Below are 72,089 nucleotides of genomic sequence, written 5' to 3'. Positions count from 1 at the left end.
AAAAACCACCTCAGACTATGCTCCAAGTTTTAATGACTAAGAAGTTTGACTTACTGACATGGAGACAGGTATGGCATGATATTGCCTAGAGGGCCACTGATCGTGACACTTGTTCCACCCAAAGTATCTTTCCTCACAGATTTTAAACCATTGTAAAACACTATACAACTCTGAACAGAACAGAAATTTCTATTATAAAAGGCAGTTCCAATGCCATAGAATTTGACTGGCATTGGATCCAATCTGTTTGTTTCTTTAACACTATTAAATAATTTATACAATAAATGGCCACAGAGAGATGGTAACTGAGCTGGCGAAGCTTCTTCTCCAGTTTGACAGTGGCACTAAATTACTATTAAAAGATGAAATGATAGCTCAGTCTCCATACCCATTCAATTCTGCTCCCTAAGAGACTAGCATCAACTGAGTCATTGAATTAGAGAACCAGGGAGCTTGATCCTTCACACCTTAACTCCCATTGACTTTATTGAAAGTAGTTTTTCCTTAACTCCTTAAGTAAAGATTGTAGGATCAAGTCTATGGCAGTGTTTTATTGATATTGAAATCTAGCCCCAAAAAACTAAGACAAACTCATTTCACACAGGCCACTGAACAACTGTCAGATATCAACAACATTTGGACACTGCCTATCTGGACTTGATTTGAACCAGGGACCTATGTGAGCGAGCTAGATTTATCATATTACCTTTCCACAGAGCCCTCTAGTCACCAGAAGCCTCAGCATTAATTTGCAATCTTGCTAACCATATTAGTGCTTAAATAGAAAAGATTGTGATGCCTATGAAAAAAAAGAGTTCACAGGAACATCTTGCTTCAGGAATTAAACTCAGGTCAAAGTGGCTTGGAGGCAAGGAAATAGATTTACTTTTTTCTGCCAGAGAAATAAACAGAAATTTTCAATGAATAACTTCAAATACCCATGTTGGTACCAGGATTTTTATGTAGTAAATATATTAAATCTGGACACAATTTATTAAGTATATCAATAAAATAATTACACCTAATTATATGGTCCCTCACCTGAAATCAAGGACACTCACTTTAAAGGATTATTGAATGAGCTTGAAATAAAATTGGTCAACCAGCAAGCTGGGTAGCTAATGTCCTATTTAACAATCACAGTTATGAGCCACGTTATTAAAAAACAGCCACAAATTTTGGGCTCGTCTGTTTTGGGGGGTTTTATAGGGACAAACTCATTTTGAGCCTACTCATCCATTGTGGGTTTGAGAGCCAGACTGGAATTTGAACATCCTGGGATTCACAGTCCACAGAGGCTAGCCTCCTGGAGGAAAGTTAGCCTTATGGTTAAAGAACCAGCCTAGGACGCAAAACATCTAGGGTCAGGTTCCACCTCAGCCAACAACTTTATTTGTGAAGTGGATCAAGTCACGTAGGCTGTATTTACTTATGAACGTGCTTAACTTTACAATGTATCTTCTAACTTTTATCATTACATGAGAATTACAAACTTATTTGGCAGATCTGGTCAGGCTTTTGGGTTGACTGGCTGGTATCTCCCGCAGGCACTCAGTGGTTCTGGACCCACATTGCTTATGGAAGGAAATATGACCCATTGCCTGTTTCTATGTTATACATTTTAATAAGACTCCTTAACTAAAATAAAATGAAGTAAACATATCACCGAAGTTAAGCTATTAGATTAAACTAATCTAATAATAAAACAGTGACAAAATCAAAACAAATCAACTCTCAAGTTAGTCTCAATATTGGATTAGAGTTAATTCATCAAATTAATATAAATGTAATTAATCCTGATATAAATTCTAAGAAGGTGGCTCTCCATTTCATTATAAATCCTTACTAAAATCAATCACATTTATCATTTGAATTTGGTTAAGTAACTTAATACTGAAACCAAATTATCTAATGTCTGACCCACAATTTTATAGATCTCACTTCTTAGATTTCAATTTTTATCCAGTGGCTAATCCATTTTCCCCCTCCAACAGAGCTATTATAGTACAAATGGTAACAGAACTCTTAAAAAGCAGAAGTTTAATAACTTTTGTTCACTAGAAATTTCTCAAGCATCTCAAGAATTTTAAAGACTTTGAGTGTCATTAAGAGACACACCTAAAACCTCTTGTTCAAACCTCAAGAATTTTTCTTTCTGGTGATTTCCCATTGTGGACTTTATGGATGCTCTGCAACAGGTGCACACCATAGGTGGTAGGTGGCTAAGGCTAGATGTGGCTCAAACTCCCCGATCCCCAATCTATCTGCATTTTCTGAGCTTTTCTGCTGCCCACAACCATGCCCTACTCAGCAGATGAAGCTCAGTAACCAGTGGCACCAAGGCGAAGGAAGGGGATGGGGTGTCACTGGGGGAGGTAGTTGTGCCTGCACCCAGATACACATATCATGTAATGCTGTTGTGGGCGTCTCTGAATTCACGAGTGGCAAGAGCCAGGTCCAGCCCCATGGGACAAGAACTGCCTCTGCAGGGTGAGATGAGGTGAGACTGCAGGGTGCGACTCTCCATCCCTTCCTCCCACCCCGAGGACCTCCTCTCCACACTGAGCCAGGATAATGACAGTCAACGCAAAAGACAGGAACTGCAAGCGCAGGGGGAGTGCAGGGTGGGGCTCATCCTCTAGCCTCAATCAGTTATCCTTTAAAGTGAGTATTAACTTTCCTCGAGTGCACGGCCCAGCCCTTAGAATTATTTAGTATAATTATTTTACTGGTACACTGACATTTATTACCTTAGTTGTGTCCAGTTTTCATATTTTTACGATATTTTAATCCTGGTGACAACAGAGGGGCTGGGAATTTTAATAGGAGTTCTCGTGGTAGTAAAATTAAGCCTGTGCACAAGTGTTCACAGAACTGGTGCCTTCCAGTTCCCCTTCTGTAAAGCAGAGCTAATCCTTTCTTTTTTTTCTACCCATTGTCTGCCATGTGTATTTAGACTAATAACTCTTCAGGCTGGGAATTTTCTCTTACTGTGTTTTTGTACAGTTCCTAGCACAATAGGGCCCCTGTCTCAGTGGAGTGTCTACGTACTACTGTCATCAAATAAGTAATAATAATTTAGGAATAAAAGAAGACAGAGCAATCGAATATAAAAATATTGTGAAAAATGGAGCAGAGAGCTAGGCAGGATAGAAATACAATACAGATAGGAGAAGAAATCTCCTGAGTATCGGGTATTGTGCTGCCTACTTCCACTGTTTTGCCTTCCCAGTAACTCCCTCCTCATTCCCCTGTAGTTTGGCTTCTGCCACAATCCATGACCACACTTCTACGGATTCCTCTGAACAGGATTATATGGCCTCCTTTGTGGTGGTGTTTTCTGTCAAGAATTGAGGGATTTAAGTATTAGAAAACCAGGTCTACAGTCTCATTTTACACTAAGCACTGTGCAAACAAAGTTCTTTTCCCGAGACAGGTAGCTCCCTGCATTCCTGTGAGCTAGCTTCATTCAGCTGTCCTTTCGCCAATACAATCTTAAAGCCAGTTTGAATATATTCTAGGGTAGAATCGATCCAGGAATGATGAGTTTTTGTTATAAGTTATCACAAGCACACATACAAGCCCATTAAATGTTGATCAGCTTCAATTTAAAATGTTCCCATTAAAAAGGAAGGATTAGACGGTAGGTTATTTTAAAATCAAATTTAGCCAGGTGACAGTGCTATATGAATGCTACTAGCTTTCCAATGAGAGTAAGAATGAGATAGATGAATGAAAGTTCAATGACTGCTGTTCATTTGAAAGAAGTAATTCATTAATGTGTGTTTCTCATACATATATGAATGACTTCTTTCAAATGAACAATAGTCACTGAACCTTTGTTCATTCATCTCATATATACTATAAATATTTAAATGCATGCAGACCTGTGGACAGAGTCTTTGCATATAGGACACCACTTCCACTGACTGCCAGGGGAATGGCATCAGTTTATGCCCAGGCTAAATTAGTTCCAGGAAAGAAGAAAGGCAAGTACCCATCTATCAAAGGCTGAGTAGTGTAATCAGTAATTCATTCCGATTGCTTTTTCCAGGCCAGGACATAAGGAGATCCTGTTTGGTGATGCTATGTATTATAGGCTGTTTTAGTTAGCTTGGGAACAAGCAAGCCAATAAAAAGATACAGGGTCTTTCTGTCAACAAGGATTATACTAGATCCTGACACTACGCTTGATTCCCTGACTGCACAGGGTAGCACATAAAATGTTAATAATCTCTTCCAAGGATTTATTGAAGGAGCATGAACAGTCTCTTTCTCCCCTCGAGGTGGAGTAGAAGATCAGAGATAGAAAAATGGTGAATTAGCAAATAAAGGTGTGTCTGAGTTATAAGGATACTAAAAATCTCTTATGGCAGACTTTGCTTGCTCCTTGGTCAGCTATCCACATATGGCAAGCTTCTCTATAGGCTCAGTTTCATCACATCTATGGACCAGTTTTCTGTTTGTAATACACCACCAGCTAATTTTCAGAAATGATATTGCAGATCTGCACCAGCACTTATGGTTTGCACTCTTTCACCACACACATTCCAACCTTCACTCACCTCCTCCTTCCTTTCATAATATTCTTGACTATACTTTCCTTTTAAACATCAGGCTTCCTTTCATTAAGCCACTCATCACCATCTCTGGCGAATGCCTTGACCATCTCTCTGCTGTGCTTTGATATTCGACTTACCCCAAATAAATCCAGTAATTTATATGCAACAAAGACATCAGGGTCACAGAGTCCTATTCTTGTGAACTTACCCTGAAAAAGATGTGCTTTTTAAGTGTTGTAAACGATAAAAGGCATGAGGTACTCTGAGTTTTGGACAAGTGTTTGTTAGCAGCACAAATAGTCTTTCTTAGAAAGCTCTGGATCAATGGTGCATTTCTGGGATGTTGTTCTTAGTACAGTTATGGATTAATGGGCTTGCTCAGTTAAAAGACGAGCCAATGCAAACTTAATAAAATAATAATGGGTCAGATCATGGCATCAATTTTGGAGCAAACATCCCCATTCCTCTAATCCAGTGATAACACTCAACAATTAATGCACTTTGACATTGCATTGTGAAGTATGCAAACATTCATTTGTTTGCAGATTGTATCCAGCAAGGTCCATAGTCCAAGTGCATTGCAACCATTCATTAGCTCTCAAATATAAATTATTATTTGTGTATTCTGCTAGCACACTCAGTGTTAGGTGCTGCTCACACCCATTGCAGTAAGATGCAGTCCCTGTCCCAAAGAGTTTACAGTATAAGCAGTACAATAAGAGCATTTTCTCCTTACGTTTTGCCTCCCATGCGAGGATCTCAGCACACTTTACCAGTGTTAATACGTTGAGCACACTGAGACCTCGGGTAGTAGGGTAGCTTCCTACCCTGATTTAAAAGATGGGGAAATTAAGGCAAAGAGGTTAAGGCCTCAGTTGTGAGCCTGGCTGCATGCCTATGAAGGGAAGCCTAGAGACACAAGGAGCCCCCTTATACAGGCTTTCTGCAATGCCAGACCCTGCATGGGGCAGCAGCCACTGCAGGACTGCTATTCTTCCTCCTGTACAGATAGGTAGAGCTTTGGGTCGGTTCCCACAATACACTGGGCAGCAAAAGTGAGCTGGCACAAAAGGGAAACTAGCCTGCACCAGGAAAAGGGCTGGATCAGTTTACTTCCCCAGGGGAGGGAATATGTACCTGTGCTGCCACAGAGTAGTGCTCCGAGGATCAGTTTTGTCCCAGCCCTGCTCCTGGGACCGGTCAGCTATGCACTGTTTACCTGGGCTGGATTGCAAGGTTTCAATCCAACACTAAATGACTTGCTCAAGGACATATTAGGATTCACTCAAAGGCAGGATTAGGATTTAGAAATCCTCTTTCTCGGACTTGCAAAAATTAAGCCATTAGACTGCATTGCCTGTCAAGCCTTCTCTCAGCTCTAGAAGCAAATCTCAACAGAATGTTTGTGATGTTTGGAAATGTTTCCATTATTCTTTCAGTTTGGATGCCTCTGCACGCCATAGTCCCAGCAGGGATCCAAAAAGTAAGTGCGGATATAGAGAGCAAGAGATTGTACTCATAGGATAGAGTATTTTGTTAGAAGATCTCCCTAGAAAGGTGGTTCTATAGACTTCCATCCCATCTCTGCAGACTCAAGAGAGTCAGTGAGTACTTTGGATAAACTTCAGGGTGCTTATCTAAGTCAATACTTTGGAAGGCCCTGTGATGGGTTGGGTCACAGAGACCCCCTTGGGATTGCCACCTGATGTGCTGAGACTACCTCTGAGCCCATTTTCCCTGGCCTGGTGGGACTTCAGTACCCTGCCTTGTTGAGCCAGACACGCTAGCCTGCTACAAACACAGACCAAGATCTGAACCACATCCGCCAAAAGCAGCAGACTTAACAGAAAACGGCTCAAAAAGTTCTCCTGTCTCTAGCACCCAGATACCCAGTTCCCAATGGGATCCAAACTCCAAATAAATCCATTTTACTCTGTATAATGCTTATACAGCATAAACTCATAAATTCTTTGCCCTCTATATTGCTGACAGAGAGATATGCACAGCTGTTTGCTCACCCAGGTATTAATTATTTGCTCTGGGTTAATTAATGAGCAATAAGTATAAAAAGTAGGATTTAAGTGGTTCCAAGTAATAACAGACAGAACAAAATAATTATCAAGCAAAATAAAACAAAAACACACAAGTCTAAGCCTAATACAGTAGGAAACTAAATGCAGGTAAATCTCACCCTCAGAGATATTCCAATAAGCTTCTTTCACAGACTAGACACCTTCCTAGTCTGGGTCCAGCAATCACACCCCCATAGTTACTGTCCTTTGTTTCAGTTTCTTTCGGGTGGAGAAGCTATTTTCTGAGCCAGCTGAAGACAAAATGGAGAGGTTTCCAGGGCCTTTTATGTCCGCTCTCTTGTGGGCATAAACCCCTTTGTTCTCCTGTGCAAAATTACAGCAACAAGATGGAGTCTGTAGCCATCTGGGCAAGTCACATGTCTATGAATGATTCAGCTTTTTGCAGGCCAACACCTTTGTTTACATGTTAGTTTAAACGTTCCCAGGAAAGCTCAAATGTGGATTGACGTCTCCCAAAGTCCATTGCTAGTTAAGTACTCCCAATTACCTGAATAACCCCTTCACACTAGATTGACCAAATTTGCCTTATGTGCTTCCTACAGCAAACATTTTAAATACAAGCATAACTTCAGATATAAAAATGATACATGCATACAAATAGGATGAATATATTCAATGGATCATAACCTTTGCAAAGATACGTTTTATGCTAGATATGCCATATAACCTATTCCAGTTATGTCATAATTACACTCATAAGCATAGTTCCATAAAGCATTATGGGGTGCAACGTCACAGGCCCTTCATCCATAAAATAAATACATCAGAGTATTGTCAACAAACAGAACCTAATCTAGTGTTATAATCTTAGGGTCTGATTTTGAGAACATCTCAACCTAGATTCCTTTTGTGCTCCCACAATTTTAATGGCACAAATATACATGGACACAAGGGATATTTATTAGGCATGTAACAGTCAGAGTTGCAGGTGGAATGAGGTCACTAAACATCTGCATTTATCACTTGTACCCACACAATTAAAGACTACTTCTAAAATTAGACCCTTAAAAAAAAAACACACACACTATCTTCTCCGCACTTCCACACAGTGGTGTTGGTATAAGACCACCTTACGCTGGAGCCTGTTTTCCTGTATAATTTCTGAAGGGAATGAATTTACCGATTCACTTGGAGGAGCGTCAGCCACCCTCCAGTTCACAGGGGCTCTGTTTTATTTATTAGTGACAATAAATTCCTTTCATAACTCTCAGCAGTACATTAAATTATTAATGTATCCCCCAAATACAAAAGGCTCCTGCTCTTGAATATTTGATGTGGCTGATAGTCGTACCTCTAACATGTTTAATGTACGACTTCTCATCCCTGGGGAGTCCCAGCAGGGACACTTTTTTGATTCCTCCGTTACTTGCCAGTACCAAAACGTGTTACCACATGCCTTCCCTGTACCATCAATAGATTAAACAAGGATGCCAGATTCACTCCAGCTCTGTGCTTATCACATGATGGGGTGGGGGGGGGGATGTCACACAAAAACCTCAATGAGGTCACACAGCCCTTCTAAATTCCACACAGAGAGATGGGCAAATAACTCATTTTTCGGTTCGCTGGCAGTTCAGGGGCTGGGCATGGGGGAACAGTTCAACTTGACAAACCACGTCTTTTACAGCAAAATTGAAAAAGTCAACAAAATTTCATTTTGTTTGACCCAAGATGAAATATTTTATTTCCAGACATTTTAACCCTTTTTAAAATAGAGTAAAAGGAAACAAAGGGCTAGATACACAAAACTGCAGGAGGTGCTAGTCATCATCAATCATCATCATGTTCCTATTACGCCTCTGGCATTTAGGGCAGTGATGAAGCTCCTCCACTCCTGTCTGTTTCTGGCAAGTCTTTCAATGGTTCCCCAGCTATGCCCCAGGTTTTTCAGCTCGGCTTCCACAGCTCTTCGCCATGTTGTTTTTGGGCAGCCTGGTTTTCGCTTGCCTTTAGGTATCCATCTAATTGCTACTCTGGTGACGGAATCAGTTTCTATCTGAAGCACATGACCGATCCATCTCCAACGCCTCCTGGCAATGATGGTGCTCAGATCCTCTTGGCTGCACTGTGTGAATAGATCTTGGTTTGAGATTGTTCTGGGCCAAAAGATATGGAGGATTTTTCTGCGGCAGGCTGTATGGAATGAAGACAGTTTGGACATGTCATACTTTCTCATTCCCCAGCATTCTGCACTATAAAGTAGTTTTGAAAGTACACAGCTCTGATAAATCTTGAGTTTGGTTTTGGTATTGTATTTTGATGATTTCCAGACTGTATTTAAGCTCCTGAAGGTGTTCCTGGCTTTCCTGACTTTGTTCTGGATATCCTGGCTTGTTCCACCATCCTGGCTGATGGTGCTACCCAAGTATGTGAATGTTTCTACATTGGTGAGAACATAATCCTCTATCCATACTGGTGATGGTGAGGAAATATTAAAGGTCATGATATCTGTCTTATTGCGGTTGATTTTCAGTCCAATTTGTTGTGAATGCATTGAGTAGAGTTGTTTTTTCTTGTATATGGTGTTGGATATGTGATAGGTTTCAGAGTAGCAGCAGTGTTAGTCTGTATCTGCAAAAAGAAAAGGAGGACTTGTGGCACCTTAGAGTAACATTTATTTGAGCATGAGCTTTCGTGAGCTACAGCTCTAAGGTGCCACAAGCCCTCCTTTTCTTTTTGCGGATATGTGATAGGAGAGCGACATCATCTGCAAAGTCCAGGTCTTCAAGGGATGAGAAGAGTGTCCATTTAATGCCTCTTGGCATGTCTTCTGTTGTACGCTGCATTACCCGGTCAATGGCAATGTTGAAGAGGATTGCAGACATGACACACACCTGATGTACTCCTGTTTTGACTTCAAAACTGAGCTCACTGTAATTAACACTGCATATAAAGTTGAAATAGAAGCTTTTGATGATGTCTATTATAAGGAAAGAAATTCCACATACCTTCTGAGTGCGCCATAGGTTGGTCCTGTGAATGCTATCAAAAGCCTTCTCAAAAGTCTATGAAATTTATGTAGAGTAGTCATTGCCATTCTAAGCACCGTTCTATTATGTTTTGTAGAGTGAAGATCTGGTCTGTGCATCCATGCCCTTTCCGAAAACCAGCTTGCTCTTTTCTGAGAATGCTATGAACTGTCTCTGATATATGCTGGACTATGATCTTACACAGTATTTTGCTTGGCACAGATAAAAGTGGGATACCACACCAGTTATTACAAATCACAGAGTTCCTTTCTTTGGAATCTTTACTATAACCCCATTGGTCCACCCATTGACACTTTTTCCCTTTTCCGGACTGATGTAATAGAGGGGCCAGGATAGATGCTGCTAATTTAGGATTTACCTTCAACAATTCTGCATTCAAGTTATCCTTGCCAGGAGCTTTCCCATTTTTTTAAGGATTTGATGGCTTAAATGATCTCTTCCTTAGTTGGGGTGTCTGTGTTGATATCAAGATCTTCTTCTGCCTCCTGGATGTTTGCTTCCTCTTTAGGTGGCTCCCTGTTCAGCAATTCTTTGAAATGCTCTGTCCAGTGCATTTCTTTTTTAGTGTTAGTAGGTGTCCTTGTTTGTTCCTGATGAGAGTGTTTGTTGGTGCCTGCCGTTTACCACTGATAAGCGGCGTCATTTTGTAGATTCCTTGCTCACCATAAGCAGCTGCATCCTCTGCTTATGTTGCCAGGTTATCAGTATAATGCCATTTGTCCACTCTCACAAGACGTTTGACCTTGCCTTGCTATATCACGAGCAGTATTTGTCCTTTAGATTCTGGGATTTTGTGTCAAACTTTTCTTCAGGGCTCATCTGGTTTCTATGGCGTTCCATGTGCTGGGTATAATCCACTCCTTCCTTCTCTTCTGCCTGTAGCCTAGACAGGCGTCACTGCTCTGTTTATAAATTGCTGTTACTTTGTCCCACTTCTTGTTGATCTCCTCGTCTGCATTCCCCTCCTCTTCATCAAGATCTGCAAGTGCTTGAAACCTGTTATTTAACTGCAGAATGAAGGCTCTCTGTATTTCAAGGGACTTTAGCTTGTCAATATCATAACGTCTATGTCCCTTGTTTGGTGGACCCACACTTCTCAATTTTAGCTTCAGGGAGGCTATCACAAGGTGGTGGTCGCTGCTAACATCTGCACTCCTCACTTTCACATCTGTCATTGACCGTTGCCATTTGCCATTGATCATGATATGGTCAATCTAGTTCTTATCTCTGCCATTTGGAGAACACCATTTCAGCTTGTGAATTTCACAATGTTCAAATAGGGTTCTGTCGATGACTAGGTCAGTCATATTACAGAAATCAACAAGCCTTTCTCCGTTTTCATTCATAGTGCCACACCCATGTATTTCCATTGCTCTGTCATTGTTTGTGTTGCGTTACTGACGTTGGCATTCAGGTCTCCAATGATGATAGTTAGGTCACTTTCTCTAACTCTGCCTGTAGTGCAAGGTAGAATTTGTCCTTTATTTTTTCATCACTGTCATTTGTTGGAGCATAACACTGAATCAGGATGATATTTTGTTTCCCTTTCAGTCTGGTTCTCATAAGTCTGGTGCTGATGGATTTCCATTCAAGCAGTGAATGCTCCACTCCCTTCTTCAAAAGGATGGTAACACACTCATGGTGTTGTCCATCACCCCGTCCAGAAAAGAGCAAAGTTTCTCCTGAGGCTGTTGTTAATCTTCCTGATCCCGTCCATCTGCTCTCGCTGACACCCAGGATGTGTAAGCTGTAGCGGCTCCTCTCTGCTGTGACCTGAGCTAGCTTCCCTGCTTCGTACATTGTCCGTACATTCCAAAACCCAAGTTTGTTTTTTGTCTTGGTGTTGAGCATGTCAGTCTTCATGCCAGTGGCTTCATTTTGGCTTTCACCTCTGGCAGCCATACGGGTCATTAACTCCTGAAGGCCATCACCCACAGTAATGGTAGATTTTTCCGTCGCTGTTTCCATAAGATTTTGTTTTTTACGGGACAGCGTTGTTAGCCGTGTGCCAAACCCCCAACCTGGAGGACCAGGGTGTCTGTTTTGTCTGGCTTCTCCCTAACAGACCAATCTGGCATGGTTGAACCTACCAGGAACAAAAAGCCCTCGCTGACACAGACTCTGGGGATCATTAGAGCACGCAAGCTGTCCTGCCAAATAGTTACAATTAGGCAAAGTTATAAGCAACTGAAAATAGGGAAATGTCAGGCAGCCTTAATAGCAGGCAGCACTACCAGCCCCACCTATAATAATGAGAAAGTCCTCAGTTTCCTCACTTTAGCTTGATGTGAAGAGCCAGTATCCTTTGCTGGGAGGCGGACCGCTCCTGCTTTTGGCTGCATGGAGTCTGTGGTGGCTTCAAACCCTGTTCATCTTCTGGCTTCTGCTCAGGGAAGGCCTACCAGGCTCAGCTAGCTTTCAGTCCTCATGAGTGCAGCATAATATTAGGGCTTGGTCTCTCCATAGTGGAGGCGCTGGTGCTTGGTCAGTCTCAGGCCTTCTGACAGGAAAAGACAAATTTGCTGCCTTCTGCTGCTGCAGAGAACAATCTTGGAGGTTGTTTCTCCTCTGGCTTCTCTAACTTGACGGCCTGCAGCCAGCTTTCTCTGTGTTTCCACAGTCCCTGCCAGACTCAGTGCATGTGGCCCAGCCACATACCAGCTCTTGAGGGCCTGGTGTGTGTCACCCAGGTATGCCAGTCAGGTTCCTCATCCAGACCCCACAGGCTGTCTCTCTTGTTCAAGCACAGGTTTGCAGGCAGTCTCAGTTGCAGTTCCACTTTGTGTTGCTCTCTGTGAGAGGGCCTTCTTTGAAGCCCACAAACTGGCAAGAGAGATACACTGACTATCATTTTTCAGCAAGATGGCCACTTCTGGCACTAGGCTCAGAAATTCCAATGGCCATTAAACACCAGTTGCACAAAGCCTTTATAGTATCTTACCTTTATATAGCACCTTTCTTGCCAAAGTACTTCATGAAAAGTATATGTAGTAGGGCTGTTGATTAATCGCAGTTAACTCATGCGATTAACTCACTTTCAGGTGACACTGTAAACAAGAAGTGGGCAGCAAATGTAGAAAAACTTGTTTGTCTGAGCAACTGGCTGAACAAGAAGTAGGACTGAGTGGACTTTCAAGATCTAAAAAATTTTAGATTGTTTTATTTTTGATTGCAGTATTTTTGTACATAATTCTATATTTGTAAGTTCAACTTTCATGATAAAAAGATTGCATTATGGTACTTGTATTAGGTGAATTGAAAAATACTATTTCTTTTGTTTTTTTTACAGTGAAAACACTTGTCATAAAAAATAAATATAAAGTGAGCACTGTACACTTTGTATTCTGTGTTGTAATTGAAATCAATATATTTGAAAATGTAGAAAACATCCAAAATATTTAAATAAATGGTATTCTATTATTGCTTAACAGTGCAATTAATTGCAATTAATTTTTTAAATCACTTGACAGCCCTAATATATAGGAAGCAATTCAACCACCTCTGGAGTAGAACATAGCAGCTGTTTAACAACGCATACCAAACACAATCATTGTATAAGATAGGAAGTGAAGGAGAATACCATATCCAACTGAAAGAGCAAGAGGAATTTTAAGTAGGTAGAATGTAATCAGTGGGCCGTATGCCTCGAGTTCTGCTGAAAGTGTTCAGTAGCCTTGAAGTGGCATACGAGTGGCTAAGAAGAGGAAAACGCTTTACAAATATTCATGTCTCGATTTGATGAGGTTCCAGAGGTCCCTTAATCGGATTTTCCCACACTAGACCTTTTCAGTGCTACATTGCAGTAATGATTCCTGGATTTCCTTGTATAAAATTTATGATTTTCATCACATAAAGACAAAGATGGTAAGAAAAGGAAGCTGATATTTTATTCCAGTGATTTATGTGATTGAGGATCTGGGCTAGATATTGCAGCCATAGCCAGCCCTGTGAAGGGCATTCAGCTCAGGATGGGGTACTTACATGTTTGCAGGGGCAGAGAATTAAATCTTTTTATGTTAAACAAAAGTGGCTCTTTTCACAAAATGGGGTTGGGGGTAAGCCAGGGAGGGGAGGAACCCTAGCTGGGGCAAAGGACTGTGATAAATTGGGCCCAGAGCACACAACTGCTGGGGCTGGCTGAGGATGCACAGCTGTTTAGCCGTGCTATGGGTGTATAGAAGCCATGCTATGGCTTTTGCTGTCTGACCCTTCTGATTTTGAGGTGAACAGGAGCAGTGTACATAATATGAAGAAAATAGAGAAGGAAAAAATATTCCAAGTCCTCAGGAGGAATTAACCCACTCCAGGCCACAGTCAATGGATGTTATTGTATCCAAACTCTTATTTAGCCATTCAGAAGTCAGGATAGTGTTATCAGTTATCTATTCTTTTCCTGCCAGAGTTATCCTTATATTTGATTAACTATCCTCTTTCAACTAACTCAGAATATACAGTAACATTATATATCCTCTGAGAATTTATAATAGCACTATATGGACTTGGGGCACATCATTTGGGCTCTGTGCCTCAGTTTCCTCATCTTTACTAGGGGGCTAATATCTTCTACTTTTTTAATTGCTTCAAGATCTCAGTGCAAAAAGCCCTAAGCACTAAAGGATTCTTATCATATTGGGTAATGTTTTCAAAACAGGCCTGACTTAGTTGATGAAGTCCTATTGATTAAGGTCAGGTGGTGAGCATCACAAGGCCTAACTTTTAGGTGCCTAGAAAAATCACTGATTCACAAAGCCCGAGTTAGGAGACTGAGCCTGGGGAGAGGAGCCTTACACAGTGATTCACAAAAACCAGCATGCTAGACAGAAAGCTGCCTAGGCTAGCCAATGGGAGTTACTGGCCAGAGGTGTGCCTGGTGAACCCTGCCCCTGTCTCAGACGCAGGGGCCTAAGTCTGGGATTCAAGGAAAGGCCTGGGGATTCTCAGCTGCAAACCCTCTCTTTGCATTAGGTGCCTACACCATTTTAACAGAAGCCCACGAGGAGGGCTGCCAGTAGTGGCAGCAGACTTCTCTCATAACTTCTCTCCCTGGGATTAGGTCACTCACCTAGGATGTGGGAGACCCCAATTCAAGTCCCCCATCTGCCTGAGGGAGAGAAGGGATTTGAACAGGTACCCACCATCTCTCAGGGGAGTGCCCTACCCACCCTGTAATAGAGTCATTCCCAGGCTTGTGGGCTTGCTCTCTCTCACCCAGTCCCCCTGCTTAAATGACTAATTATTTATCCAGAGTACAACAGGAGAGACTATGGGATATTCTCAGGCACCTGAGGTGGCAGATCCCTGTTCAAATCCCTTCTTCCCCTTGTCTGTGTGTGTGGGGGAGTGGGGAGGGAGGGGTGTCTCTCCCAGTAAGTATCCTAACTTGAGGGCTAAAAGTTATTAAGGGGTCCTGCCCTGCTCGTCTGTGTGAACTTGCATGAGGAGCCTGCTGTGGTAGGTGCCCTCTGAGCATACCTACCAGATCAGGTCCAACACACGACTTAGGCAGCCCAATGCTTACCTTCCTCCGGTTCATGAGTCACACTCCTCAGGCAGGAGACAGGCGTCCAGGGGCCTAGAGTGAGGCTGCAGCGCACTTGCTTAGAAGCAGGAACTTGGGCACATAAAGAGCTTTGACTGCAAAAGAAAACCTTCAGCACCGAGTGAGTTTACGTGCCCGCAGGGTTCAGCAGGAGTTTTGTGGATCACAGTGGTCCCCAAACAGGAACGTTTGTGTATCCAGGCCTCATCCCTTTTGTGTATCCAGGCCTTAGTCTCTTTGACAAACAGGACTTAGGTTCCTAAGTCACTGTGGGGGGGAAGGGTTGAGAGTTTCACCCATTAACTGTACTAAATTATTCCCTTCATATAAGCTGTTACTTCACAAAAGTTTTGAGCAGCACACCCCACCCCACCCCACTGCCCCCCACCCATTCCCAGGGGCATCTCAAGCCAACAAAATAATTATTTCTCAGAATTTGCCCCCCTATCATTTTGCATAGTTTCACAAAATAGCACTGAGGGACTCAGTCTAGTTCCTAGTGGACAGATGTCCACATCGCCACAACCTGACTGGCCAAAGACTGAATGATTAGAGAGACTGAACTATTCACTCACTCCTAGAGGTGAGGCAGCGTGACAGCCAGCTAGCCTTACTGCAGCCACTACCATGCCCGTTCTGTGACACTGTGCCAAAGAGCACACACTGCTGTTGCTTGCTAATGCAGTGTAAAGTTCACCAGAATTATGCACTCTGCTGCACTGGTGTATTTTTATGAAGGGACACAAACCTCTGGGTTCTGTGTTGTCTCAGCCATATAAAGCCAGCTCAGTGGAGTGGAAATCCCTTTGGGCCTGCTATAGGAACTTGCCTTTTCCAAATACATCAAAAACACAACCCCAAAGCTGAATGCAGGATTGCTGAGATCAGGGCTATTCTGGTGTAGACAAGTTATGTACTGCTGATAGGGGAGGATTAATAAGCCAGGCTGCTCATCCGTTGTAATTAGAAACAACACAAACTATTTTGGTGCTATTTCTATGCAGAGAACTTGAACTGCTTATCAGACCCTACCCACTTGTAGATCTCTGTGTAATCAAGGTTATGTTAAATATAGGATGAGAAACCAGTGGCAACATCATATGTGCTGCGCCTGTTTTAGAGCTAAAGATGCAAAGGACTACTTGGTAACATTTGTACAGCAGTAAAAAGGGGATTAGTGAGAGGTACTAACAGGATTTTGTTGTCACTTAATTGAAGCGAAAATTGCTCTGGCATTTTAGCTGCATAGAGGGCAGCAGGATGCAATTCAGGCCTTAATTCACCATGGCCATCAAGCTGAAGGGCTCACTTTATGGGTCTTTATTAGACCATCAATATATTAGTCAGCAACCAGCTGCAGGAAAAAGCTGGAGGTCTAATGTAACGATTAAAGAACTGGGAGTGAGGACTGCTGGGTTCTTTCCCTCACTCTGCCATTGATTTGTGGTGTGACATTGTCTGAGTCACTCAGTTTACTGCTCTGTAAAATGGGGAGAATACAACTTATATACCTTACAAAGATGACATGAGGTTTTATTTATAAAGTACTTAAAGATACTTAGATGAAAGTTGGCATATAAATGCAAAGTATTATTACTCTTAAAGAAACCTAGCTCTATCTTAAAGCAAATCTAGTGGGTTTTATAAAGGTGCCTACGTAAGACAGCATGGTATATTAACAGGTTTCAGAGTAGCAGCCGTGTTAGTCTGTATTTGCAAAAAGAAAAGGAGTACTTGTGGCACCTTAGAGACTAAAATGCTCAAATAAATTTGTTAGTCTCTAAGCTGCCACAAGTACTCTTTTTTTTCATGGTATATTAAGCCCTGCCATTTCAATCTTTCAGGTGATGTGTTGTGTTTGGTATTCCACTTGAGAATTTGACCCTAATCGACTGCTGTAGGATACCTAGTGTGTGTAATTTCCCATGTCAAACAATGTCAAGTGGTGGGGAAAGGACTAAATCACAAAAGTGAAGCCCAAAGGGGTTTATAGGTCACACTCTCACAGGCTTATCAATTAAACTTGAGTTAGAGCAGCATGATTCCCATGGGCTGCTCTGGCCATTGTGATTGGAGCTCCAGGTAGCAAAAGAATTCTACTGCGTAAAAGACAGAAGAGTTGGGATGACTGGGAGCAAAAACTAGGAAATCCAGTCATGCTATTCAACCCCACCTCATCATCCACCACCAGAAACTAAAGGCTAGAAAAACAAGAGGGTGAACAATTTGATCTCCAAGAGTGGGAGATCTCCCAGTTGGGAGAGAAATGAGGTGGGACAGACACAGGATACAATAGCCTATTCTAATTCTTGAACAGGGATATTAGATGACTAAGTGCAACTTCAAGCTTTCAGAGCTACCTTGGAGAACACCAAACAAACAGCTGTCCGGTTGAGAACTTAGCACAATTGCTTTTCATTCAAGCATTTTTTCCAACTACACTGACTGTATTTTAAACTTCTTTCCAAATACATTTGCAACCTGAAAAGATCCCTATTCAAAAGTTCTTGTATTTTAAGGAAACCTCTGCCTGTCCTAGAAACAGTTATTACTGTAAACCCCCCTAAAAAGGGGTGTTGTTTATTTAAATTCACTACTTACATTTTGCATTAGTTTAATTCCACATTGAATTCCTGAGTAGCAGATAGTCTTTTCAGAAAGGAGTATTTCATCCATTGCAAATAGGACTTAATAAATTCATGATCTCTTAATCTCTTCCCCACATCAGTATCTTACATTATATATAGAAACTTTTGTCCCTAAACATATTTAAAACAGGATTAATTTCTCCCAGCAATGAAATGCATCCAATGCTTGGGCAGAATAAAGCAACTATTTAATCATACATGCATCATAAAAACATAAAACAATAATTTAGGTGATATTCTTTCTGTTCTCCTAAAGTTAAGTCTGCCGGGGGGAGGAGTTAGCAGAGCAGATTCCAATTATCCAAATTAGAATTTAGCCATGACTTGGAGAGAACACTCCAGCTCTTGCTGAAAATATCATGGCATCTTTAAAGACCAAACGTAGAAGCCCAGTTTATTACTCATGCAAACCACTGTATCTCAAGCAGCTCAGTGCAATCTATCAGGCAGCGGAATTGGTTCTGCAAAGACTGAGAGAACAATGTCAATTGCTGAGTCACCAATGTGACCTCTGACAGCACCCTGCTTTTTCCTTGGAAGTCTCTCATTCAAGCCCTGACACTACTTTTCTGACATCTCACAAGCATCCCCACCCTAGATAGCATGATAATAGAAAGACATCTGAGCTAGCCCATCGATTGCTTTGAATACACTGGGAGGATAAGACTAATGTTCCCTGCTTCAGTTATAACTAAAAGACAGCACCAACCCTGTCAGTCAGGGAGTCTGGCTCTGCCCTCTCTGGACATTTGCCAGTGACAGTGCTTCCAAAGCTGAACAATGTGCTCCTACCTGTACTTGAATATCATGCAGGACTTGCTAAGAATTTCCCTGCAGAACATAAAGGGGGGAGGGGGAAGGGGAAAGATTGAAAATCAAGTTCAATACATTTGTTTTTTTCCAGTTTAGGGAGGGTTGGGGCAAAACAGGGAGGGAAAAAAAAGTGGCTGATCTAGCTGAAAAAACAAAATTACACCCAGTGGGGACAAACTTTATGAGTCAACATGAGCATCAGACCACCATTAGAGGCAGCCCACGCAGCTTGGTTAAGAACCCATTTCCCATCAGTGCCAGCATTGTACTGCAAAGTATGTTCAGCAGTGAAGGGAAAGGGCTCTGATTATTACCTACTGGTATCATGCTGTGCACACAACACTTGAAACTTGTTTATCAGCGACTTCCCCCTGGATGCCTAAAGTAGTGGAAACCACACCGCCGTTAGCAGCAACTGCACCACAGACAGGCATCTCACAGGAAGGAAGCTACCTGTTAAACAGCTAATGGCTACCTCATGCTCGCTTTCTTGGATTCCTTCCTTAGATCAATAATCAAGAAAAAGGATGTTTTTACTTCTCATGACTCTGGAGTCCTTTTCTTGAATTACCAGGAATATTTCCTTATATTTGTAGCAAATCATGCAAAAGGTGGTAAGACTTACTCCAAATCATTTACAGGGTGCTTCTTTGATACCCACCCTCTTCCTCCCCACAAATGTCTTAGCTTGACCGGATTACCCGAGAGTATTTTTGACAGTACCCTCCTGTGTCTATCTGGTTGTAGGCACAACAACCTTTGAGTCATGCACTAGGGGTCTTCTTCACCACACTTCCTGCAGCTGTTTCATGCTGAAGTATTTCTAGCCTGTATCTGTCACTTTAATATGAAGGAAACCTTTAACCATAATTCTCCTTTTTACAAGCCATGTGAGCACTCACTGCCATGTCAGAGACCCACTGAAAACCATCTACTAGATTTACAGAAGATTTAGCTTTATTTCTGGTGTGGCCAAAAAAGCGACGTGTGGACTAATTAGTGCTATAGGATAACATCTGTCTTTCACCGTGGAAAGTCCAAGTTTAAATGTGGGATAGATCACTACTGAAATTAGTTAAGTCATCTCAGCATGAGCAGATATTTATATCTAGTTCTTTAAATTATACTACAGTTATCCAGCACATTTGTCATCCACTAATTAAAACTAATACTCTGCATTTAAATAGGTCTCACTGGACTTCATTTTTTAAAAGAAAAGTTCGCAATTTGAAATGGCGTTTAGTGCTAAAAACTTGATATGTCAAAAGAAGAGAAAGTTTGAAGGTCCCATTTCCACTATACAGGTCTTGAGAGGAGTGCACTCGGGAACACGAAACACTAAAGATCTAACTGACGCCTCAAGCAGAAAGAGAAAATAGAAACAAGTTATTAGACATTTGCTTAGGAGTTCAAGTAACTGAGCAGATGAGAACCATTTTGCCAGCTGCTAATTAGTTTAGCACACCTTGGATACAAAATATGAAACTAAAATAGGACTGGGGAGGGGATTTTTTGTTTCATTCAAAACACACAAAACGCTAACTGAATGTCTTTTACATGGCTGAAGAGTTTAAGTTTTCTGGGGATTTGCACCATAGACTATTACATGTGCCTCTTTCTTTTAACTACAAATAGGAGCAGGACAGAAGGATGGTCAGTCTTATCGTTCAGACATTGGACTAGAACACAGGAGATCAGTGTTTAATTCCCAGCTCTGCTGTGATCTTCCTGTATGACCTCAAACAAGTCCCTTAAGGCCAGATTTTCACAGGTATTTAGACACCTAAGATTCAGATAGGTGTCCAGTGGGATTTTCAGAAGCATGCTGAAGCAGCTTTGAAAATCTGGGCCCTAGTATCCCCTGATCTCATGTCCTTCTTCCCAGTTAAGGTTGCAAACTTATCAGGTCAGGAATTCTCTTACTAGGTGTAGGTTTCAGAGTAGCAGCCTTGTTAGTCTGTATTCGCAAAAAGAAAAAGGAGTACTTGTGGCACCTTAGAGACTAACTAATTTATTTGAGCATAAGCTTTCGTGAGCTACAGCTTCAGGCTCACGAAAGCTTATGCTCAAATAAATTGGTTAGTCTCTAAGGTGCCACAAGTACTCCTTTTCTTCTTACTAGGTGTAGGGACAGCACCTAGGACAGTGGCATGTAGTAAGTGTGTTGGGGGTAGGGGAGGCTAGGTGGGGACCCCAGACACTACAGCAATACAAACAAATAAGGAATCCAAGACCGACCTCCTTATTCTCCCTTCCAGACAGTTGCACAGGGGATGCTCTCTAGTGTCAAAAGATTCCAACCAAGTGAACCAGTGTTGGTCCTTCAAGATTCCACCCACTGTAGGGCTCGAGTTGCCTTTTCCCACTGTATTTACTCTTAATGCCCTCCTCTCCCAATTTCCCCCCTCCAAGCCTCCAAAGACATCTGTGCGTGTAGTAACCCATGGTAGTCACTGTTGACAAGCTGCTACACAGAGAAAGAACATACTGGGACAGAGAACAGTTTGACTTGGATGACATCAGTTACCCAGGACCAAGCAGAGACCACCAAACTCTGTTCACTTGCGACCTAGTGCAGTTCCTATCTTACGTCTCCAAGTGGAGATGTTCATGAAAGTCAGGCAAGTTTTAACCTTCTAGTCATTACTGAGCTTTCTACCACAAAAATTGCAGCGCTGAAAACATTTAAAGTTCCTTTCTGCAACAGTCACTAAGAGCATACAGCAAAATGCAAGCCAGGCCCAAACTAAACATCTCTGGGTGCAACAATGGCAGGGGAAAATCAATCAGCTATCCCCAGAAAAATCTGAAATATACATTGTAAAATAATGCATTTATTCTACTAAACACAACATTCTGGGCTGCAGAGGGATTTATTTATTTTTTTAAATGGCTTTTTGAAAAGCGCACACATGATATAAATTTGAATCTTGTCTAAAACAGCAGAGATTGGTTAGCATGAAACTTGATAGAAAGTTGAGGAAGGTTATACCAAACAAGCTGACCCTGGTCTTACTTGTACAGATTTGAATTAAGTTATTCAGTATTCAGAGCCAGAAAGCTACAGTGGAAGTAAATAGCAATTTTGAATCTTACCCATACAGGTAGGGAAGGATGAGTAACTATATTAGCCATAACACATACAGGCCACCGTGTATAGTATGTTCACATACTGAATGTGTTGAATAATCTATTCGGCTGTTCACTCACCTGTTACATGGGCTGATTTTGAGCTGGCTTTCAACTCTCCTGTGATTTTGCAAGACGTCTCAAATTTTCTGGCTCAGGGTGAACTGCAGGCACAAGCAGATTTTAACACCAACTGATTTGTGACTGCAAATGTGTAGTACGACAGCAGTTGTTTGCACCAGAGATTCACTGTGGGCTCAAAAATGCATCCATAAAAAAACAAAAACCAAAAAACGCATCATTGAAAGTGAATCTCCTTTCCTCAATAGCACCCAAATGCAAATGCACAGTTTCACTTTCAGTGGAGTGCTCTCTGTTAAACAACTACATTTTGGTGGTCCCAGGAGCGGTCACTGCTGATGGGTTTCACTGCACACGAAAACATTCATTAAGGATGAAGTGGAAAGAAGACTAACAGTGTTTAGCGAAAGGAAAAAAAAATCAATTCTAGTAGAAAAATAATTTAATAAAGGGATAAGTTTCAAGAAAATATTTGTATAGTAACATTTTTTTAAGCAAAAAGTCCACAAAAATATACATGTGTAATGTGTTTATACATAAATTTTGCTGACATGCCCTGTTTTAATTTAGTTCAGTCCGTGTAGATTTTGATTCACAAGGCACCATCACTGCTATCAGACTTCCTGGGATATTTCAATTTTCACCCAAAAAAAAAGTCAGACAGTTTTTCTAATCATTTCACATTAATACAAATACACTTTGGATTGGCAACAGTCCACAAGGAGACCAGGTTACACTGGGGGGACGGGGGAGAAAAAAACCCCACACCCCGACTTTTTAAAAAGGGTTAACCTGTCTGTTGAAAGAAATCAGTGCTAAACACTGAACCTGCAATACACACCACACTTTTACACTGTGACGTGGCCCCAAAATGAGAGGACCGGTGGGAGTGTGGGGAATAAATGCAGCGAAGTGGGAAGTAAACCCAACATGGATTTTAAATTGTGAAATTAGATCCCATTCTCTCTTAACCGAGGACAGTACAAGGTACAGAAGGGCATAACATAGATGATAATAAAACTAAACACGGGGGGGGGTGGGGAGGGAAGAAATTAGTGGGAAGACTTGATTCTGCAGTTTCCCAAATGAGTGCTTTGCTACCAGACTGCAGAGACAACAGCTCCTCCACAAAAAGCCCTCACTGATTGAACTAGTTCATCTAGCCTGCCCAGCAATTTGATGAATTCTTCTTCTTCTTTTTTTTTTTTTTTTAAAAAGTGTGTGTGTGGGAGGGAAGGGAATAAAAGGGGGAAGATAGGGTTTACCTGTTTCATCAAATGCAGTTCTATGCTGAGAAAGAAAAAAAAGAAAAGCCCAGCCCATATAAAGCAAATTAAATATGTAATTACTAAAGAAATAAAAGACACACGCTTTCCAAAAGAATTTTTCATTTTTATAATCAAATTTTTTTTTACATAGACAGAAACACACCAATATTTTGTGCGAAAAATATCTTAAATAAACTTTGCTTGTTCTTGATTTTTTACATTCTGATATACATATGTAACAAGGTTTATGGCACTGTAACCAGAATCAAAGGAAACGAATAAAAAGGAAAATATAATTGCTTTTGTTTATTCCTTCTAAATCAAGCTGGCTGCTGTCACACTTTAAAAATTATTTTTGTATTATTATTATTGGGCAGTCAGCTGTAATCAGTTTGCACACTCAAAATAAACCCCCAAATTATTATTATTATTGCACAAGAAGCCAGTGAAGGCATATGGCATAGAATGGTCAAAGTCCCTTGCTGTTAAAACCTCTTTACACCCAAAAATAGAAAAATAGAACCAGAACATGAAACACACCAAATAAATGTTGTTGTTTTTTTCTTTCGTTTCTATCAGGAGTGTGAAAAGTTCTAAGCTGCTCGGATTTCCTTTGCACCAGTGAGCATTTTGCTTTATCTTTAGCAAAGCCTTTGCAGAATCAAGGCCCATATGCTTCAGAAAGAATCTTTTCTGCTTTGTTTTGGCTGTTTGCATGTTGTTTTAAACATCGTTTTCTTCGGTCTATGAACCTGCACAGACTACTTAGCCATAAACTCTACAAGTGGCTAAAAATAATAATAATAAAATAAACAAAGAAGCACAGGGTTTTTTCCCCCTGTTGTGTTGCTTTTAAAAATTACGTATTTTGTTTGGAAGCCTCCCTGCTTTGTCAGTTTCTAGGAAGGGAATCTCAGTGGCATTTCATCAAACGTAGTGAAGTTCTTGGATTTGTTTTAAAAAGCTTTCCTCACCAAAAAAAAGGTTTTTTGTCACCAAGTTTGAGAGGAAAAAAAAAAAAGCACAACCCTTCCCCTCCCCCCCATATCAAGTGAAGAATACGATAATCCCTTTATTTTATGGCACCTCTTAGCTTCACTGTCACACAACAGTCTCCACCCCAATCAGCTTTGGTGTGAGAATTCGTGGGGTAACACCTTTATTTAGATCTTCTTCAAACTCCAGTAACTGCCCCATAAAGTTAAGATTAGGAGAAATGATGGGTCGTTTGCCTTTGACAAATTTATAGGCATCCGTCATGGTCATCCGCGTGTGCTTCATTAAGTAAGCGATGACGATGGTGGCAGAGCGCGACACACCGGCTTGACAGTGAATAAGGAGGCCTTTTCCACACTGGTGAGCTTCCTCTGGAAACAGAAACAAAAGACAGAGGTAACACTTGTTGCTGGAAAGAAGGGCAGGGCGGGATTTTGTTTTTAAATTAAAATCAGATAATCTCAATGCAATTTCCAATTAATTGGAAGGAAACTGTCAGTGAAAACCCCCTCACTTAGGTTACAAACACAGCAAGATAATTAAAAAAAAAAGTGGAAAATCAATTGGACTGTTAAAAAAAAATCCTTTACTTGAGCCAAAATGCAGCAGAAAGTACAGAAAGTAGCCAGTTTCAGATTTAGTTAAATCCATTTATCTCATCTCAATTGCTCTTACATGAGCACAATATTGCAATGGTTGTGTTGCAAGCACTGCAGGGGAATACTTGTTTAGGAATAGCGTGATCTTTTGTCAAGGCACAGGACTAGGAAGCAGGAGAGTTGAGTTCTACTCCCTTTCAAGCATAAATATTCTACAATAATTTTGGGCATGTGATTTATCCCCATTTAAATGGGGAGGAAATTCAGTCCAGAGGTTAATACCACCTCCCATAAGGGTGTTATAAAGCTCAGTCACTACTCATTGTAAGATACTTGGAAACATTCTACTCTTGGAATGATTTCCACTGATCCGCACTTTGGATGAACTTTAGCCTGACATTCTTTCACAATGTCTTTGCAAAAGCAGCAAGTATTATACCCATATTGGAAAAGAGAAAGCTGTAGAGAAGTTAAATAATGTGCCCTGGGCACTCAGCAAGTCTGGCAGAGTTGGGAAAAGAACCCAGAAATTCTGACTCCCACTTCCTTCCTGTATATGAAAAGAGGAAAGAGTGGTATGCTCCAACTTCCCCTCTGCTCCCAGCCCAGTTTTAATCACCTTTAGCAGTGTGAAGAAAGGTGGTTATGACAAATCCTATACCCAATCTGAGCACAACTCTAAGCATTAACTTGTGTCCCTTGATAAAAGCTCACCAACAACGTGGGCAGGGTTTGGGGAAAAGGGTATCTCCAGGAATTGTACCTCAGCAGTATCTGGAAAAATAAATTACAACACCAATCGTTCCCCCCCCCCCACCTCCAACCCATGAACATTTTTAGAATGACAGATCCCTAAAGCAAAAGCAAGGGAACCTTAAAGGATGCTCCTAACTCTAGGCAGGTTGTATTTTGCACAAAAATCCACAAACCATGTTCCATGCTCTTCACATGGGTCAGAGCAAAAGGAAACAACAGCTAACAAGTGTGGATAAAGGAACACATTAGATCAAGAACAGGTCTATTCTGACAGTATAAATTTGGCTAAGTTCCTCCAGGATATTTTTGCCAGTTAGCATTTGAGGAAGTAAAAGCTGGAGTTTTGTAACTGCATGAACTTTCGGTGTCTCTTTCCAGCAAGATTCTGCCTTCACATTCTATGACTTCAGTCTTCAAAACCCCAGATGGATTGATTTATTTTAAAAAAACACACAGTTTATGATAGGTTTCAGAGTAACAGCCGTGTTAGTCTGTATTCGCAAAAAGAAAAGGAGTACTTGTGGCACCTTAGAGACTAACCAATTTATTAGAGCATAAGCTTTCGTGAGCTACAGCTCACTTCATCAGATGCATATGTTTCCAGATCTTTTCAAATGCAATTTAAATTTCCCCCAAGGCAAGAAAAAGAAAAAAAGCTTTGACAGGTTACTTAACAGCAAATGTAGCCAACTGATAAGATATAGCTGTTTATTAAACACACAAGCAGGCCCTCAAGCTGCAGCTATTAAAAAGGAAAGTAAAACCGATTTAGGAAACACATATTTTCTAGCCTGGCCTGTGAGAGGCCTTCTTGTAGTTTCCTCTGCACTCGGATCAGGTAGTAGACCATGCATTATTTATGAATGGTTTCAATGGGATCTAATCCTGCAGTTCTTATGAATACTGAATAGAGAACCTTTTCTTCTCAAGAATGGTTGCAAAATTTAGTAATGTTTTAATGTAAGCCAGGCCTGACTGCATCTTCCTGTTCTCATGAATTAGAAGTTTAGGGTTTGCCTGAGTTCATGACCCAGCTTCTCTTTTTTACTCAATATAAAAGAAGACTTCCTCCCTGCCTTGTGTTCACCTCCTCACCTTCTCCAGAGAGGCCATTTTAACTTTTCCACTCCTGCTGTAATCCAGGTTTAGTGAAACTAATTTAGTACAAACTGGAGCATACAGGAGCGTAATTGGTTACATATGACCAATTACAGATTATTGCTGTGCAGGCAAGTAGATGGCTATACTTCAATATCCTCAAACCACAACACTACTGCTTCCCCGGTGGAGCTGGCTGTGGGGCAGCAACTGTAGGAAGCATTTGGCAAATAAACCAGTGAAATGTGGTAGAACAGCAATCCTGAGCACTTCTAGTGAGAGATCTCGTGAAACTTTTAATAAGAGCCAAGATGTTAACCTTAGGGTCTCCCAGCTGAATTCCAACACAGTTATAATTACCTTCTGTCTGCTTATTTATATGAATAGTCACAATGACGTAACCATTACTTTAACCTCTGAGGATAGGACAAGAAGCAATGGCCTTAAATTGAAGCAAGGGAGGTTTAGGTTGGACATTAGGAAAAACTTCCTGTCAGGGTGGTTAAGCACTGGAATAAATTGCCCAGGGAGGTTGTGGAATCTCCATCATTGTCTAACCTGCTCTTAAAAATCTCCAAACACCTGTCAGGGATGGTCTAGATAATACTTAGCCCTACCCTGAGTGCAGGGAACTGGACTAGATGACCTCTCAAGTTCCCTTCTAGTTCTATGAGACTCTGGTGCATTGACACAATTAAAAAAAAAATACAGCTAGACTGGGCAGAGAGTCTGAGACATTCTCCACACACACTCTCCAAGCTGACACTACTCTTAGCACTGCCATGAAGAAAAGCAACATTAGATAGTTTCAGTAGAATGTGCTATTCTAAGGGCTTGTCTACATGGCCCCGCAGCACACACTACAGGGTACGAGTTGCAGCCTGCACTACAGTGTTGCGTTGTAACGGTCCCGTGTAGACCCTGCTCGTGAGAACTAAAAGGTACCTAGTTTGTGTTAACGTAGACCCGTTTCAAACAGGACTCTACAGTACGTTAACTCAAACTAGGTACCTTTTAGTTCGCACGAGCAGGGTCTACACAGGACCATTACAATGCAACACACATGCCTATAGTCTGCACTGTAGGGCCATGCAGACAAGCCCTTAGTTTCCTGCATTAGACCCCAATCCTGAAATTGGATCCACTAGTTCCAACCCTAGCACAGTCCTAATGGAGGCAACAGGGACCTGGATGTCAGAGGTGCTGAGTGCCCAACTCCAATTCAAGTCAATTGAAGCTATGGATATTCATCTCTTCTGAAACTCACAAGCAGAGGGGGGTGAGCTAGCAGATCCAACGGTGGGACTGGGAACGTCAACTATAACACAATGCTGCTGCATGCTCCTAAAGGATATGTCTTCATTCACTGCATATTGAGCCCAGGTGACTGGCATGTGGATTAGCCTAGCCCAGGTGCAAGCATCCGCACTGAAAAGCCCTACCGCAGTCACTGTATGCTCACTGGTGCTACGCTCCCTCCTGTGTCACACCTGGGCTTCTGCAGGCATATCCCATGGCTCTTTGTGCTACAGTAAGCAGAGTCATTCTAGGATTCTTTACCAGTGAATTGCAGGTGAATTGGGCTGTCCTAGGCACATGTGAAGGAATTGTGGGTGGGGACTGGAAGATTATCAGCCTTGAAGGGATTGAGCCTGTTTCCTGACCACAAAATGGATGGGCCTTTGGGTATATTTACTGGCCTTAGGGTGCATTTACATTGCAGTTGGGAGCATGCTTCTCAGCTCCATTAGACGGACATGACCTAGCTCTACTCAAGCTAGTACAGTATAAATAGGAATGTCGCCTGTGGTAGCCTGGGCTATCTGCTGGGAGTAAAAACCTGCCCAGACCCTCTGGGTACATACTCAAGCAGCTAGCAACACTGTTATTTCTAGCATGCTAACTCAAGAAGAGCTAGCAAGTCTCTGTCTACCTGAGCTAAGCAGCACACCCACAGCAGCATGGGCAGATTTACCCTTCCTGAAAGCAGCACTTGGGCTGTAACCTCTACCCACAGGCTACAAAAGTGCTGTGAAGCTGAATGAGCATTGGTAAAGCACTTGGAGCAAGTCTGCCATGATAGGGAGGTTGAGGACAGAGACTTTTTTTAAGAAGGGAAAAAGGGAAAGGAAAGGGACATCTTTTTATCACGGAGACACAACAGACCAGGAGCAAGATTTTTAATGGGACGGAGCAGAAAAGTGGTAAATATTTGCCTTTAAAACAAAAAATATGGACTGGTCATCCTAAGTGATTACACCTAGCAAGCATGCTTTGAATGAAGACTGTATAAAAGAGTATTAATTTTTCATGGTTTAGGCAGCAATAGAAATAATAGAAGAAAAACCTTAGTGAATTAGTTTGAACAGACGACTTCAAGATTGTACCTATGGTTAGGTTAAAGTGATTAACTGCTTAAAAATACCATTCATTCCTAACGCGTATGGGCCTCAAACGAACAAACTTATCATTGCAGGGCTCCAAAACACTACTGCAAAGTGTAGTATCTTCAATCATTTTTAAGTGGAGGGGACAGGGCACTAAGTAGAGAGAAAATGGAGCTACTCTGTCTACCCTCCCAGTCAGCACTGAGTCAGGTTGGCACGACAGTATATTTGGAAAGCTTACACCAGCACTGCAATGTTGCCACCTTTTAAGTCTGCATCATCACAAGTCTTGATATGTTTAATGCCTCTGCTCCTGGAGTTACAGGATTAGAAAGACTCTCAGGTTTTTAAAAGGGGGTAAGCCTTTAGCCCTCCTGGTTATTGAGAAAAGCTGGAAAATGTGACCACGCTAAAGACCTTTATTTTTTAAAATAAAGTCTCCTGATTTTTGGAGGCACGGCTCATTAATTTTGAGCACTTGGGGTTTGGCAGTATTGCCACTGTGTATGTATAAAGGGGACTTGAAGTCTGACTTTAATAAGAGGTGCCACAATTCTCAAGTCAATGGTCTCTGCATTTCTCACAAAAACAAATCCGGTCTTAACAAGCTTTCTGAGCTGTCAGAGTAGCACTAAGTTCATTCAAGGTTTTCAGACAGGTATCAAGGGTTATAACAAGACTAATTGCCAGGCAAGGATAGTTACCAATGAATTCAAAAGCCTCTTCGAAGTACTGCCTCAGATTCTGCTTGTTGCTGTCAGTGGCAGGGAGCCGCTTGTAGTTGAACAAGCCTCTCTCATAATGGTAGAGGGGGAGGTGGGTGGTCACGTTGATTATGTATCCTACGTTCATCCTCTGCATCTTCTCCAAGTCCTGAGCATCATGCTCATTTCCAAGGAAGAGAAACGGCAAGATGGGGGTCAGCTCAGCATTCTCTATGTCCGGAGTGGTGGGGATGGACTGAGGTAGTGTGGCCGGCACCGCAGATGCACCTCCTCCGCCTTCTGGGCACTCCTGAAGTTGGAGGGAGTTATCACAGAGGTTTTCGTGGTTCTGTTTAAAACTGCTGAGTCCACCTGAGAGAGAGAGAGTAAGGGCAGAGATTTCAGCTGGAGATTTATGAGGAATCTACCGCTCACATGAGAGAACTACTCACATACGTACATTTCTTCAACTCTGCACTATGCCTGAGGGTTTGCTTCCTCAGAGCAGGTTTTCAGCACACAGTGGTAAAAGTGCCTGACCCCCATCAACGCCATTGCTTATGTTTTTGCTACCACCATTGCAGCTGTACCATTGGTAACAGCTGCTGCAATACATCCCAAACATGACTTATTTTTATCTTTTAGTATAGACAAGATATATCAGGGAAGAAGTTAATAGTCAAACGTGTTTCCATGCAACACATCAGTACACAGTTGCACCCCATATGGCTGGGGCTTCTAATTTTGTGGGGTGAGAGAAAGTAGTTATCTGAACAAAGCTGTACAACAAGTTGAATCACTTTGCTTTAAATTGTAGGGTGGGAGGGTTAAACATTTGAACTAGAATATACAAGTCTTAACTTTATCTGTTCAAGTTCTTCACTGATCTGTGCAGCAGAGATAGCCCGGCACAGCATAACATTTTCATGAGGAAAAATGTCAACAAATGGAGGGAAACATAATCCATTAATACTTCATACCAGGCAATAGAGTAGCGAAGTTTTGTTTTTTTAAAAGATTGTATTCCTCATAAAAATGATCACAGTCGAGGAGCTCACTTAACATGTGGCAAACAGCAGCCCCACTTTTTCTGCCTAGAGTAGCTGCAAATATGCAACAACATTTATTATTTTTAGGACATTAATAACTGTGAGGAAGTGGACCAGGGGAAAACCAGTTTAAGTTACACTTCCCCTGTGTATCCTATTATACTGTGGGATTTTAAAGCAGCATTTTCTTTTCAAGTGGGTGGCACCACAAAACACTAGATGAAAAGCAGAATCGTTTTTAAAATTCTTTCTACACCTCATTCCACGATGACATCAGCTCCAGGCTCCCCACCTGCCTGGTTTCCATAGCAATTACACAAAGACATACAATGACATCAGTTGGCATGACATTAGCTCTTTGAGTGCAAACAATACTAGAAGAACTACTTTGTTTAAGACCTTTGGTACAACTGTGTTCTTGGGAGTCAATGATGTAATGCTAACAGGTGGCTTGGGACCGCCTTTGCCTCACTGGAGGGGGGAGAGGGGAGGAAGACAAAAAGGAGATATGTATACAGAAGGGATATCTTTGTAAGATTATGTGTTTAATGTTTTACTGAGGCCATATGGAGTACCATGCAGCCAATATTTTGAAACCGTCAAAATGTATGGATTCAAATGCACGTAGTTAAATCTAAGCCAAAAAAAAAAAAAAAATCGGGAGAAAGATATAAAAAGCTTACCAGAAAGAGCTGCACTGACCAAAATAAATGCTTAAGAGTTATCACCTTGCTAACTTTATTAAGCTTAAAAAGAAGAAAGTATGTGGCTGCTTAATACACATAAAATACTTTGGTAATTTGCTGCTAGGAGAAGATTTTAAAAATATGGAAACCTAAACATACTATCATATTGACAGGCTTTGTTCTTCATTTGCTGATAAGTTTCTTATTTTGTCTAGGACCCCCAACAGAGTTAGCAAGCTGTAATACACTTCTCCTACCCCTAAGGCCCCCCCCCCCCAACTCACACATTATCTTCAGGGGTATTAAACACTTCTCTCAACAGTTCCAGGACAAAACAAATGTGCAAAGCAAACCTCAGATAAGATCTCTGCTCAGGAGGTTATTTGAAAGGGGAAGTGGATGAAGGAAGGGGGAGGGGGGTAAGGGGGGGGAATGCAAACGTGGTTTAAACTGTCCAGTGAAGAGAGAGAGCTTTAAGGAGTTGTGGCTCAAACACATTTTTTACTGTTCTGATAAAGGAACTTGGATTTTTAAAAGTAAAAGGTAAAGATGGACCAGATATCAGAAACATTCTCTAAATGACTTTCAATTTCAGAAGAGATTGGGAGTGAGGGTTAAGCAAGAGAAGTGTTTGAATCCATATACCTGGATCCAAACTCACTCCCAAGATTTTGGTTCTGATAAGATCCAAAATCCTCAATCCGCACAAGAGAACAGCTCTTTTTGAGCTACTTTGGCTCAAGATGGTAAAGTCTCATGAGTAGGACCCTACCAAATTCAGTCAATTTTGGTCAATTTCAGCCATAGGATTTTTAAAATAGTCAATTTCATGTTTTGAGATGTTTACATCTAGAAATTTCACAATATTGTCACTGTGGGGGTCCTGACCCCAAAAGGGGGTTGTCATGGGATTGCCAGCCTCATTTCTGCTCTGAAGGCAGCAGCTGCAGAGCCTCCTGCACCCAGGGGAGATTCCTGGAGATGGGTCTGATCTCCACCACCAAGAGCAGCTCTGCAGGGGAAGAGGAAGTCCCATCCCTCCCCAGACCAGCTGGGACTAGCAACTTGAGCCCAGTGCATAGCAGAGCCCCCTGCTGGTGTACCCCCAGCCCTCCCCTCCCTTACAAATAGCTAGCTTTTATGGGGGAGATCCAATTTCACGGTCCACAACATGTTTTTCACAGCCATGAATTTGGTAGGGCCTTACTCCTGTGATAGCTCTCAAAAGGACACCTCCATCAAACTGTAACCCCATCCTGATGCAGCCTTTAATGTAGCCTAAAACCAAATGCGAATTCTGGTCACCTCAGCGCCTCGAATTTGGAGGCTGCTTTACACAGGATGGACGAGTAATTACATTCTAAATATTGTTTTATGTTGCAGTAGCAACCAAAATGTGCTAACACTCTCCAAACACTGCCCCGCCCCAAAGAACATGCATTCTCAACAACGCTGCCAGACTCCCCACACCTTTGCATGTGGCATTCCCTATCCCCCACCCCCATTTAATTGCAATGGAAGAGGGGTGGGAGTAAGAAGCCTAGCCTCTTCGTCTCTTAGAAGCAGGGATGTTTGTGGGGGTGGAGGAGGTTAGGGTAATGGCAGAGCAGGCCGGTGAGACCTGTGGGGAGAAGGGAAAAAAAAAAAAAAAAAAAGAGGACTGGAGAGTCCAGAGCAGCCTCCCCCTCCCGCCCCTGCCACCTCACCCATCCTGTCGCCCAGTCTCTGTTCCCTCCTTCTTGGCTCCTTGCCTCCCTCGGTGGAGGGAGACACCAAACCACCCAACTGCAGCAACCACCCCCTCCTCCTCAGCACTTCTTGCCAGTTTGAAAGGAGCAGGTGGAAGCAGAGAGTGAGAGACAATATGAATGTCTGAAATTCCTCTGCAAGAGCAGCACCTGATGGCTAGGAGCAGAAACTGCAGGGCAACCCCCAGACAAACATTCCAACAAGGCTGCCAGGCAGTGGGGTAGGGCTGCTGGATAGACCAATGGCATCCAAGAAGCCTGAAGCTTATTATCTCTTCCAGCAGGGGAAAGAGAAACATAACATACAAACAAAATGACAGTAGCCACCTCACTGATTAGGTGCATGTTTCCTCCTTGGCTGGCTTTGGGGGGGGCGGGGGGTTAAAGAAATTATCCAAGCACAATAGCTATCCAAAGCACATTTCCGAGTGCACTTTCCCCAAGCATATGCAGCACTGAATGCAGTGTGCACATTAATAGACATTTTTAAAATATGCACACTTGGAGACAGGAACAAAGAGGCAGTAGATGATAATGCAAATGCTTATGAACCATGCAGTGAGGTGAATTGAGAGAAGAGAGGAGGGAATTTGATATGAGATTAGTTAGGCTCTCTTTACTAGAGACATTAACTTTGCAGTGCCCACATCAGACACCCTAACAAGCACCCTAACAAGCATTTTAGGGAGAAGCAGTTAAAGAGAAGGCTCCCCTTCATAAAAGTAAAGGTAACTCGATAGATTTTCTATAAAATGAATTTACAATCTCTTACTATGTTTTTCTACAGCACTTAGCACAAGGAGGCCATGATCCAAGTGGGTTGTTCGGCACTCATGTAATTTAAACATGTACTTTGTGAATACATCAGAATGCAATTTATTCCACTCGCTTGCTGGAATAATAAAATATATGTATCACAAATGAATTTCCTGAGGTCCAGAGTCAAGATGGGGTCCCCATCTGCCTGTGTGTACGTATAACCACTAGAGCTTTTAGTGGATTAGTATTCCTTCAGAGGATGGCTGTTATCCCAGAATTTAAAGTCTATGCTCATGGGAGAGAAGGAAAAAAATATATATACACACAACCACAACCCCAAGAAAAGGAAAGGTCAATACTGACCTACAGCAGGTCTGTCTAGACTGGATGTTCCAAACTTAGTGGTGACAAGGACTTCACCATGTCACTCCTATCAGGGAAAGACCTTAAGGAAACTTGGATGGTGGGAGGGAGGGACATTCCAAAGGCTCACTTTTTTAGCTGTAGGAGGATCTATGGGTGACACTAATGTGTTCTGTTACACTGTACTTCCAAACTTCCCAACTTCCCAGGTCATGGCACAAGAATGAGAAGTGCCCTGAAGAGGGAGGTGAAGGTTGAGAAGAATCACAAAAGGAAATGCATCATTATACAAAAAGTAAGCTGCACATTAAAAGAAAGTTTAAAACAGCTAATAGTAGCATTATACAACATACACAAGTCCAGATGCGCAATCCTCAACTATAAGAACAAAAACAAAACAGGTTTGTTGGCATGGGAGTCCATTTCTGAGGCACCGCTGAAGAGATAGCTATAAAGATCTAGAGACTGTAGATCTAGAATACCTTGTTCCATGAGAGGTCTGATTGAAGTCAGTGAAATATTCTGGTAGAAAACACACACCTATAAGAGCAACTATGGCCCATTTTGATAAGACTGTAGATCTCCTAGGCTGAGTATTATGTAGCTGCAAACACCATGTTGCAGATTGTATCCACTTACCTGCCTGTGATGAAAAGCGTAACTTCAGCCCATTGCAGTCAGATGCTACATTGCAAGCATTTATGCAGAGATAAGGATGAAACTGCTTGCACTTTCACCCTAAAGTGGCCAACGAGCAGATTTTCAAGGGTCTGAGCACACCCAAATCTAACTGAAGCCAGTAGGTTCTGTGGGTGTGCAGGGCATCTGGAAAACCCAGGTATTTATTTAATGAAGACTGGAATCAAGGAAGCAATACTCTTAATGACAGGCAGGCTGGCCTGTCATCTATAAAGCAAGATAATTCAGAAGCCAGAGTATTCTTGTAGTCACTGATGCAAGCAGCCAGAGATTTGTGCCATCATGACTACATCTGAAATACTTCCCCCACTGTATGACAAGTTCCACTGAACTGCTCTGCCACACCTGCTAGTAAATAGAGACAGACCACAAACCGTGTCCTGAGAGATCAAAACTTTTATGAAGCTGAACAGTGCAAGTCATACTAAGTCAGCACCATACCCTCCAGCTACCAATGACAACTTGTTCCGTTCTGCATATGGAAGATCTGTTTGTAAGTGTCTAGCTTACTTTATTCTAATAGTAACAAAGTCCTTGTCACTAGGTTGTGGTCTCTGGAGATCAGCTGCATACCAGTTTCAACTTATTGAAACCACTGAGGATCACCTGGTTGGCGAAAAAACAGGGACAGGTAGCTCCATGGAGACTTGAGCCACAGCAGTTTTTAAAAAAGAAAAAAAAGTAGACTAGCTTGAATTGTAACAATGTTACAGACATTCAGTGGGTCTATTCTGTAATCACCACAGGGGGTGATTATTATATTGTATGCAGCAGACACAAAATGGTCTCATATAGCAGAGATCTGCTAATCAGCTTTTAGCAGGAGCTATGAAATCTTCATTGGCAGAATCATCTGCAAGATCAAGAATTAAGAGTGACTTCATTCTATGAAAAATCACTAAACAGTCTATCTTAAAGAGCTAGGATATGCAGCTACCCCCATGCGACATCTGTACTCTCTAAAGAAAAACTAAAGAATATTTTTGCTGACCTACAGTTGATGCATATCTTTAAGTTCTAATTTTAACAGGCATCGTATGTTCCTGTTGTGTCAAAAATACGTTCCTGTTTTGTAATGCATCACACAGACTGTAGATGTGATGTCCTCATTTAGACAGAACATGTGACCCTCTAGTGACAAACAGACCTTTTACATATCTACCCTAGATTATAATAAAACAACAAAATTTCATTAGATAAAAGCGAAGACTATCGGAAAATATTGGCTAAGGCCACATTCTGTCTATATCTTCTTTTCAGATTTGCTCCAGCCAAAGTATTCCACTCTAACTGAAAGATTACAGCAGAGCAGAATAAAGTAGTACTGAGTAATTCACTAAAGACTTTAATGGGTTTTTTTTTTTAAAAAAAAAAAAAGCAGCCCACTTAAGAACACACACCAAATCTGGACTTTTAACCAAAATTCTGTACTGTCTAAAATTAAATAAGAGTTTTCAGCAGGTAACATTTTGGGCATACCAGGAGCAATAATATGGCTGTATTGCAACATGCACCAAGGACACTTTGGATTTGTGCAAGTACAGCCTGTTCCTTTAAACCTGTGACCTCATTTATTTGTATTACTGCAGAAAAGCCAGAAGCAACAGCTGATGACAGTCTCATGTATTTTTCCACTAATACAACCATTAAACTGCTTTTGTGTTATTAATGAACAGGTGATTTTATGTCAAGCTGATTCAAAGTGCAGGATGATTCAAGAGAAAGTCAATCTGACTTTCTCACACACAAACACACACACACAGTGGGATATGTATTGCACTGTTTAATTTTAGTCTGTCCACACTATATCTAAAACTACACTAGCATCAACAATGTCCCAGACCTGTTGGAAAAGTCTTTACCTTCCTCCACCCCAAGAACCACACTAGCAAAATAATGCTTGAGATTGGCTTCCAAGGTCATTTATGACAGTTCTAGGACTGTTTTCATAATTATCTGTATGCCCGGGGAGTCAGAGTCATTCTGTGGGGAGGGCTGAATTCTGTTTTAATTATGATCTGGGGCACAAGTTTAGGACTGGAGTTCACAAAGGATTGGCCCCAGAGCCACTAAGATTTGTATATCAAAGATACGTCTCTATGTAATAACAAATAATAAATAGGGAACTAAAATTTAGTAAGTGCCCTGTTGCGTCACAGAGCATCACTCAATGGAGAAAACATGCTCATTTTATGACCACTGCTATTCCTGACCTTTGTTCCTCTTCCTTCTGGTCTTGATTCCTTTCTCTTTGGGATAGTCCACATGCAGGAAGTGCTTTGATTTAACTAAATTGGCTCATCTCCTTTGTGTGGGCATCCTTAAAATTGGTTTAAGAACAGCTAAAATTGATTCAGCTTAATTGGGTAAGAAACCAAAACAAGTTCAATTGATTTTAGCCACTTAAACCAATTTAAGGATAGGATTGCATTGACTATGCAAAGGAGTAGAACCAGTTTCTTCCTACATGTAGACCAATCTTTTGTCTCTCTCATCCATTCACCTTTCTGCATTTTCCCTCCCCTGTAACAATTCTCAGTTCTTCTTCTCCTCCTCCTCTACCACGAATGTCCGGAGCTTCCCTCCCAATCCCTTCAGCAATGAAGTAGTTAATATTGACATTTAAAGAACTGACACCTCCAGTAAGATGAATGGAGGCTGTGGGAGTTCAGGCCTCTCCAAGCCTTTTTCCCCAGACTGTTTGCAGACAGACAAAAACCATGGCTGCAGATAACCTTCCACACATGAATCAAGTGTAATCTTCACAGGCCCAGGGGCAGAAATTGGAAGGGAATTGTTTTTAAAAAACGAAAGCTTAGATTCTACAGAATCTGATGTGTCCATATCTTGCATGATAGAGACTAGTCAGATCCAGCCTACAAGGCTAGAGTTTGACACCACTGGCGGGGAAGTGGTTACAAATATGCTAGTGTAAGTGGGGGAATAGTCCCGCTATTGTGGGGAACTTTCCTGGCTTCTGCACTAACCCGGTAAAATGGGCTAGCGAAAGGATCCGAGTCCTCGCTCCCACTTCCTTTACCCAGAGGCCTCCCTGCCCTTGAAGGCCCTCCTTCCACTCTCCTGTCTGGTAGGGTCCTCCTAACCCCAACAAGGCTGGGCCCAGGATTCCTGGGGGGCTCGACCCCCAACCCTGCTGCAGTCACCTACGACAGGGGCTAGGGTGTCCCCACTCCAGGATACTCTCTCTGCACTGGGCACTTCTCTGACCCACGGATTATTACATATAATTTGAAGCAATTGCAAGTTATTTAATCAACAATTAATTTTAAAAAGAATAAGCGGAAATGGGAAAGGTTAAAGGAAACACATCAGCCTACTCTGTGGCAGGGAACATCACAAACAGCGTCTCTGGAATGTCAGGGCAGTTCACAGTCTGTTCCTTGTAAGTCCCAGGCCTTCTTCTCAGGCCCTGGCTGTGCTGCAGAGATGCTGCGGGTTGGCCCCTCCCTCTGGTGGTGGCCACAGGCTGTAGGTGTCAGGGCCCTTTTTCCCAGCGTTGCCCCCGCCCAGTCGGGGTTACCAGTCCCCCTTTGAGTCTGGCCTGCAGAGCCTCCTGGCTGAGGTATCTCCCTGTGCTGGGCCCACTGCCCAGGGTCCCCACGCGCTCCCCCCAGTTGCTCACAACACCCGGCTTCGGACTGCTCCAGCCCCAGCTCCAGCTCCACTCTACCTCAGAATGGCTGCTGCTCTGCCTCCAGCTTCTCTGGCCCCTCTGGCTCTGGTTGCTACAGCTCTCCTCCCAGGACAGGTCTGCTCTGCAGGCTGCTTCTGTGACTCTGCTCCCAGCACTGACTTGCTCCATGGGCTGCTTTTCCGGCCCCTCTGGCTCTGGTTGCTGCAGCTCTCCTCCCAGGGAGAATCTACTCTCTCTGGGCTGTGCCTCTGACTTTGGGGCTGCAGCTCTGCTCCCAGGACAGGATCTGCTCTCTCTGGGCTGCTTTTCTGGTCCCTCTGGATCTGGCACAGCTCCGCTCCCCAGCTTAGCTTGGGCCCCTGCTTTCTCCTTAGCTTGGCCCCACTCTGTCTGACCCAGGCAATTCCAGCTCACACGGAGGATGGGACCCCCCTGGCTTCCTGACTCCCTGCCCGCCCTGTCATTCAGGCTGACCTGGAGCATTGGCCTCTCTCCATTGTTCCTGGGCACTGTCAGTCTCACTGTCCTGATTCCCCATCAACCCTTCCCCTTTGAGCACTGGGAGCTAGCAACTAAAACACCCCCACTGAACGTTAGTAAGGGGGCAACAGTCCCTGTCAAGGTTCCTTCCCCACTCTGCTGAGCCTTTGCCTTCTCCATCTTCAGTACATGTTTCCTCTTTTTCCTTTGCCTCCATTTCTTTTTCCCTTGCCTCCATAGCTCTCCTGTGGGCAGTCTCTTGGGTTTTCTCTGCCTCCATAGCTGCTCTCCTGTGGGCAGCCTCTTGGGTTTTTTCTGCCTCTTTCGCTGCCTCCAGTGGGCAGCCTCCCTTTCCTCCTCAGCATACTTCCATTCTTTTTCTTTTACCTCCATAGCTCTCCTATGGGCAGCCTCTTTGGCTTTTTCCGCCTTGGATTCTGTCATCTTAGCCTCTCTATTTTTAACTAACTTTACACCCAAGAGTTAGAAAGAAAAAAAAAACTGGCTTGTAAATTTTTGTACTGTAATGTGATACCTATGTTCTCTGATAGCTATTCTCAGCCTACAGAAAAATCCTCTAGCCGCTCCTAGCTTAAAAAAAAAAAAACAGAACAAAAACAAAACCAAAAAACGCTTCTTCAGGTCTGTGAAAAACTTGTGAATTTCCCTGCAGGAGGTTAAATACCCTGCCTTGAGGTAGAGAAAACTCCAGCTCAAAAAAGACAAATCCCTTTGTTATGCTTGCTACTTTGGCCCCCAGGCAGAGACAAAAGAACTCTAACTACTTCCAGCTTAAAACCTGCTTTCAAGCAGCCCAAAGGAAAAAAAGTCCTTTTAAAATCCTACTGTGCTTCTGGTTCAAAATGATCCCACCACTGCCACCATGTCAAGGTTCCTTCCCCACAAGGGTCGGTCTGTGTGATGCTTTTGCTGGGAACAGATCAGGAATGCTCTGTAACTCCTGTAAAAAGTTAGTAAGCAATCTAGCTAGAAATGCAATAGATTTTCTTTTGTTTAAATGGCTGGTAAATAAGCTGTGCTGAATGGAATTTATATTCCTGTTTTTGTGTCTTTTTGTAACTGAAGGTTTTGCCTAGAGGGATTCTCTATGTTTGGAATCTGATTACCCTGTAAGGTATTTACCATCCTGATTTTACAGAGGTGATTCTTTTACTTTTTCTTTAATTAAAATTCTCCTTTTAAGAACCTGATTCCTTTTTCATTGTGCTTAAGATCCAAGGGTTTGGGTCTGTGTTCACCTACGCAAATTGGTGAGGATTTTTAATCAAGCCTTCCCCAGGAAAGGTGGTGTAGGGCTTGAGGGATATTCGGGGGGGGGGGGAAGTCTCCAAGTGGGCTCTTTCCCTGTTCTTTGTTTATCACGCTTGGTGGCAGCAGCATAGGGTTCAAGGACAAGGCAAAGTTTGTACCTTGAGGAAGTTTTTAAACCTAAGATGGTAAGAATAAGCTTAGGGGGTCTTTCATGCAGGTCCCCACATTTGTACCCTAGAGTTCAGAGTGGGGAAGGAACTTTGACAGGCCCCCTTACACTAGCAACACCTGAGCTGCAATGCAGCCCCTTTCCACTGGGCTGCTGGTACAAAAGCAGACCCAATGCCAGCATCAGCAGCCACAAGACAATTACCCCAGCATAGGGGATTCTATAGTGGCATACAGCTAGACAGCAGTCCCTATCCCTGTTGCTGGAAAGGGGGATGTGGTGAGGGTTTATTTACACCCTTGTGATCCTTAAGTCCTCATGCATTTGGCAGTAGCATTAATTTACTCACCCCCCAGCTGCACTTGGCAATCCTTGATCTCATAGTTGGCCACCATGTTTAAATATTGTTGCTGCTACCACAGTTTCAGCCATAGTGGGAACACGGCTCTACTGTCATCGACACCCCACCCTTTTCAGTCAGAGGGTCAAACATTTCACAGTGGGGCAACAATCAATACTTGGAGGCTTATTCTCGGTCCTGTTCCACTCCCTTCACAGTCCTCTGGGTGGTGCAAGAGTGGAAACTGCCCTCAATTCCTCCATCAGGCATAGAGCTAGCAGTCAGCCTCCCCACCTTGCTCCCCTACCACAGCCCCTTGTGCAAGGAGTAGGTTGAGAACAGGGAAGGAGAACCCCTGGGGCAAAGAATCAGGGACATGAAACTGGTTGTTCTCCTCAGGTTCTCCTCCCTTCTCCCCTCCTGGGCTGTCCTAGGGAGTGATGCTGGGAAGGCAGCCATCCTTTGTTAGTTCCTCCACTAGGTTCCAGCAAAGCCAAGCAAACACCTATCCTGCTCTGTCTGAGGCTCTCAGCCATGCAAGTAAACAGGCAATGCACCAGGCAGAGCTACTCTCTCCACCCTCCTGGGCAATACAGCAGGCAGCCACTCTGGGAGGTGCTGAGCAGCTGTAGCAAGGATGAGACAGCAGCTCCTCAGAGTGCTTCTGGCTTACATCAAAGCTGTCCCTGAGGCTTCAGGGGAAGCAGTAGGTAGCTCTGCCTCCCACAATTATCCCATACTGACAAGGCTGATTCAAAACACTTCAGATTAAGGGCAGGATTTCCTGCCATCAAATACAAGTTCTTCGTCTTACCACAAACGTCGTTGAGGGTCACAGTTTAGGTCAGGGCTTGTAACTACTGCCCCAGGAAGTCCGTCTCCAAAAGTGGTACTACTATTAATATAACTAACTATCTCGTGCCATGGGGAGCACGTGACAAGAGAAGAAAAAGGAGCAATTCTCCTCAGCTAAAGAAAGAGGGACCAGTTCTGATCTCACTTACACTGGTGAGAATCAGAGTCGCTCCTTTACTTTCCACGGAGTTACACCAGGTTTTGCCCAAGAGAGATAAACTGGGCACAACTGACAGTGTGTACAGGTGGGAGGAACCCACCATATTCCATGTTGATGGGAAACACAGATACAACAAGACTTCTGCTAATTTTTAGCATTTCTGTTTACCCTGTTAAAGAAGGGAGAAGAAAATCCATTGCGTAGCAAGTGCTCTTCAAGAATGAAATAGTTTACCTCAGTTTCAGAATACAAGTAGACTTTGCTGGATCACATTTGCCTCTGAAATCTATCCGGTCTTTGAAGGAGAATTAAAAAAAAAAAAGGAGTGACTTACACCTTTCTACTTATGTTGGTTACGAACAGATTAGAGGAGTCTTGCTCTCTAGTGCTGCAGGCACTTTTCTCACCTGCCAGGGTCTGCCTGCAGCACCTTTAAACAGTTGACAGCAGGTTTTTTGCCCCCTCCACACACACAGCACTAAGTGTCAGCCTTGCCGTAAGAGATTAAGCTTAAAAAAAAAAAAAATGTAAAACTAAACAGGCGGCTACAAAAAACTTCCACCTTGATACACCCAATCTAATCGAGTCACTCCCTCTAATCAAGCTACCCAGGTGAAAGCTTCACAACACTAAAAAAAGAAATCCTAAATCTAACAATCAACCAACCAAAAAAAGTCTGACAAAAGCAAAAAGCTCTTCACATTCCAGAGAACCTGTAAGGTAAGGTAAGGTGAGGTCCGTCTCCCCCCCCCCCCCCCCCATGTGAACTACCTAGAGAGGTTTCAGAGTAACAGCCGTGTTAGTCTGTATTCGCAAAAAGAAAAGGAGGACTTGTGGCACCTTAGAGACTAACCAATTTATTAGAGCATAAGCTTTCGTGAGCTACAGCTCATAAACAAACCCTGGCCCTAAAGGAAGTTAAAGATTTGCAAGCACATCCTTGACAAGAAGAACAGGACGACTTGTGGCACCTTAGAGGCCAACAAATTTATTTGAGCATAAGCTTTCGTGAGCGACAGCAGTTGCTTTGAGGTCCTTTTTGGTCTCTAAAGAGGGACCTAGGGTAAAATTCTCAGACGTACATTAACACGCATTTTAGATTATTTCTAACACTTCTAACTCCTGCCAACTCCTCACTGCCAGACCTCCAGTTCACAGGACATTCTCTTTCTGACCCACTATAATCTCCTCTCCAAGCTCTTTGACCCTGTCTACACTAGAGAGATTTTGTACTATTTTGCCAGCAGTGGCACAGTTGGTAGACAAAGCCCCGTAGCCTTCCTTCTTCATCTGCTGAAACAAGCTTCACTTCCCATCTCTCGTCATGACATCGCTCATGTCTCAAGTCCTTTCTCTGACACCATGCCTTGACACTGAGGTCAGGCTCTTCATTCTTACTTCTAAGACTCTGCACAGCTCTTCCCCTGCCTGTATTTTATCTCCCTTTTTTGTCACCCTCCACCTCAATCCCTTTTCTCCGACCACTCTTCCTGTCTTGTCTCTTCATTCATGGCTTTTCCTATACTGTTCCCTACACCTGAAACTACACCCCTCTGCCCACCAACCTTCCTTCAGATCTTTCTTCTTCCCACCATTAACTTCCACACTTGTACCATCTACTCCTTTTGCTCTCCCTGGATAGGTAGCATCAGACCATGCAATTCACTTCTTAGGGGATAAGGATTCAAGCTACTTTGGTGGGTAGATTCACCAGCCAGGAGAGCTCAAATGTTCAAGTTTAGTTCTACATCCATTTCCTCAGGACAGGCATACTGATGAAACCAAAAGATGCAAAAGAGACTCAAAATACTTGGCAAACGGAGATCTTTCCCACTTTGGACAGTGGGAAAGGGTAAGGACATATCCTCCCCCATACAGTATCTTCCAGGATACTATGCTCCCACACGAGGGCTTCCCCCTCCTTAGGTCTGCTATCTGCTGGTCCTGATTAAGAATCAGGAAGCCTGGTATCTCTTGATCCTAGTCACATGCCCTGCAACTATAGCTCCTAGTTTTGAAGGGGACCCAAGAGCTGTAATGGGCACACTGGATTGTGTGCATGGGCTCCAAGACCCAGTGACATCTTACACTTTCATACCCCACCCCTTGTCTAATTTTCACTAGAAAGCCTTCAGGAATTCTATCTTCTTTTTAGTCTCCATACAGTACAATGCAGAGTTATGATACTCTATAAAATATTCAGTGTCTGATTTATGACTATTTTTCCCCAACCGTAAATTTTGGACCTAGACTACCTGTCAGCATGCTTTTACATTTGTCTTCTTGAGCATCTAACAATCTGAACTGAAAAGGCTGATTAAGGTGCTCATTCTATTCCAAAACAGCATGGCCAAGGAGAATCCTTGGCCATGTATGTTGTAAGAGACATAAAAACTAACAATTTTGTATTGACACTCTATGCCCTCACCCCCTGCTGTATCAGCCTTGAAAGGAGAGTGAGTGAAATAGGACTGAGGAAAAAAGTTGTATGAAAAAAAACCTCTCCATTTGGGGTTCTGTTGCGGATTCTCTCCTACATCTAGCCATCACCATATTTATCTCTAAAGCAATAATGCCCATTTGCCCTTCAAGGCAGCCTTCACATTGACACAATCAGCAGCTGGTGTGATCATGTGGTGGATTACATGCACGTTAAAGCAATGCAAAAGGGTACTGGCTCAGCATATATGAAGAGGGAGGGGGTGAAGTTTAAAAAAAAAAGTCAGTCACCATTGTCATTCTGGAAGGGTAAGATTAAAACATTTCTGCTTAAACAGTGGCTTTCTCTAAACCTACTGTTTCCACAACTTGTTTATCCACTTATTCATTTTATGCTTTTAAGGGAAACATTTTCTTAAGGACAAACTTTGCCATAAGCTCTATAGGAGATACTGCAATTTTTTTCTTCAGAGGACAAGGGTGACCACTTCTCATCCAAAATGCTGTTGCAAAGGGAACTACAATTCCATCAGCCCCACATACAGCTGGTGTGAGATTGACTCATTACACACTGATAACCCATACTGGCACTTCCTTAGTAGCCAATTCATTACTGCAGAACTTAAAAAAAAAACCCCACACCCCCCACAAGTGAAGTAAAGAAAAACTTTTGGTAGTAAACAAAACCTTCATAATGTGATTTAGTGCAGCATTATCTTACAGATTCAGCAGTCAGCCTGGAGCAATGGTTCAGAGGCATGAGCTGTCCCCTCCAAGTATTGTTTTAATGCTGGACCCTGATGATGGCCATTTACATCTCAACAAAAACTAGATTAGTTTATGACAGGTTTCAGAGTAACAGCCGTGTTAATCTGTATTCGCAAAAAGAAAAGGAGTACTTGTGGCACCTTAGAGACTAACCAATTTATTTGAGCATGAGCTTTCGTGAGCTACAGCTCACTTCACAGGGCACAGGTATACAGAGAACTTAATGAAGGAAAGCAAAGTGAAAGAGAAGAGTCTTGTATGGAGTTCTCAGAGCAGGTAGTTCAGCAGTTGCTTCTCTCTTATGGGAGATATGTCCCTAGCCTAGGTCCAGCTCCTTCAAAGAGTTCTGCCTGCAGCACTCACAAGCCTCCCCGTACCGACCAGCAGTTTCATTGTGCCAGTGGATATAAACGTTGTGGGAGCTCCGGGAGGGAAGCAAGACCCCTCAGGCAGCCCATGCCAATCCTTTCCCGGAGGATGCTGAACAATTACTATACAAAATTTGCATTTGATAGGAAGTCACTGCAGAGAGACTGGAGCACCACAGTGACAGGGTTCGCGCTGGCTTGTTACTCAGTAGATTGGTTACTCTCTTGTACCAGTTAGGGAAGGGGGCTCCCTGTCGCCATTAGGGCGATAACAATCCATAGTTGTTCAGAGGAGAATTGCCATGGTGCAAGGCAGTGCATAGGTCAGCCTGCCGCAGTCTCAAGACAACACCCAATCCCCCAGGGTAGAGCCACAGCACTGGGTTGCCCACAGGCAACCCAGACAAAACAACACTTAGAGCATCTCCCTGAGATGCCTAACTTATGCCAATAGCCACACTGGCCCTCACCAGCCCAGAACTGAAAGAACACAAAAGGTGTTAACCCACATTGTCACACCTTTCCTCCCCTCATCCCCTGGAACTCTTTCTGCCCAGAACTTTTTTAGGGCATGTGGTATATGTCATTCCTATACATCAAAAAACAACAGTAATCCACCCTGGAGCTCATAAATGCAATCAATCACCATGGCCAGGTCTGTGGTTGACAGGATGGGTGCGTTCTTTCGACCAGCTCCCGATGGAAAGTAGGAGTGCTTTGCCACTACAGCTACTAGGCCACCCTAGATCACGGAGCATCTCAAAGGACCAAGGTTGTAGACAAACTTAATCTGAGTTCTGCACTCATTCCCACCTCCCGCACTGCGTCTCCTAGAGTAATCAAAAAGGAACAAGGAAAAGAATTCTAACGGTAGCTAAGTAACAGACCTTAGATCTCCACATACATTGGGAAACATTGGCTCCATTTACAACTTTATACAAGAGTCCCTCTAAACAGAATTTGTACAGAGAGGGAGGGAGAGAGAGAGTGTGTCTCTTTAAGATGCTTCCCTCTAATATTTAAGGAGTCTACAAAAAAACATTAACTAAAGAATGATTGAACACTGGGCAAAGCCTTCTCTTCCCCATACTTGACATCCAAGAGGCTAGCAGGTAACCACAATGAACAAGTAGCCCCATGCTCCTGTATGGAGAGGTTTTCCACACAACTCTTGTGGAAACTTCAGTTTGACTGTATCATTTCTATCTACTTGATTGGTCATGACTGTTGCTGAAGGAAGAGCTTTTCTGTGGGAAAGTGATGCTACTCTTCCTGTGAAGCTGGTTCCCTAGGCCTGAACCATAAAGGCGATATACACACAGGAGAGAGGGAGGAGAGAAATGGGAAAGAGAAATGCAAAGTAATAGGAGAAAGACAATAAGAGAAGGCATGATCCGTCACATTGCTTTAAATACATCCAATGTCATGGACTTCCAGTAGAAACAGAACCCTGAACACAAGCCTTGGCAGGTAAGGTTGGAAGGAAATGAGTCTACATTATTCAGTGATTAGAGCATGGGACTGAGAACAAGGAAACCCAAAATTCTAATATCTGCCGCTGACTCACTGAGTAGCCTTGGTCTAAACTCAGCCTGGCTCTCAGTTTCTCTGTTTGTAAATAGGTCATAATGCCTCACAAGTGTGTTGTGAGGAGTAATGCAATACTCTACATAGCTCATTTTATTTTAAAATTGCCATTTGGAATTTAAATGTGTATGTATATATTCTGCTACTGATGTGATTATGAAAAGCTGAAAATTAAAATATCAAATATATTTAGTCTTAAAACTGCCAGTGAATTTTAACAGCTTCAGTAGAGAGCATAGGAAACACTTACATGATCTTTGCAGAGACCAAAGCCAAGAGTACTCTATTATTTCAGAGGAGCTAGAAGCTGTCATGGTCTCAGAACAGGTCAATTGCTTAACAATAGCTTTTGTTTTATAACATTATTGGCCAGTCACTTATATAAGAGCCAGTTTCAGGCTTTAACATAGTAAACTGACAAAACCATCGCATTCAACTAATGTGACAGACGCTTGCAAGTTACGCCCAATCCTCTGGTTTTATGAATTTCCCAAGGCATTTTTACAAATAATAATTCATATGCATAATTCTTGCAAGGGCAAGGGATGACATGTTTCTTTTTATAACAGACATCTTTCCTCCCTTTCAGTGAATCAAAAGGGGGCTAACTCAAATATTCTAAAGATTTTCAAAAGCTTTACTGTAGTAATACAGATTTGAAACAAATGTGCTGAGATCACTCAAAATTTTATTTCCTTCTTGGATCCCAACCAGTCTACTATTATTAGCACTAACACAGTGTTTTATATCTTCAAAGTGCTCACTAATAGTAACTGGGACAGAGGTTGCCATTTACTCCCAGTCAATGAACAGTGGTAGCTCAGAGGTCATTTTGCCAACTCAGGACAATTGCACGTTTCACTTTAAGGCCCAGTTCCTGAAGACAGACCACTATATGGAAAGCTCAACTTTCACATTTTTAAAATAAAGTTTATATCCTTCATTGTTACAGAAAGAAAAATGGAGTGTGGGGGAAGAAATCACAGTACATAAGAACCCAACGTTTATCACGTATTTATAATGTTATGATGGGGGGGGGGGAGACTGACTCATGATATTTCAAAGCTTGGGTTTGGCAAGGCTGCAAATGACATAGTACTAAAGCATAGGAAAATTATTGTTGATAATTCTGGGTCAATTACATATAACGTTAACCACGATAGGCAAAAGTATTAGCTCTATTTTATAAATCAGGAGTTGGGAGACATTAAAAAGAAAACCCAGACAGATTAAAATGACTTGCCCAAGGCCTCCCAGCAAGTCCATTATGTAGGTTTAATCACACTGGGCTAAAGCTATCATTGCAGTGACTTGACAGTTATAATCATTCTCCCAGATTGTGCATAGTTCATGGGTGCACAGATACACCCTGCACATGCAGATCTCCCATCGTCTCCACAGAAGAGGATGCTACCTCCACTATGCTCTCCCTCCCCCACCCCAAATCCCACAGAGGACATTCTACAGGCCCAGGATCTGCAGCAGGGTAGGACGACATGTTCTCCCTAGAGAACAACAGAGCTTATGGGTGGGGTGTTGGAAATCAATGCTGAAACTTTCCCTCCCAGACAGATTTTTCCAGGTTTGTTGTTGGAAGGCGCATTTTAATTTGAACAAAAATAATCCCCAGTACAAAACAGTTCTAAAGATTTAACAAAACAAAATACAGCAGCTCTAATGATGAAGCATCTTGGGGAGAAAGTATCAATGTGGTAGAGAAGTGCCCCTCACTGACTGTTCTGGAATGTTTCATGGGCAAAAGTGGCCAAGCTGCAAGACTTTGAAAGTTAGCATTGTACACGTGACATAATTTTTATGTGTCAATAATGTTATAAGCAGAGGCAGGGTACAACTGCATAGTGGTCTACTTGTATTTATTTGGGCGGTGAGAGCGGAGGGGCTGGTAAACTGGCCTGATCCCACAGACAATTGTGTCCACAGTAATTTTGGGACTTTGTGGGACTAGCCACATGAGTAAAGCTATTGCATGCACGTTCATAGGATCAGTACTTTAGTGTGCAGCGAGTGAGGCACAGGTCTGCAAGAGACATACAAGTTGCATTAACCCAAACAGAAATTCAGTGATATGGAAGGAACTATTCTCTTACTTTTCTTCAGTATTCCCTCCAGCAGTATTGCCAACTCTTGCAATTTCAATCGTGAGATTTGCAATATTTGGCCTTTTTTTTTTTTTTTTTTTTTTTAAGAGCCCAGGTGCTGGCACCCTGGGACTAACTGAGCAGATCAGCTTTCATTTAATAAATAAATAAATAAATAATGAAAATTAAAAAAAAAAAGTTTCTAGCCCTTATGGTTGCAGACAAAAGCTTGAACACATCACTGAGTGCACCCTAAAGGCTCAGAAACAAGGCAGCAAATAAAAATAACTCCAAGTGTTGGGTTTTTTTTTTTTAACCTTATGGTATTTAAGCCAAAAACTCAGGATTGTTTTGGAGCCTGTGAATACATTCTAGAAGATTCTATGTGGGGATCAGTAACAAAGTTAAGAGAACGGTACAGTTGCACAGTTCAAGCTGTATGTTCAATCTTAGCTCTGCTCTCTTGTGCATATATACCTAAAAGATTGTTGTAAAGAGGACAATGATCAATTGTTCTCCATGTCCACTGAGGGTAGGACAAGTAGTAATAGGCTTAGTTTGTAGAAAGGGAGACTTAGATATGGCGGGAGGGAGGCATAAGGGAATCTCACTAGAACCATAGTTAAGCACTGGAACAAGTTACCTATGAAGATTGTGGAATCTTGGTGGATTTTAAGAACAGGCTACATAGAACACTTGTCAGATAATCTGGGTATACTACCACAGGCTCAGCATGGGAGTGATGAACTAGATGACCCTTGAGATCCCTTCCAGCCCTACATTTCTAAGATTCTATATGCATGACAATTTTTATACTACATGATTGCATACTTCCTTAAATACAAGGCCATGCATTTCCCCTCCCCCCCCCCACATGTGGTCAACTGCAAGTCTATGTGAAATAATCTGCCTAGGGTTGTCTGCATACACAGAGTGGCAGTAGGAAGTGCTACATTTCTGTATCTAAAAATTGTAGCAAAGTTGAATGCTTCACTATATTACCGAGAAACAGTGTGAGATCATGAGAATAAAAACCACGTACAGACACCCACACACAGTTAAAGTTGCATGTGTGGTCCTACTTTGGGCATTTCTTGGCTTTTGAGTCCTAAAATATGCAACCTTAACATTCTCTTACTTATTCCATCAAAAAAACACATGTTAAAAAGTCACAGCTTGAAGCCCGGTGGTTGATCCCCCACAGCACATTTCAGATTTATTATAAACCCACAGTAATCTTAAGAATCTTTGAGTATTAAGCACAGTAACATCATCAGCTGCTACTTTGAAGGAAAAAACCCACCCTGTGCGCAAACTTAAAAGGCATTATGCAGACATATTTGCATTAAGCAGTATCGAGGTTACCACTCAAGCCTAGAACATAAATGTGGTTTTGGTGTTTTGTTTGTACAGTAGGTTAGCTTTGTACATCCACATGACAACTAACAGTAACACTCATGCTGGAAGTCTCAGTGATGACCAATGAGCCAACAGGTGAAGAGACTGATCTGCCTTGCAGCCTTAAGGAAGGTTTCTCCAAGCAAGGATTGAGGTCCATTTTTGGGTCAGTGTGTCAAAGCCACAACCAGCAGTAGTGCAAGGTGTCTCATGTGCATTGCTTAAAAAGGCTTGTTTTTTTCCTTTACCTCAGGAAAAACACACATGAACTATCCCCAAGGTTTAAAAAAAAAAAAAAAAAAAAACCACACATGAGGATAAGGTACTGGAATAGGGCTGCTTATCTCATGGTAAAACTAAACAGCCCTATACCCCTTCCAGAAGCTCACCTGGGTAAATGTACTTGAAGTAAAATTGAAGTGCTTTAACTACACTGTGTTTTTACCTCTGGACAGTTCACGCAGGTTAGTTACCCCAAGTTAAGAAGAACACACCTTTTTTTAGCAGTGAAGACAAGGCCAGTGCTGTACCTGGTTCTGTAGTTCAGCAGGGATTGCTGCCAGGGCTGTCAATCCAGTACTTAACAGCATTAAACTTACACTGAAGGGAGATTTTAAATATGCAATATTACCAAGAACAATGGAACTTTAGTAGTAGGTACTGAATGTCCCTTACCAAACAAGGTGAAGAGAATGAATGGCCGTATCAGTAAATTTAGGTAGCCAAAACCCAACTCCATAGTCTTTTGCAGATCTATGCACTGCTAATCCCCTTCAACCAAATGCCAGCTCTTATCTAGTGCTAAACCTGCCATTTACATTACAGGTGATGTCACACCCAGCATTACAGAGACGGAGCCAGCCTCCAAAAAAGGGATGGTAAATCCAGATTGTTCCTCCCAAATATTGCAGGGATGGTTCTTTAAAATAGTTTGCTTTTTAATATTCTTATTGTGGATCCCCAAGGTATAAGGAAGGATCCCCAAGGAAAACCCTTGAAAGAGAAAAATGCAACACTGGAAGGAAAACAGGACTTCTTACCCCTACACAGAGGTAGTCTCCTGCTTTCTTCAAGGCTGAGTGTGACTTAACCAGCAGCATAGTGCATGCTGGGACACCACACAATAGATACCATTTATTTTGGAGGCAAGGACAGCATGTCATGTAGCTGCAAAGAGAAAGTAGTTTTCAGTTTCTTATGCAGCAATGTCCCTTTAATGCGGTTTAAGGGATTGAGAATGTTAAATTTTTCAATAATATTTGTGCTTCAGTTTACCTTGTATAAACCCATGTACATAACTGGAGTGGAGAGAGAATGTAGACAAGGCCTTAGTGTTGTCAACCACAGGAAAAAAAAAAAGAGGGGTAGTTTTAACACATTAGGTAGTATATATTAAAATCTTAGGGTGAAATCTTGGTCCTAGCAAAGTCATGGGGAGTGGTCATTGATCTCAGTGGGGCCAGAATTTTACAAGGCAAGTTTTATTTTGAATCACACTGGGATTTTCACATGTTAGTTAACATTTAAAATTACAACTTTTTCCAAGTGTAGTTATGGTCTTATTCATTGGGGGTACACAGAGATCTCCCAGGGGGTACCTCAACTCATCCAGATATTTGCCTACTTTGACAACAGGCTACCTAAAAAGCACTCATGAAGTCAATACAAACTAAAATTTCATATAGACTAGGACTTGTTTTTACTGCTCTATATATACACTGAAATTTAAGTACAATATTTATAAAATAAATTGATTGGAATATAATTACATGGTAAAAATGAAAAAGTAAGCAATTTTTCAGTACTAGTGTGCTCTGTCACTTTTATATTTTTAGGTCTCATTTTTTAAGAAAATAGTTTTTAAGTGAGGTGAAACTTGGAGGGCATGGAAGAAAAATCAGACCCCTGAAAGAGGTACAGTAGTCGGGAAAGGTTGAGAGCCACTGGTCTAATTGACTTCAGTGCGTTGAGATCCCTGGCAGAAATACATGCTAAGTTTTCATATATTCTATTGGCCAGTAGTTTTGGTCAGTCACTCAGAGCAGAATTTGATCCATAAATTACACATCTGCAAATTTAGAGTAACTCTGACATCAACAGAGTTACTCTAGAATTACAACAAAACATAACCATGTTTATTTCTGAAAAGAAAACTAACATCAGGTACAGAGAAGCAAGCAGATAAGTGTATTTCACAGTGAGCTTAGTGTATGACATTAGATGGACATTTATTTAAAATCTACAAAGCTCTGCATTCTTTAGGAATTATTTTAACTTTCTTGATACCTGTTTAAGTTAGGAGTCTGGAAATTATTCTTAGATCATGACAATAAAACACCAAACAGCTTGGTGGCAGGTTTTACACTCATCACTATAACAAGACCTAAAACACTTCACTTCATTTATTCCCCCGTTAGATGAACGGTGCAAAGATAGAACACTAGAACAGAAATAAGCTCCTCACACCAAGAGGAAAACAAAAGGAGTTACAAGGAACTAACTGAGCTTTAGCCACACTTCTTTGGGTTCATATAACCCAATTGTGCACAATACTGTGAAAAGCATCAAGACTTTCTTTAGAAAGAAGCCCCCGCTTGACAATCTGCCAATCCCATGCATTCAAAATCTCAAATCAACCTGTCCCCTTTAAAAATCAAAAAACAAAAAAGTGATTAGCTTGAAAAATCATGTTTTGTTTTAAATGATCTCCCTTCACCCCGCAACGTATCTTCTGGTTTCTGAGCCTGGACAATTCATTTCCTGCCCCAGATTTTTCCCTTCAATCCCAGAGGGGGGGAAAACAAAACCAACACCACTTCATTTATAATTAAAGCAGAGATATTTATGTAATTACCTGACTCCAAGAGCTGGGGATTTAAAAGGAAAAACAAAAACATAAAAAGCAAACACCAAGTACCACAAGACTTGTGATAAAACTGCAAGGGTTGGCAATACTGCTTCACCTGTGGATTAGTCACTAATAGGAGAAGAATTTCCCCTATAAGGCACTGAGGCCCCTCCACACCATGGGTGAAGTCCTGGAAGTGTTGCTATTAACTTCAATGGGGCCAGGATTTCACCCCAGGTCTCTCCCTCTCACCCTGTTCCATGGGTCGATGAGGCTAAGGACCAAGTCATCAGGGCTCCCAAGTCTACTTCCACTGAATGCAGTGACTATTTTTCCATCAGCTTCCAGAAGAGCAGAAGTAGGCCCACATTACTGACTTTACCCACCCACTGACTTTGGGGAAAATTGACTCCCTCCCCCCCAAGAACAATGAAAGGCAAAGCAAATTGTGTAAGTGCCTCTGCCATTTAGCAGAACTGGTGAAAGACACCACTGCGATCAGTTCCGTATGTGGTACACTAAGAGAAAGAGATGATGATATGCAAAGAAATCCAGCCACTAAAGAAAGTGCCTTTAGTTTCTGATAACTACTCGACACTAGCATCTGCTGTTAAAGGGAAGAAAAAAGGGGAAGTTGGGAGGAGGGAGTGAGGGGAGAAAGCTACTTGACATACTGTATGCAACCAAACCAAAGCTTTGGATTTCGTCAGGATAAAATAAAAAGCAGTTTAAGTTTTTACACAATTTGACAATAATGCTAAAAATATAATCTGATATATACTTCTGTAGATATAGAAGTTCTTGTATTTGTTATTCAAAAGGAATAGCAGCATTTCAAACTTGGCTTTTGAAGTGATTAAATCAAATGCAAATCTTACCTTAATTTTTAAAGAAAAAAAGTGTACCCCATAAGTAGAGGAAGTGGCAAAGAAATAGTGCAGACAAGGCAGGTGGGAGGGGGAGGAACATTAGAGAGATTAAAAATCCCTCCATAAAACAAAGGCAAGCCCAATCACATTCAACACTGCCCAGATGTGTCTTCTTGTCGCAGCCCCAGTACAACATGTGGTCCTGTTGAAATTAATAACTTATTTTTAATGTTATTGCTTAAGTGTTCATGCCAATGGAGAAATTTAAAGTGTATTTTAACCAATAGATCAGTCTGGTTTTAGGAAAGCACACAATACGTCCCTCACTGCTTTAAAAAATAATTAAATAAAGATTCAGACATCTAGAACAAGATACATCTTGGACTGAAGTCACCAACCAGAAGAATTGTAAATTAAAGCAGTAATTTAATCCCCAAGGCCAAGGGCCCGGAGGTTCTCTGATCAATTTCTCCTCAATGTGACACTGCAACACTAAAACGGCAACAAGGCTGCTTGGTTGACAGGCAGCACCATACATGGAGAACATGGCACCAGATCAGGGGGACATAAATTTGGACGGCAAGGTTAGCAACCAATGTTTACAAACATAAAACAGAGGATCAGATGGGCCAGCAATAAATTATGACTGGATTGCGGTGAGCAAGAGAAATCTTCTAAAATAAAAAGCAATGAGGCTTTATATCCTCTCTTCAATTTTAGTTCAATTCCTGAACACACACACACACACACACACACACACACGCAGTTGAAGCATGATGGAAAAATCCTATCTGACAACTGGAACTAAACAACAAGCACTTCTACTGCTACTTTCCAGGCATGGAAGCCTAAGCAGAGCCTTATTAGTTACTCTATAATAATCCCAACTCCAAGAGGCCCCTACTCAGACCCCATTTCAAATTCGGGGGGGGTGGGGGGGAAGAAGAGGGTTTAAAAATGCAAGGTAACCGGTTTAAAATGGGAGAGCTCTTGGCCCTCCTCTGCTTGATGCGCTTTCCCAAGCTAGTTCCATTCTCTTTAAACCACAGTTAACAGAGGTTTTTCTTCCCTTGTCCTTTACCTGTTTCATCCTCCCCCTTCCCGCCCCCCACCTTGGCAAAAATAGTTCAGAGGGAACATCTGATTGCCGAGGGGAGTGGAGAGGGAGGGGGAGAAAGAGATCCAAACTCTATTAAGAGAATCTTCTGAGCCAACCACTAAATGCTTCTCACCAATTTTAAAATGGTCTGCTTCAGAGCAGGACCAAAGTAGTGTGTACTGGGTGATTTTGCAAGCATTTTACGAAATCTCAGCAGAGCACCCAGCAGTTAGCATCAGTAAAGGAGGGTATAAAAGCCATGTTTCAAGCATGACACCTGGGTGGACTTGCTTGCTACTGTTACAATTGCTGAACATCTCACTGATACCAAATATCTATGCAGATAAACCATAGCTACTACACAGTATATCAAGATCCTGGAATTGTCATAATGCGATGTCATTTACCCATATCTTTCTTACAAAGAAATACAGAAAAAGATTTTTTTCTATAAACATTTTCTTTGCTGAAAAAGGTATGAACGTCAAGACAGGGAGGGGGGAAGGAAAGCTTTGTTAAGACAGAATTATGGTCAATAGTAGCATTGAATTTAAAAGGAAGCTTCACTGCACAATGTGTCTCTCTGTTCCTTTTGCATGCATAAGAATCATGATTCATAGATTCATAGATATCTGTGATATCTATATTTGTCATAGATATATGATGGCCTAATGATTTCAGTGAAAGTCTATTGGGAATCAGTTGCAACTATCAAAATCAAATCAGTGTCACTGTGAGTTGCAGTTAATGCACAAGAAAGCCAAAACATGATTTTAAGGTTTAAACAAAATTGTGAAGCCTGCCACAAAACCTTTAACTCAGCTCCATTCTTTGACCCATCTACTTCCACAGAGTCCTCTAGCAACTCTCAGAACAGCAAGTTTAACTGCCATATTCTTTGGGATATGATTGCAAGGCTACAAGAAATTACCTCTGAGGAAGATTAAGGGAGTTCAATATGTACAGTTTGGGTAAACCATGGCTAAAGGGAGAGGGAAGGGTCAAACTGTCAACCAAGTATTTGAAGGGTCTAAATAACAAGGAAAGGGAAGACAATTTGGATGGCAACAGAAGTACCAGAATGAAATGAAGAAAAAGGTAAATATCTTCAGACAGTATTAGACTGTGGAAAGCTTTTCAAAGTGGTGGACGACATCACTTGAAACACTGAAAATTAGACTGGACAAAGCATTAAAATAGTAGTTCTTCAAAAAAGTGTTTTCCTGCAGACAACTTCAGAGCAGAGAAATTGTTTTCTGGGCCCTCTCAACATTCCAGCCCTGGACAGTGTAAAATATATTGAGATCCAAATGATCAGCCACCAGAACAGGTAGTATACCATGGTAGTCCACAGACTAATCTGAGAACTCAGACTAGTTAGGTTAATACCTCTTCCTCTTCTTTTACCCAACGCCTATTGCCCATCTCCAACTTCTATGAGCTAAGTTTTATGAAGACTAAAATAACAGACAGCAAGACTACTAGAAATACAAGGTCCCCAAAAATCAATTTGATCTAAAATATTTGGGTAGAGTATTGCATCTTCTTGGGTCTTTGCCCTTTACTATAAGTATTTCTAGTCCAAATGCTTATAGTTAGGAAAAATTAAAATTCTGCACAGACATTAGGAATCTAGGAAGTCTGTTTCCTCCCTCTCTTCCCACTTATCTTCACCCTCAGACAGCAATATTCATTTAAAAAAAAACAAACAAACAAAAAACAAAAAACCTAAACACCAAGGTCTATCAGCTCCATGCTTTATATATAAGACACATGCTAAGATCTTCCTCCCCTCTCTTAATCATAGACTCATAATAAATGGAGAGCTGGAGGGACTTTCAGAGGTCATCTCCTACAGCCCCCTATGGGGCTAAGTATACCTAGACCATCCCTGACAGGTGTTATGTCTAACAACCTGTTTTTAAAAACCTCCATTTATGGGGATTCCACAACCTTCTTTAGAAGCCTATTCCAGAGCTTAACTACCCTTATAGGTAGAAATATTTTCCAAATATCTAACCTAAATCTCCCTTGCTGCAGATTGAGCCCATGGCTTCTTGCCCTACCTTCAGTGGACATGGAAAACAATTGATCACCATCCTTTCAATAAGAGCACATTTAAAGAGTCTTTAAATGTGTTCAGGTTCCCCGAGTCCTCTTCTCTCAAGACTAAACATGCCCAGGTTTGTTTAGTTTTTTTTAAAGCCTTTCCTCATAGGTCAGGTTGTCTAATCCTTTTATCATTTCTGTTGCTCTCCTCTGGATTCTCTCCAGTTTGTCTACATCTTTCTGAAGAGTGGCGTCCAACACTAGAGACAGCACTCCAGCTGAGGCCTCATCAGTGCCAAGTAGAGCAGGACAATTACCTCCCATGTCTTACATACGATACTCCTGTTAAAAAAACCCAGAACGATACTAGCCTTTTTAGCAGCTGCATCATGTTGTTACCTCATTTGGTTTCTGATCCACTGTACCCTCCAGGTACTTTTCACCAGTATTACTGCCTAGCCACTTATTCCCCACTTTTTGCAACTGTGCATTTAATTTTTCTTTCTTAAGTGTAGTACTTTGCACTTTATTGTCTTTATTGAATTTCATAATGTTGATTTCAGACAAGTTTTCCAATTTTTCAAGGTTGATTTTAATTCTAATCCTGTTCTCCATACTGCTTGCAACCCTTCCCAACTTGATGTCATCTGTAAATTTTATAAGAACGCTCTCCAGATCCATTATCCAAGTCATTAATGAAAACATTGGACTAGTACCAGACCCAGGACAACCCCTGTGGGATCCCACCAGCTACATCCCTCCCTCCCCCACCAAGTTTGATAGCAAACCATTGAGAACTACTCTGAAGATGGTCCTTCAACAGCTGTGCACCCTGGTTATAGTAATGTCACTGACTGTTCCTTTTGCTATTGATGACTCTATACATATAGGATTCCCAAATAGATTTTAAGTGTACATCTTTCAACCAAGCAAAAAAACCTGGATATTTATGGAGAAAAGACACAAGAAACCAGCAGATTATTTTGGGGGTAGTGGGTAGAAGTACCTTTCAGAACTAGAGGTTCCTTGCCTTCTCGCTTGAGTGACTCCAGCACTATGTGGAGTGGCTGGGAAGGCATTACTCGGCTTGGCTCATTGGTATTCTCATCATAAACTATAATTTCTTTGGAAAAGATCCTCTTGAAGGAGTCCTTGCCTTCCCGGCAGGAGATCAAGTCCAAGACCGTGATCTTGCCCTGCTGGAGCCTTCTCCTGCTGATCTTGTCAGAACAGTTAATGTGAACAGCCCCTTGAATGTGACTCTTATTGTACTCCATGAATGGCCTGCAGTCAATGATGACAGGCCCTTGGTTCTGTTGGTGGCTCTTGTTGCATTTGGTCATCTTTTTAGCCAGGTCATTAGGGTAGATTACTTTTATGCTAGCTAGTTGCTTGGTTGTGCCTGAGGCCGGGCTCCCCACTCCACCCGATGGACTCAATGCGCCCGTGTTCTCATTGTTGTTGACCATTTGGTTAGCAGGGCAGGTGGTAGAGGTTCCTACGTTGGTAGTGCTGCTGGTGCTTGCTTGAGTTTGGGCCTGATTGTCCTTGTCGTAAGTTGCCACAGTGCAGCAACTGGCGCTGCTGCATCCACAACTCAGAGAGCGTGCCGAGCTGTTGGATGAGGGCATATACGTGAGATTAGCAGCCTTTAGGGACACAACAGCTGTGCCAAGGAGACTTGTGTGACTCTCACTGGCAGAAGAAGCAGATTCAAGGTAGCTAGAGTCTAAACAAAGGTTGAGATCCTGAGGTCTTACTGGCCTTGAAAGTGCCACTACTACCCTGTCGTCTAAAGGAGATGGAGGCATGAGGAGGCTGAGAATTGGCAAGTCAAGAAGAACTCAAGATCTGTCTGCAAAGGGAAAAAGAAAAAGGATCACATGAAACATACAGGGTCAGAGATTTCTAAAAGCGGTTTCTGATACTCATCCCTGACTAAGAGTGATCAGCTCAGCGCAGTTAATGAAGGAACCTCTCCCACTCCTGCAGCAAAAACTTCAACTCTTTACCCAAAGAGAATGCAGAACGTGCAACTGGCCTACCATGCAACTAGTCGACATTCATTTACATGCAGATGCTGAGCTACCCTGAAGCCTTAAGGCTGCAAAGCATGCAACTGAGAAAGATAATAAAAAGGCATGTTCTCTCATTTCCTCTGCTCACAGCAAGGGACAGAACTACTGGCGTGGCTTGACAACTCACTGGAATGCACAGCAGCTAAATACATCAGAGGCAGATGTGCAACTTTTCTAACAAGCTTGAATAAAACTAGCTTTGGAATAAACTCTTGAGAAAGCCATTTGAAAGCTTGAACCCATACAGAAACAAAGGCATAACAAGAAGATGCCAGAGATTATTATGTAATTGAAAGGGACAAGCCTGCATTCCACCTCCCCTTTTTAGATCCGAGTACAATTCTAATAAAAATGTATCAGCCTGGAAAGTCTAGCACCTCAAGCAATCCTAGAGGCAGAAGCACCCTCACCCTACAGAACAGTTTTAGAGACTCCAGGAATAAGGGTCCCTCTGCAGCCCCTAGGTCATGATCTTTACAAGCTTTATTGTCTCATATACTAAGAGACACCAGAAAGTTATTTACACACACACACACACCCAAAAGATATCCACCAACTTTCAGAGCATCTGGTACTCCCCTCCTTGAAATACATTCATTCCATCAACCAGCTAACAAATTAAATAAATCTAACAAAATAAAGTGACTGAGCACTTCTAATATCAGTTTCCCCTCACGCTTCCAACATTATACTGTCCATGTCTCCAATACTTATAACATCCCCTTTTTATATCAATGAGTTGTATTCTCTGGCCTGCCTTGGGATAACAAGTCCCTCCACTTCCTTCTTTTCTCTAAAAATCTCTTTGTGAGATGAATTTGAAAACATTTTTACAACGGGGAAAATATTTATCATTTACAGATGAACGTCAGCTCTAACATGACAGAAAATGAAATCTCAGGGTAGAGACCAATCATCAACCTTTACAAAACGACCCCAGTAGATTGTCTAGCCTATCCCTCCTCCTTTCCTCTTAAAAAAAAAAAAAAAAAAAAAAAAGAGCCTGACAGTCAAACATAAGGGAAAACTAAAAAGCAATCTCCTCCAGCTAGTAAAGAGGAAAAAAACAGCAGCACAATTAAAAATAAATTGCAACTAATTTTATTTCAAAGTATACATAAAAATCAGTAAGATTACAAAAACACTTCACAGGATTTGATCCCAGGTACAGAGGGTTGTTTTCCCAAGGATATATATGCAGTTTTGGAAGAGCTGCATCTCTGCAGCAGAGGGTCGTATATTTCCAGCAAAACCACGAAGTCAGGGAACCGAGCTAACGCAGCCCTATTTAGCACCACGAACCACCACCCTCTCTTGTGTGCGTCTGGGGTGGGGAAGATAAAGCCAAGGGAGAAGATGCAAGGAGAGCCCTGCGAGCACTCTAGTCTCTCACCCACCCACCAACCACACTGCAGCAATCCCAAACAAGAAAAGCCGCTTCTCCCATCCCACCAACACTCACTAGAAAGAGCAGAGGTCAGTAATCAGAGGCAGTACAAGCCCAACACTGTTGGCCGAGCTTTCTACACCACCCCTCCAAAAGTAGCATTGCATACAGATGAAACTATGCCCTTCTCTCATACTATGTATGTTTTAGGTTCTGTACCTCTGTGTAACTATATAAACGCTGCCCTCCCCTAACATTATGATCAGAGCCTTCCACTTACTTCATAAATAAGTAGATCCCTTCAGCATCCGGCGCTCGTCTGCGGCTACGGAGTTACACGTTAAACCCCCATTCACTGGGCTTCATTGATCTCCCGCTGCAACAGACTTACTTTCTCTTTTGCTACACTGTAAATGTAAGGTTCGAAAGGGGCGGAGCGGGCGGGGACGGACGGCGCCCACGCCCAATGGGGGCTCTCCCCTGCAAGCGGGCGGGCTCCGAGCGCCGGGGGGCCAATGGCTGGAGATGGGGGAGTGGGAGGAGCCGGGGGCTGGGCTCCCCGCCGCTTGGGGATAGTTTATCCGACGTAGCTTTGAGTCCGTTGTGGTATAACACAGGGGGGCAGGGGGTGATGTCATTGGCAGCCAATCAGAAGCTGGGAAGAGCCGGAGCCGGAGAAGAGCAGCTGCTCTGTATTTACATGTCAACCGGCCCAGCGGGCATGTGCTTAACCCGTTCCGGGGCTGGGTTGTCAGTGGGGCGCTCGCTCGCCCCTTCCCTCCCGCTTTCCCGTCTCTCCCGCTTCTGTCTCCTGCCTGCCCCCTCACTCCCCCGTCTCTGGAGTCCTTCTCCCCGCCCCCCGCTACACCGGCTCGCCTTCTGTGAATGAAACCCTCCCGCAGCAGCCACGGGCGCCGCGCCGCGAGATGGATTTGTTCATGTTAACCCCCCCCCACACACACACACACACAAGCAAGGGGCTGACAACGCAGGCGGCACTTGGCAAGAAGACTTGGGGAAGGAGCCGATCCAGCCGCAGCCCGAGCTGCTCCCCGCCAGCCGCCCCGGGGGGCTCTCCGGGCGCAGGAGGGACGCTGTGAGAGGCAGGGGCGGAGAGGAGGGTGATAAGCCCAAGGCAGCGGAGAACGAGCTCCAAAGTGCGGCAGAGTCACCACCAGCCACGTTCGCAGGTGCTGCTCTGCTGGCTGGCTGCCTTCTCCCCTCCGCCACTTCCCTGGCTGCAGCCCCCCGGCCCCGGGAAGGGCGAAAGTATTATTCCCCCCAGCACGCCCCTCCTGGGATGCGAGAGGCATGGGCCAAAAAAAAAAAAATCACACTCTCGCTTAATTTTTTTTAAAATCTCCCTCATTGTAATTGTCACAGCGCGAGTCAGCCCTGCCCTTTAAGGCTGGAAGCTGCCTTTTAAAGAGAGCTGTTGGCGTCTGCTGCCAAACGGCTGCATGTTGGGGAGAGACCATCCCAGCTCAGTACCAGGCTTCAGCACCTCGTGCTGCCGCCGTTCAGCACCCATGCAACTCTGGAGCCCTTCCCAGTGCGGAATCAGACAGCTGGAGCAAGAGCAGAGCTCTGGCCGCACGTTTAGGATGTGCAGGGTCTCACAGAGTATCTATCAACCCACCAAACCCCATCTCTCTCCCTCACACTCGCCTACCTCTCTTTGAGAGGCAGGGAGCACCGTGACCTTGGGTATTAACCAGGACCCACAGTCTCCGCTGTTATTGTGTTGTTAAAAGGATAATAAGGAGTGAAGCGATCATGGATTGCAGCAGTTCTGCCTACTACCATAGCAGCCTTCCAGCAAAGGCTCAGAACGGTAAACTAAGTGTGCCTGCCGCGAGACTGTAACATGAGGAGGAGGGAGGACTTCCCATTTAATAAATCTTTAAAATGCTGTGTCAAAGAGCCTCTTTTTTCAAAACTTGTCTTTGTCAATTACTTGTAAAAAGCTATGATTTCATGTGCCTTGCTTTTGCCATTTTCCCTCTCCTTGGTTATATAAGTCCCATTATTTGTTATAGAGTTTGATACAGACATGATGGGACTGTCACAGCTGTTGTGATTTTCAGTCAGTCTGATCCAAAACTATTTTATAAACATTACATATATATAAGGAATCACTTCACCCACCAGGGGAAAGCAGCCACTGCTAGAGCAAAAGCGTGGTAAATGTTTAACAGTGCTAAGCAACACTACACGATCGTTTTAGATGCTGTATCTAATTGAAGATACAGGAGGAATTCAGCAAAAACAACAAAGAGTCCTTGTGGCACCTTAGAGACAAACAAATTTATCTGGGCATAAGCTTTCATGGGCTATAACCCACTTCATCAGGTGCATGGAGTGAAAAATACAGTAGGTAGCTATAAATATACAGCACATGAAAAGATGGGAGTTGCCTTCCCAAATACTCACCAGTAACTACACACCACACAACAGAAGCACTAACACAGGAACCAATCCCTGCAACAAACCCTGTTGCCAACTCTGTCTGCATATCCATTTAAGGGACACCACCATAGGACCTAATCACATCAGCCACACCATCAAGGGCTCGTTCACCTGCACATCCACCAATGTGATATATGCCATCATGTGCCAGCAATGCCCCTCTGCCATGTACATCGGCCAAACGAGACAATCTCTGCACAAAGGAATAAATGGACACAAATCAGACATCAAGAACTGTGACATTCAAAAACTAGTCGGAGAACACTTCAATCTTCCTGGACACTCAATAAAAGTGGAGAATCTTCAACAACAAAAAACTTCAAAAACAGACTTCAGTGAGCAACTGCAGAACTGGAATTAATCTGCAAACTTGATACCATCAAATTAGGCCTGAATAAAGACTGGGAGTGGCTGGGTCACTACAAAAAGTAATTTTCCCTCTGTTCATACTCACGCCTTCTTGTCAATAGTTGGGAATGGGCCACATCCACCCTGATTGAATTGGTCTCGTTAGCACTGACCCCCCCCCCCCACACACACACACTTGGGAAGGCAACTCCCATCTTTTCATGTGTTGTATATTTATAGCTGCCTACTGTATCTTTCACTCCATGCACCTGATGAAGTGGGTTATAGCCCATGAAAGCTTATGCCCAGATAAATTTGTTAGTCTAAGGTGCCACAAGGACTCGTTAGTTTGTATCAGCAAAAATAACGAGGAGTCCTTGTGGCACCTTAGACTAACAAATTTATCTGGGCATAAGCTTTCATGGGCTATAACCCACTTCATCAGGTGCATGGAGTGAAAGATACAGTAGGCAGCTATAAATATACAACACATGAAAAGATGGGAGTTGCCTTCCCAAGTGTGTGTGTGTGGGGGGGGGGGGGGTCAGTGCTAACGAGACCAATTCAATCAGGGTGGATGTGGCCCATTCCCAACTATTGACAAGAAGGCGTGAGTATGAACAGAGGGAAAATTACTTTTTGTAGTGACCCAGCCACTCCCAGTCTTTATTCAGGCCTAATTTGATGGTATCAAGTTTGCAGATTAATTCCAGTTCTGCAGTTGCTCACTGAAGTCTGTTTTTGAAGTTTTTTGTTGTTGAAGATTCTCCACTTTTATTGAGTGTCCAGGAAGATTGAAGTGTTCTCCGACTAGTTTTTGAATGTCACAGTTCTTGATGTCTGATTTGTGTCCATTTATTCCTTTGTGCAGAGATTGTCTCGTTTGGCCGATGTACATGGCAGAGGGGCATTGCTGGCACATGATGGCATATATCACATTGGTGGATGTGCAGGTGAACGAGCCCTTGATGGTGTGGCTGATGTGATTAGGTCCTATGGTGGTGTCCCTTAAATGGATATGCAGACAGAGTTGGCAACAGGGTTTGTTGCAGGGATTGGTTCCTGTGTTAGTGCTTCTGTTGTGTGGTGTGTAGTTACTGGTGAGTATTTGGGAAGGCAACTCCCATCTTTTCATGTGCTGTATATTTATAGCTACCTACTGTATTTTTCACTCCATGCACCTGATGAAGTGGGTTATAGCCCATGAAAGCTTATGCCCAGATAAATTTGTTAGTCTAAGGTGCCACAAGGACTCCTCGTTATTTTTGCTGATACAAACTAACATGGCTACCCCTCTGAAACCAGGGGGAATTCAGGTAACTGGAACGTAATGAGCAGGACTGGAATTTGACTAGGACACGAGAGAGAATTCCCCATAGCATAGAATTCTACCATTGAGAGCATCAGCAATGCTTGCAACACACCCTATTGTCTGACACAAAAAACGTTTGCCACAGCATACAAACAGAACCAGGCAGCACTAGACACTTTAGTGCCCTAGGCCACTGTCAGCCAGTGGTGTGGGAATGCTTAAAGGAACACCTGGGCAGGAGCTACTCCTAAATATTAGGTGACTTAAAGGTTGCCTATGTAGGTTACAAACTAACGTCAGCCCCACCAGCATCTCTCCAATTGCACTTGCTGTGAGTGAACTTATTTAGGAAACATTAAACCCCATAATTCAATCACTAGTGCAGCTCCACCCATGGAAGTTATCGTTTAGACAAGACTCAGACCCCTTTATCATGGTGTCATATTACTCGACACTGCGTAGTTTTAGGCAAGAGGGTGATGAAAATGCTTAAGTTATCTCTGAAATACAGTCTCCACTTCTACTGTCACCATTGGAGCTAAATGGTGGGGAATAAGTCTGAATTTTCCTGCTTTGGATACAGCCAGCAAATAATGTATATGCTTATAAACGATTGCATGTTTCATTTCTGTACCTAGAAATGGCACAACCGTTCTATTTACAAGTGTTAGGAGTATATTTTCCATACAAATAAAATGTTATAGGGATAATTTGTACGGTCCAGATTATATTTAGACTCAGACTTTAAGGCCAGAAGAGACGATCGGGATCATCTACCCATAAGAGCCAAGCACTTATGTATAGGGCTGTCAGGAAAACAAGAATTCCATTTCCAACAATGAAGAGATCATTTGTTTCCAGCCCAAGGCAGCACAAAACCAGGACCTTTCAGTTTTGGGGGAAAAAATCCACAAAGAGAGATCCCACCCTAGAATACTCAGTACCCTAGTTGTTAGAACAAGGGTCAAGTCCCTCCTTTGAATCGGGAAGAGCAGTGACTTAAAACTGTGTCTCTGACATCCCAAGTAAAAGCCCTACTTACTGGGCTACTGGCTATTCCAAGCTGGGTCTGGGGATCTGTCTCTCTTTCTCTCACTCTTACTCATATATTGGCCTTTAGAAAGTTTAGTGAAAAATTATATGATTCAGGGAAAAAATTTGATTTCTACCAAACAGCATTTTCCAATGAAAAACTATTTAGTTAAGCTTCCGCTCAGCTCTACTTATAATTTTACACACAGAAAATGAGACAATACAGTGGGTGAGGTCAATGCTGTTAACTGTGAGACAGATATCCACACTACTATGCATTGCAATAGTGCAGGGGATGGATAAGACACAGTGTGCATTGGAAAAGGTGCTATGAGACCATTTAATGCCCCACAAGTTGTCAGAGAATTGGTCGTGCATCTCATGCAACAGACTGCACATTCATAAACCCAGGACTCCCAAATTTCATGCTAAGGCACTCTGTCAGTACTGACAGAGGGAGGAGGGTCACCTGTGGAGGCTCCAGCACCAAAAAGAATCAACATTCCATTGAAAAATAATTCCCGTTGTACAGTAATGACTAACCTCTGGAATTTCCATTTTTAGATATAAGTTTCCTAATAATCCTGTTCCCTCAAAAATAATCATGTGCTAGTGAGAGCAGCATCAAGTGAAAAAACACAATAGCTTCTGTGAATGGAAGCTGTAAATCACTCAGAATGCAGCATAAGGTCCCACTGGAGCACAGAGCCTAACAAGGTAAGTCTGTTAAGTCTCTGCATGCTGTACTTCCTATTAACTATGAGACCAGCTGCAACCTGCTCCCTGTTATACAAATTAGGATCCACCCCCAGACTCCTGGTAGGTAACCAGTGCAATACTCAGATTGGCAAACTTTGGCAAACTTCTTCTGGCCTAAAGATTGGCAAACTTCTTCTGGCCTAAAGTAAAATATCCTAAGGAAAAGGAAAGCAAAGTAGGGATGGGGGCGTGGGGAGGGAAGAGAGAGACACAAAGTTTCACAGACAAATTACCAGGGGAACGCAGATGAAAGAGAATCAGACTTTCTGGCAATATATTTAGACACAGAAAATTATATAAAATGTTTAGTTCCTTCCCTTTTTCCAAGTGAACTGCAAGGCAAAAATGAAAATTGGCTTCTGAGCTGCAGGGGCCCACTAATCAACCTGTGGGCAGGCATTCAGCAGCGCTACAAAATTTTAAAATTCTTTTTCCCCCATTCTGATCTTTGTGAAATCCTCTTAGTATTTGCTGGATCACTGACAATATCTCATAATGTATCAGTATGTCACGTCAGAAATGCTTCAGCTCTCATTACAATCCAAGCAATCTGGTGAGGTGACAGAATGATGTCAGTTAAGGTATCTTCACTGATCAATAAAGTGTCTGTAAAATTTAATCTAGAAACTTGAATCTAAATCCCTTTGATTTTCCTGGGTTTGGACAGGAAAGGGGTTATGTGAATTTGAAATACTGAATCCAAATTAAAGCACCAGGACTTTGGTTGAATCCAAAGCTGGAAAGGGCCCATTTTCCAGATCCATTTCTAAGATGGTGGAAACTTTACGGACAGTAAAGTCAAAGGTCTGCATTTTAGAGCCAAAATCTCAACGGACAGGTTGCAAGACTTTGATAGCATTGAACACAAATCCCTTGATTCTGTCAACAAACCCAAACCTGGTCTAAACCTAATCAAGATCCAGATCCAGGCACCATCTCCTTGGCCCATCTCTGCAGAAAATCTTCTACCCCCTGAATGCCTATCAAGTTAGTGGATTCTGTCACAGCTTTCAGAGTAACAGCCGTGTTAGTCTGTATTCGCAAAAAGAAAAGGAGTACTTGTGGCACCTTAGAGACTAACCAATTTATTTGAGCATATAGATTTCCACTCCATACGGCTAAATGCAGTGCCTTGCATAATGACAGGTTTCAGAGTAACAGCCGTGTTAGTCTGTATTCGCAAAAAGAAAAGGAGTACTTGTGGCACCTTAGAGACTAACCAATTTATTAGACTCTAAGGTGCCACAAGTACTCCTTTTCTTTCTGTCACAGCTCTGGTCAAGCTCCCGGGCTGGGCACTCATCAGGCTGCTGTGTTTGGATCCCAACACTGGACTTGTGTGCTTTTCACTTGCAGAGTCTGAGCAGAGCCAAGGCATAGTCTATGGTTTTAGGTCTCTAGGCAGACTCTCAGTGTACAAATCTCCATCTATCCCTCCCTTCTCAGAGCGGGACCTTACAGTCCAGCTGCATAGGCCCTGAGACTATGCTGGCTCCCCCAGACTCCGCAATACCATAAGCACACCATTCCCAGAGCTCCAACATTGTGGGTACTCTGGTAAAGTTTGTCCCTTCAGGTGTTACCCCAAAAACAGATTCAGAGTATCCTCAGAATAGCCCACCTACTGTCCCTTTCTGGGCTTACCAAGGATTCCCTCAAAACAGCCCACGTGTTCTCCTGTTATAATCAAGCTGTTCTCATTGGGTATGGGTCTTCAGAATAGCTAAGGAATATCTTGGGCTTGCCAGAGGTTCCCTGTTTTAGAAACTCCCTAGAACAGCTTGAATCTGTTACCTCCGGAGGACATGGATACAGTCTTCCAATAAATAATTGACACAAGCAGTATTCTGTCCAAAACAAAGCATCCTTTTTTGGTGCAAATAACAATCCCTGATACAGTATCATCATCACAGGTCACTGACAGCTACCGGTAACAATCGTTAAGTGTTACATATATAGATTCCCTGTACAATTAACATAATATGCATACACATCTTTATTAATCCACACACAAGCTAACCCTAGCACCATACTACAATCGTAACTGACAGGCTTATTCTGTCTCCTGATTTCTGCAGCGGCTGCTTCTTCATGCTTTCTTCTACCATCTGCTTTGCTCTGATCTGCTCCACAGCTCAACATCACATTGGCTCCCCCGAGTCAGGTCAGCTATCTGCTTGCTCCTCCTTTGCTATCCGTCCATTCCCAATAGCCTCTCTCGTCCTTCTGCCCCTCGAACTCTCTCTCTCTGCTGCCCATAGGCACACTGCCTTTTATACTGTTTTTTCAATTCTATTTTTAGACATGACACCATCAGATCTTTACTGCACATGCTCGCATGTGCTCAGTACCAACTTTCCACACATTACCTCATTCTTGAATGCATGTCAACATTCCACGCATGCTCACTGCCGTTGTTTACCTCAGAGTTATGATTACCTTATCTGTACTTTCCCCTACTTTGGTAATTTAGCTGACTTTACCCCTACTTTGAAGTGCTATGTGACCTGCAGCTTCCATCTAGTGATGGCGTGACTCTGGTTTATTCAAAATGGAGGCCAGGAATACAAAATGGAGTCTGGGGATTTCTCTGGTATCACAGGAACATGTGATAGTTGAAGCAAATAGACACTGATTTTGCTTTGGGATTCTAACACCATTACTCTTCACTTTCACAAAACAAGAGAGATACAGATGTAGGCAAAACAAAGAGACACCTTTATACCATTGCCTGCCTGTTTCTTCACTACACTTAAGTATTCATTGGGAGCTGGTCAAAGCATTCTAACAGTGTCCTTCCTCTCCAGCTTTTCTCCTGCACATGGCTTTTCCTCCAGAACATTGAGACTCCCCACCTTACTCCTGCAGTTAGTGTGCTTCAGGTTCTGGCTGGTCTGACGGTCAGAAAGGTTCCCCTTCACTCCAGAAACATATCCCCTTTCTGGGAAATTCCACACCTTCTCCTCTGGAGATCTGGTTTTCCTACCTTCAGCCACCCCATTGTTCTGTTCAGGCATGGCTCTTTCACTTATTGATAGTCCTTAATGCCTGTCACAAGGAGTATGCAATAAGAATACAGTAAAAATAATCGTAAGGGCCTAAACACAGAGAATTCATAATATCAACCAGAACTCATCAATTGCACATAGATTCCCCAGAAAGTCACAGAGCCATTCAACACAAGCCTGTGCTCAGCTCAACTCAATCTCAGATTTTTGTTTGCAGCTCTGCAGCAGCAACTCCAAACCACTGACGGTGAGGTAGGGGAAGCCAGTGGATATATCACAGATACAAGAACTTGGCTTCCCGAAGTCTCTTCCCCTTGAACTGTCAACTTTCCACTGAGAGCAATTGCTTCTATGTTCTGGTGAATATTTTGATTAAGCAAGCCAGGAAACAGAACAGCTTCATTCTTATATCAGAAAACACAACAATCCTATTTGGAGGTAGATTACTTACTGATGTCTTGTGAGTTATACGTTATTTGCAATAGTGAATACAAATAAAAGATTTTTACAGATATGAAATTATTGATTATTAATACCTTTTCCAAACAAGAGGCTAGAATGGAGTGGAGAGGGAGTGGTGGTGTTCTCCCAGATTTTGAGCACAGATATGGCTTGATCCCCTTGAAAATGCCAAAGTGAGACTCCACTCAGATTTTCCTAATATGATCTTCCTTCTTTGTTCTTGCTTGCTCCGATCAGCAGTGTAGAGTTAGTGTTGATGTTGCTGAGGCAAAGATAGTCAGTTTACACTTCCCCCAAAGCTATTATTTCAGGTTGTCTGCAAAGTCTGGAAGACAGCACTGCATTGGTTTACACCTTCACATGTAAAAGGTTGTCCTCTCAACCATAAGGGTTCTAACATATATATAATTGTGGGCATCCGCCTGAAAAATGACTGATTCATTGAACTGCTTTGCTGTGCGGTGGTCAAATCTGACATGTATCCAAAGCAAACACTTATTAAAAAATAAATGTTTTGGATACTGATTGAATAAGGCATTTGTCTTATTACTTTCTCACCAGACTATTCTACATTAACATAAACTGAGCAAAATGATACATTATGAATTATTTTTTGATGAACTTACCTTGAGGGAAAGTTCTATAGAATTAAATGGAAAATAAGTTTTCTATAGATTATTTTGAACCATCCAATAATATTTAATTCAGGAATGTATCTCTGCTGAGTAGTCTTGCCAGATAAAGAGGGCATAAATGTACCACACTGTTTTATACCATGTACGCTTTCTATTGAACTTAGCTTTGTGTTTTTTCCTTATTCCACTGTAATTGTTATTGCTTTCTGTCCTTGTACAACAGAAAAACAAAGAATATCCTTTGTATTCAGTCACATTATATAGCCTTAAGAGGATTTACTACAGAACCTTATTGACTTCATCTTTGTTACATTTCATTGGATTCTTCTGTAAAGCTAGCCATTTCTTCCTGCTCACAGAATATGCATGACCCAATTGGGATTTCCTCACATGTATTTAACGAATATCTTTTCCGAATGTTTTACTGTCTGACTCCAGTTTTATTCAAAATTCAACCTGTGTTGCTTAATTGTGATATGACAAATAGGTCATAGTATTGTTTCTGTATCACGAGTGGATGAGTGTGCTACTGGAATATAAGCACAGCTGGCATAAGTACCTGCATGTGTTTATTTAAATTTCTGTTTCCACAGGTAGTTGCAGGCATGATTTTGAAGTCTGTTTTTGGCAAAAAATGTTTACTATTAAAGTGTGGTTATTTAGATGTTTGCTGGAAGGCAAAAATAGAAGGGTGGAGAATGAGGCCCAAATGATTTTTTTTTTTTAAGTGAAACATTCACAAAATTTTTGCATCTCACACCACACTAACTGAACAAAATATTTCATCCATTAAAGTTAACACATAATTAAACAGTTAAACACCAATACATGTTTTTACTAATAATTTACACAGTAATAACCATGTCAAACTTACCAGTAGATACCATTTTAAAGTGGCCCCTAAGAAAAGTCCCTCGTTGTTGAAGGGTTTGTTCTGTGTGTCTCATTCTAATCTTCTGTTGAACAATAGGTGACTTTGTCCCTTGTTTGGAAAGAAACACAGAAATTTTATCTAAAATATTGCCCTAGATGTTCATATTTTTAGTACCAGTCTGCCAATGGCTATGTGCAGTACCTGACCTGTGTGTAAATAAAGATTAAAGTCTACAGAGTTGGCAGGCCTTAGCTTTCAAAACTACTTCCAAGGAACATGTAAAGGAAGATTAGCAGCCTGATT

General features: G+C 42.4%; 1 protein-coding gene across 1 annotated transcript; it reads right to left on the bottom strand.

Moving 5' to 3' along the window:
- Positions 1 to 23,226: 23,226 nt before the first annotated feature.
- On the bottom strand, positions 23,227 to 61,298 carry DUSP10 (dual specificity phosphatase 10). Its single transcript, XM_073338835.1, has 4 exons — positions 61,168 to 61,298; positions 58,429 to 59,277; positions 29,664 to 30,035; positions 23,227 to 24,490 (listed from the first exon to the last, which is right to left on the bottom strand). The coding sequence occupies exons 2-4, from the start codon at positions 59,231 to 59,233 to the stop codon at positions 24,225 to 24,227; spliced, it is 1,443 nt and encodes a 480-aa protein (XP_073194936.1). The 5' UTR covers positions 59,234 to 59,277; positions 61,168 to 61,298; the 3' UTR covers positions 23,227 to 24,224.
- Between the last annotated feature and the right edge of the window lie 10,791 nt (positions 61,299 to 72,089).

The sequence above is a fragment of the Lepidochelys kempii genome, chromosome 3, assembly GCF_965140285.1.
Source record: "Lepidochelys kempii isolate rLepKem1 chromosome 3, rLepKem1.hap1, whole genome shotgun sequence".
In the NCBI taxonomy this organism is placed as follows: domain Eukaryota; kingdom Metazoa; phylum Chordata; order Testudines; family Cheloniidae; genus Lepidochelys; species Lepidochelys kempii.
Note: the sequence above shows the minus strand (reverse complement) of the source record. Positions and strands in the feature narration are given on the sequence as shown.

Bases quoted from the DNA above. Each gene is read 5' to 3' on its own strand.
- DUSP10 (XM_073338835.1), bottom strand. From the start codon at position 59,233: ATGCCTCCATCTCCTTTAGACGACAGGGTAGTAGTGGCACTTTCAAGG. The intron at 30,036-58,428 runs GTACTTCTACCC...TCTCTCTCTCAG, and splicing joins GGAACCTCTAGTTCTGAAAG to GTGGACTCAGCAGTTTTAAA. The intron at 24,491-29,663 runs GTAACTATCCTT...TTCTGTTTCCAG, and splicing joins AGAGGCTTTTGAATTCATTG to AGGAAGCTCACCAGTGTGGA.